This window comes from Papio anubis, chromosome 15 (genome assembly GCF_008728515.1).
Source record: "Papio anubis isolate 15944 chromosome 15, Panubis1.0, whole genome shotgun sequence".
NCBI classification, from domain to species: domain Eukaryota; kingdom Metazoa; phylum Chordata; class Mammalia; order Primates; family Cercopithecidae; genus Papio; species Papio anubis.
Genome location: NC_044990.1, coordinates 30929309 through 30995462, shown reverse-complemented (window position 1 = coordinate 30995462; position 66154 = coordinate 30929309). Strand labels below are relative to the sequence as shown.

The following is a 66154-nucleotide window of genomic DNA, read 5'->3' as shown; positions in this document are numbered from 1 at the left end:
ATAGCCAGCATGCACTGCCGCTGCCGGGCTCCCGCTTCAGTGCCTCAAAACCCAGACTGAATGGTCGGTCCGAACCTGAACCTGAATGAACGGCAAAACCCGCCAACCGCTCCACCCCATACAAGCTGCCAAAAAGTCAGTCTCAAAAATTCCGCTCCTCAACAGTGACCACCAAGCACCCAAGCTGCTGCTGCTGTCACCCATAACAAATGCCCACCCTGCCCATGACTGCCACCACCAAAATCATGACCATGCACCACCACCGCCACCGCCACGAAACCCTGCCCTATAGTTTTCATCAAAAATAAGCTAAAAGATGTTAGGAAGATGATACAAGCTATGAAGGTTCAATATAAATCAGAAATAGGTGACAGGAAAGAATTAAAAATAAAAGGAAAAACTACTTCAGAAACAAAATGCTACACAGACAAGACAACATGAGTGAATAAACACAACAGATAAAACCTTCAAAGAAAGGTGAAAAAGAGGAAAACTTCCTAAATAAAAAAGAAATGAGGAAAGAAATGAAAAGCATTAGAGTCACAAACAGTGAAGACAGGCAGTGAAACTGCAACATACAGCTAATAGGAGTCCCAGAAGAAAAAAAATCAAAGCAATTATTGAAAATTATAGGCCAGGCACTGTGGCTCATGCCTGTAATCCCAGCACTTTGGGAGGCTGAGACGGGCAGATCACGAGGTCAGGAGATCGAGACCATCCTGGCTAACATGGTGAAACCCCATCTCTACTAAAAATACAAAAACTAGCCAGGGCGAGGTGAAGGGCTGCCTGTAGTCCCAGCTACTTGGGAGGCTGAGCAGGAGAATGGCGAACTGGAGGCGGAGAGTTTGCAGTGAGCCAAGATCTGGCTACTGCACTCAAGCTTTCCACATGAGACAGCAGACTCTGTCTCTTCAAAAATAGTAGTGGCTCATTGTGTAGGTATGCAGGCGCTACTGTAGTCCCAGCTACTTGGGGGAGGCTGAGGCAGGAAAATTGCTTGAACCCGAGGCAGAGGTTGTAGTGAGCTAAGATTGGCGCCACTGACTCTACATGTGCTGGGCAACAGAGTGAGACTCCATCTCAAAAAAAAAGAAAGTTATAATACAGGAAAATTTCCCTGAAATTAAAGAATTCCTGAAACTATTTACTGAAAAAGCACAGCATGTAACTAAGAATAAATAACCCACAATGACCATTAGACATCTTCTCCCACTTGTAAAATTAATAATAAAGTAAAATTTAAAAATCCTTTGCCCATCTAGGAAAAATAGCAACTGTCTTTTAAAGGGAAAAAATTAAATTATCATCACTTTTTGATAGCAACACTTCATGCCAGACCAAAAAGAAAGTAATATAGAAGAAATCTTCACAAAGAAAGAAAATGTGAGCTGAGGATTTTAAATCCAACAAAACTGACCTTCATGTATAAGGAAGACAAACATGGCAGATACAGGGAATATTGTTCCTATGATCATTTCCTTAAAAATCTATTACAGAATGAGCTTCAGACAACCAAAGCGACCACAGAGAGCTCAGCATTGAGGACTGGTGGTACTAAACATGGAGGTACTTATAAAACTAAGAGTCAATGAGAGCTGGAGCTGAGGGGAGAGTGTATGCAGTGGCTGCATGCTCAGACGGTGTAAATACAGTGCACCTATTTTTCAAATGTATGAAGAATGGGGAAAACACATATACATTTTTTTTTCAACTGTTTTAGTAATTATCTGGTAGTGTCATCTTAAATTTGAATAGAAAAGATAGGTATGCTCTTGTTAGGCACTTTATATTAACAACAACAAAATTCTAGCTCTGTCCATTGAAAAAGCCTAGAAACAAAGATCAACCCAATAGTGATGAATATTACTAGCAAGCAGATTGTGGTTCTGAAATATCATTTCCCACTAAAAGAAAACAGAGGGAAGGGTTGGGAAGGTGGCTCACTTATAATCCCAGCACTTTGGGAGGCCGGGCAGGCGTGTTCAATGCAGGTCAGGAGTTCAAGACCAGCCTGACCAACATGGTGAAACCCCGCCTCTACTAAAATACAAAAATTAGCTGGATGCAGTGGAAAAGACCACCTGTAATCCCAGCTACTCGTGAGGCTGAGGCAGGAGAATTGCTTGAACCCAGAAGTGGAGGCTGCAGTGAGCCAAGATAGTGCCACTGCATTCCAGCCTAAGCGAAAGAGTAAGACTCTGTCTCAAAAAAAAAAAAAGAAAGAAACCAGAGTTTCTCAGATAAATGGTTGATTCTGGATCTGAGGCAGGAAATGTACAAGATGGTCCTGGAGCTTTGTCACACCAGATAGTGAAGAAGCTAGCAAAGTTCACCTAGTCACAACAAAAGCACTCAGAGGGCCAACTTGAAGCAGCTCCCACTGGCCAAAGATGGGACAATTTGAGCTTCAAATAGGATAATAATTATAACTGATTGAAATCCATCAAATATGCTAAACTTCATGAATTCCTAATGACATGTTTAAAAAAAACCTAATTAGTCAGCTGGGCACAGTGGCTCAGCCTGTAATCCCAGTACTCTGGGAGGCCGAGGCAGGCGGATCACGAGGTCAGAAGATCAAGACTATCCTGGTTAACATGGTGAAACCCCACCCTACTAAAATACAAAAATTAGCCAGGTGTGGTGGCAGCACCTGTGTAGTCCCAGCTACTCGAGCAAGGCCGAGGCAAGAGTAGTGAATCCGAGGCAGAGCCTGCAGTGAGCTGAGAATGAGCCACTTAATTCCAAATTCACCATGCACACAGCAAATACTTTGTCTCAAAAACACCTAATTAGTCATCGTCAAAAGATAATGAGGAAACAATGTATTATCCTGATGATAAAGGAAAATGCAATTATCCAGCCTTTCCCATATGAACTGGACAACCAAATAGTAGATAAGGGAAACATTTCTTTAAAAAGTATTCCAACTAATAAATGAAAAATAAAGACAGAATTATCACTATTTACCACAACCAATGAACTAATAGATCTAGGCACTGAATATTAACAGCTGCTAACATGACAGAGATAAGATGTGCCTCCCACGAAAGAACAACACTGCATCATCATGTTCCTTCTAGTTTTTACAAAGGGACAACAGAAAGAACATGAGGAGAGATTCTGGATCCAGCTGCCAATTTGGGGAAAATACAGGGTTGAGGAAAATACACAACTTCAGCACAGATACACACACATCCAGAAAAACCTACTATGGGCACTTAACAGGTCAAACGCCCTTGGTTCCCAGTGAGCCCAAAATAAGTATTTAAATAACTATTTGCAGTTTTAGACTTTACTTGATTGACATAAATCTTTGAAATTCTCTGAACAGCAACCATCATGGAATCTTACTTATGAATTACTATAAAAACCAGAGATTTACTATAAAGCATCATTTAATAAAAAACCAAGACCATTTTTATATAAGCATGGAAAAATCAATGATACATTTAGCTGTATTAACTAATTACAGAATCTAATGCATACTGGTCTTTTTGAGTCAAGCACTGCAGGAAGCTTCCAGGCTGGAGGCAGTTAATGGATCTCAGCTCACTGCAACCTCCGCCTCCCGAAGTTCAGGGCTATTCTCCTGCCTCTTCAGCTTCCCGGTAGCTAACACAGGCTTCACCACCACTTCATGAAGGCTTTTTGTATTTTTAGTAGAGACAGGGTTTCACCCCAGACATTAGCCAGGATGGTCTCATCTCCTGACCTCGCAGGATCCTACCTCCCCTCTCCTTCCGCCTCGCCTCCCAAAGTGCTGGGATTACAGGCTTGAGCCAGTCACTCGCCGCAGAATACCACTGGTCTTTAGCTAGAGTTCTTTCCCCTTCTCTTGAATTTCCTCATATATGATGAAGCTTCAAAACATTGGAAAGTACATGCTCAGGGTTGTCTCCTAGTAGAAGTGATGGGCTGCTTTGAGCCATTCTTAGTGATGTCTGGTCTGATCCTCCCTTGCGGTCATCAACATGGTATTCACAGACAGTACAGAATAAAGATGCTTTTCTTTCCTGTAACTAAGTTACTTCAACTTCCAAAATCATTATATAGAGAACCCTGAACTCATTAGGAGTATCCTTCAATCAATTCCACCACCAAATCCACACACACACTTCCATATATTTTCTAACAGCAAGCAAATTTGCATTTCTTTTTTATTCCTTTCAGAAAGAGGTTTTGTTAGAATTTTGCCAGTCCGAGGTAGACCTGTTAAAGAGAATAGGAGACTATGTAGCTTCAGGCAAATCAAATATATTCTAAATTACAGAAGGGAATTAGTCACAGCTGGCCCAGAAAAGAAGAATAGACATATACAATGGTTGAATAGATGCAGAGCCAGAATTTAACAGTTACCTCAGAAATGTTTTTGTCCGTTTCTTTTCTTTTTTCTTCCAGTTTTCAATACCTACAATTCCTACAGCCCTTATTCTTCCTAGTATTGGTCGAAAAAGAAGTAGGAACATACAAAATAGGAAGCAAACAAAATCTTTTGTAACCAACCACATTGTGTTTTCAATGGCGGGAAAGGACCCACAAAGAAGCAAAGAAAAATAGCATACACTGACGTTTAGCTTCCCTTCAAAACATGTGTTTGTCTCTTGCTGTACATAATGATCTTAAAATCATTCAAGAAAAACCACAAAATATACAATAAATGGCATATTTTACTCTGCATTTTAGATATAAGTTAAATTTCCTATCATTTTTGGCAAGCTATTATGTATCAGATACTTAATAGGGTCTCAAATGTACAAAAAAATCACAGTTTAAATTTTGGTTCTTAATTAACACTTATTATCCAAGCTACTTTCATACATTTGAGTACCTGTCTAGTGTTGGTGATTAATTTAAACAGGCCTGGAAAACATCACCCAGCTGTACTGTCTGTTCTCTCAAATGCCACACTGACTATGAAGCACAGAATTCAGTGGGTGAACTCTACCTTCTATCACCCTAAGAATTATGCTGGTAAGCAGTTATTTATGCTTACTAAGTGTCTGCTGTATAGACAGCACTAAATTAGGTGCTGTAAAAATAATTTTTGTTCTTTTTTTTGAGATGAAGTCTCGCCCTGTCAGCCCAGGCTGAGAGCAATGGCACACCTTGGCTCGGCAAACCCTGCCTCCCAGGTTCACACATAAGACTCTCCTGCCTCAGCCTGGATAGTTGATTACAGGTATATGTGGTACCACCACTCACTTCGCTGGCTACTTTTGTATTTTTAGTAGATTTCACAATGTTAATAGCAGATCTCAACTCCTGACCTCATGATCTGCCCCGCTTTGGCCTCCCAAAGTGGTGGGATTACAGGCATGAGCCACCGTGTCTGCCTAAAAATAAATTTTTATCAGAAATGCCATTGCATTTTTGTTTTGGGGGTGTTCTTACAACTTCAGAGTCTTTTTCTTTAATGAAGATGGGCACAGAGTTGAAAAATACTGGATTAGCAAATAGTTTTAAAAATACCTGGGTCCTCTTATTTATTTGTTTGTGGTAGCCGACTGGAACTGGCATAATTTTCCTATCTTCTTCTGGAAGGCCATTTCCTGATAAACGCCTGTAAAACTGTTATGCAAATAAATACACTTAAATGAGTCAGTCAGATTGTAGCATCCTTGTGGTTAAATCTCATTACTTAACATTTTCTTTTTGAGGCAGAGTTTCTGCCTGCTGCCCAGGCTGGAGTGCATCCAGGCTCACCACAACTTCCGGCCTCCCCTAACCTGCTGCATTCTCCTGCCTCAGCCTCTCCCAAGTAGCTGGCATGTAAAGCCACCACACTCTAGCTGCCATCATGTATTTTAGTGATATGGGTTTCTCCATATTACTGTGGGGGTTGGTCTTGAACTCTCTAGGGAATTTAGGTGATCTGCCCGCCGCCTCCCAAAGTGCTGGGATTAGGCGTGAGCCACTGCTCGCCACCACCAATACTTTCAGATAAAAGTCTGTTGTTCAGTCATTTGCAGCGTCTAGAATTTATATTGATCAAAGAAAATCAAAGGAAATTCCTTTTTTCTTGAATCAGCTTCAGAAAGCACAAAGGAAAAAGAAGGAACCAATTTCTGGTTATAAAGCAGAAATATTTCAACAAAGCGATGAGGACAATGAAATCATCAGATTCTATACTTTAAACAATCCTGCATATGTGGATTGTTTTCAATCTATAATGAAACAAACACAGTGCCAGGAAAAATATACAACCATTCTCCATGAAGGAAGCAGAGCATAATTTGTCTAGTTAAAATATAAAACCAAAAAGTAGGACCAAAACATACCTATGCTCACAAATAATCAAATATGTTTTTCATATGCTTAGTGATCACTTGTCAGGAGCACTGGGTGAGGTGCTATAGAAAAAATTAATCATAATTTATTATATTGATGGGGAGAATACATACTTCTAATTATCTTAAGAATTATTGTATAGCAACTTATTTGGAACATATAAACTATTATACTGCAGAATAAGTACTTAAGTGATTAAGATTAACTGGAGTTAATCAAGACAGACAGCCTGATTTAAAGCTGGGGAACCTTCAGATACTGAGATAGTTCAACATATCGTTCCATTTATATTCTGTTCATTTAACTAAACTATACCACTGAAAACTCTGCTAGTAGGCAAATGGCATGACTTAGTGTATTTTCCAGCCTCTGTTCCTTCCTTGGGACCACACCCTCTGCTTCCCATTCCCACTGAAACTCAACCCCATATACTTCTGCCTGCTACAAGGCTTAGGATATAAATGACTTTTATTAAAACTATGGCAGAAATCTGGTATGTTGTATAATACTACCTTCCATCATATTAACAAGCCACAGCACACACACACATACATACCACACATACACACACCTTTCTAGTACAATTTTATTCATGTAGAAACTTACATCAATCTGACCATGTTCTTTGAAGGAGAGTTTGATGTAGGAGTTCTTACTACTCTGGAATGGGCCAGGTTCTTTGTTAGGAGGAGCTGGGTGAAGATGAACCACTATTTTGGCACTGAAGAAAGAATAAATGTAATATATTGAATTGCTTTTCAAAAAATATATATAACTAATTCTACTTTTATAACTTTTTATGTGTTTCAAATCACTTTTAAAATTCATATGGAAACAAACATCCCAAAAAGCATCCTTTTATAGTGTGTATTAATTCAATATTAATAAAGCTTTCAAAAATCTCTCTACTTAAAACTTATAAGCTATGAACCAAAAGCTTTTTCTAAGCATTAGTTCTCTAGATTAAATTAGAGTGTGACTTTAGAAAATAAGGTCAAAATAAATTTGCGAAAGTTTGAGTTTATGATTATAATTTTCTCTTCAAACTGCAAATGTACAAAATCCATCCCCAGAGGTTGGTATAATGCAGATTTGCCAGCATTACACCCTTATTCATTTGAAAACAAAAGGTGAAAACTTATCTGTAAAAATGGCCAGCTGATATTTTATTAAAATTCCATCCAAAACTAAGATTCTACAGTGTCATTTGTTGGAAAATGCCACTCAATCAACAGCATGATCTGGAAAGATAGCCAATAGCTCAAAAACAATTCCGAAAATGCTATGGCTCTAAGAACACAAACTACCATTATCCTTATGACTATCATTATCTTCTATGCTATTAAAAATACCACTATATTTGGTCAGCTTAATAAGTCTGTTTTCCTCCTTTTTTTTTCAACCTAGTCAATAATCAATCCTATAAAGATCTGGGAAACTAAAAAACTCAAAGTATCCCAGGTACCTAGTTTAGTGCTTTTTCTGTGTTGATCATGCTATAGATACACACTTCTAATTTCCTTTCTTTCTGTCCACATGGTCACCAAACACACAATGTTCCGGTGTTCAATCGCGCTACCGGGGCCCCTCCCCCAAATGCGTGGTAGCGTTAAAAATGTACTCTGCAAAAGGAATCTCCCACCTCTAAAACTCTCATGCAGCTTAAGGAAAACAAAACCATGGCTAAGAAATCACAGAAACCCAAACGTAATAAACAATAACAATAAATAAATAACAACAACAACAACAACAACAACAACAACAACAATGTGCAATAACAAATGTAACGTAACAATAACAACAACAACAACAATAACAACAAATAAACAACAACAACAACAATGCAACAAATGCAATAATAACAATAACAACAACAACAACAACAACAACGTAACAATAACAATAAAATAACAATAACAACAACAACAAATAACAAAATAAATAACAACGATGAGAACAGGGGGAACAACAACAACAACAACAAATGTACAACAGAATATCATCAGAACAAGCAGAGCAACAAAACTATGACAATTATGATAAGATAACCAAGCAAAAGCATTTCATAGTCTTTGAAACTAAAAACCCTCAGCCCTACTATCAGATTCTGTGAAAGGACACCCATTGAAAAAGTAGTAAGTATAATCAAATAAAGTTTAAAAGCTCCAAAGTAAGCATAAAAAATCTATGCCAAATTTTGTATATAGTCTTTTATCAAGTCATCCAATTACTATACTTCATTAAATTTAAATCTATGAAATAAAAAAAGCATCTTCAGAGATGTTAAAAGGTGAAATGTACACATCTTGAAATCAATGCGTCATAAACTGTTTGAGGGGAGGGGCTGGGAACCCAAAGGAGAATATCTGACAAAGTTAACTTGGCATATTACTGAAGTCCTCCTCACTGACATGTTTAAAAAATAAGACATTAACGTGAAGGTAAATATTTAAAATTTTTTTTAGTTTAGATTTCCTTGGAACACAGGAAAGGAAAATTCAAATAACCTGGAAACAACCTTAAAGTTTACTTTTTAGAACTTAATACAGTGGAGAAAATTGATAAGGGGAAAATATAAATCATAATAACAATCTACCCTAAAAATCTATGGCTTAAAAAAATCTATGGCTTATTAATTTTTTAAAACATTGGTTTCTTTTATGTCAAATAAATATTTATAGAATGGCACACATTAGCATCGTGTTACTTAATTTACGTCCAGCAGCTCAAATGTTTGAACTTCACTGGAAATGCCCATTATAGTTGGGAACCTAAAAGATACCATAGGAAAAATCCCATGCCAATAATATTTGTTCATGTCTCCTCAATGACATGCACTTAAAATATAAAAGCTGTTTTGATGAATAACAGGAACATTTGAACTTGCTGTACTCTTGGTACTATGTGTAATTACCCTGGTTTGTTTGGATGGTCCTGCATTGTATCCTTTGAGCACTTGGTCTAATTAAGAAGTTCCAGTTGTAATTTGCTATTATTCTGATAAATGTCCTGCTTTGTACAGTAACTATTATTATATAGTTGTTTAACTCTCTTCAAGGTCGAATAAGTAAAAACGAGTAAAACAACTTAATGATCAGGTTAGAAACAGAAGCAAAGTCAGTTATTTTTCTCAAATAGGTTATTTCCGATTTTAAGTAAGAAATGACAGGTACACAGGCATGTGAAAGCAAAGTGTCTATGGAAAGATAATGATAACTGGGCCAAAGAGTGGAGTTTTTGCTTATTTATTTATTTATTATTATTTTGAAACGAGGGTTCCGCCTCTGTCCCCAGACTGGAGTGCAGTGGCCCCATCTCAGCTCATCAAGCAGCTCCGCCTCCCAGGTTCATGCCATCTCCTGCCTCAGCCTCCCAAGAAGCTACAGTTCACAGGCTTCCAGCCATGTTCACACCCCAAGCTAATTTTTGCATGTGGAGGAGATGTAGGGTTAACCATGTTAGCCAGATGGCTCCCGATTCTCTGATTCCTCAGGATTTGCCTACCCCTCTGCTCTCCTCCAAAGGCTGGGATTACAGGCGGAGCCAGCATCTCAGGCCCACATTTCTTTATTATGACCCATGTATAATAAACAAGGATATTACAGCAAATTATTCATGCTTGGGAACTGGGAATGATGCCATCATTGAGCTTCCAAAGATAGGACCTTCTGACCAATAGCATAACAGGAAATGTTTTCTGTGAATAGCACTGTAATTATATATAGATTCACCCCCTCTCCAATTCCAGCTGCCTGTTCTTCAATGAACACAATTTGGGAAAGGAGAACGGCCATGCAACACTCCTAGAAGGAAATCAATTGCTTAAATCAAAGACTCTAAACAACATCCATAACACTTGTCAGAAATCCTTGTTTTATAGCATTACAGTACCATATACCCTAATAATAAAAATAATGAAAAACAATGATTTTGTTACTTAAATGAACTTAAGGAAAACAAATTGAACGACACGGTGGCATGGCTGCATGAAGAAGATATAAGAAGTTTAAGAAGTCACTAGCTTTTTGTTTTTACAATGGCGCATTTTTCTTTTTGAGACGAGTCTCGCCTGCCCAGGTTATATAGGGCGTGGATTCGGCTCACGTAACCTCTGCCTCCCAGGCTTTCACACCATTCTCCTGCCTCAGCCTCCCAAGTAGCTGGGACGCTACAGGCTGCTCTCGCCACTAATGCCTGGCCATTTTGTATTTTAGTAGAGACGGAGGTTTCCACCCATGTTAGCTTGGAATGGTCTGCATCTCCTGACCAGATCTGCCTGCCTTGCCTCCCAAAGTGCAGAGATTACAGGCAGGGAGCCAATCGGACCCGCCAATAGGGTGACATTTTCTAAGAGAATGTTTCTACCAAAATTGTTACTGTAATATTTTCTTTACATTGAAAAACAAAACAGATGATACTACAAAACAATTTTAAGGAGGGCATTAATGTAGATGATTTTCTTTTGGCAAATTCTTCTTCCATACTTCTACCATATGCCTATATATGCAATTATTAATAGTTTTAAACAAAAATATTGATGTAGGGGCATCCTCATCCTATGTTTAACTTTTTGAGATTTTATTCATTTGTCAGCCAAGTTAGAGCAGTACAATCTTGGCTCACTGCAACCTCTGGGCCTTCCCTAGGTTCAAGTGATTCTCCCCTATTTCCCAAGTAGCTGGGACAGTGGGGTTACCAGCTCAGCTTCCAGGCTTTTGTATTTTTAGGAGAGATGGCCACCACATTTGGACATGCTAAGGCCCTGAACTCCTGATCTCAAGTGATCCTCTGCCCTCGGCCTCCCAAAGTGCCGGATTACAGGCATGAATACTGTGTTCTCGCAGCCAGTATGTTTAATTTTTGAGACGAGTTTCATTCTTGTTGCCCAGGCTGAGTGCACAGCATAACCTTTGCCTATTGCAACCTCTGCCTCCTCTCAGGTTCAGTTTATTCTGTCTCAGCCTCCCCAGTAGCTGATGACAGACATGTGCCACCACTTCAGCCACTTGTATTTTAGTAGAGATGGCCCATGTTGGCTGTCTGGCTTGACCCCTAACATCAGGTGATCCACTGCCTCAGCCTCCCAAAGTGCTGGGTGAGGCATGAGCCACCACACCGGTATCTTTAGTTTTAACATATATATAACAGTTATGTTTAATTTTTATGTGACTAGCAATGGTGGCTCAAATTTGTCCAGATGGACCTCTTTATATGATAATCAAAAAATTATACTAAGATTAACTTATCAACATATGGTTTAAGGACATGCATTCTATCCTCCCCAAAAAGATTTATTCTGAAATATATACATTTTAAAAGGATTAGATAACAGCCCAAAGCGCAAGTCCCAACCTTTTTGCATCATGGTGGACTGGCTCTGCAGGAAGATAAGCAGCATTTCCTGAGAGCAGGGCTGTGGTTTCGGTGAAACTAGCCCCACTTCAGATCAGGCATTAGACTCTCATAAGGAGTGCACGACCTAGATTCCTTGCATGCACAGTTCACAATATGGTTCGTGCTCCTACGAGAATCTAATGCGTCTGCTGATCTGATGGGAAGTGGAGCTCCAGTGGTAATGCTTGCTCACCTGTCACTCACCCCCTGCTATGTGACCCAAAGTTCACCAGGCCAAGACCAGTACTGCCCGCGGGTCCGAAAGTTGGGGACTCCGCCCCAAGGCATGCCTTATCAATAGGCACATTGTGACCTAGGAGACAAAAATTAGTTCCCAGGGTGCAAAAAAGTCAGATATTGTAATGGTTAGCAGCCCTTCAAGGGCTACAGTACAGTATATAGTTTATTCGTGGTACTAAAATTTCACGGGGGTTTGGGGGAACAATCAGGAAAATAAAAACACAGATGAGATAGCCATCTTACTGGCAATGCTGAAATTAATGTATATATACATTCAGGTTGAAGCTCTAGGAAATAAAGATATATATCAGCTCTACATACATATAACTCTCCATCTTCCTTAAAAAAAAAAAAAAAAAAAAAAACAGGTTGGGCAAGGTGGCTTACAACTGTAATCCCAGAACTTTGGGAGGCTGAGGTGGGTGGATCGCGAGGTCAGGTCAGCCTGAACAATATGGCTAAACCCTGTCTCTGTTAAAAAATACAAAAATTAGCTGGGCATGGTGGCACATGCCTGTAATCCCAGCTACTCGGGAGGCTGAGGCAGGAGAATCACTTGAACCTGGGAGGCGGAGGTTGCAGTGAGCCGAGATCACACCACTGCACTCCAGCCTGGGTGAGGCAGCATTCTGTCCAAAAAAAAATGGGGTGTGGGGACTCCTCTTGGCTGGAGGACTAGAGACAGATCTCAATATCTAGATAAAGGCATGCACTTGATGGCAGGCCTAGTCTCCTGATTCTCAACAACAACCCAGAACACAATTTGGTTTTAAGGACATACGAGCTCTTTTTAAAGACTCCCTCACAACTGATGGGGGAATTATTCCCCTGTTATACATGGACCATTTAGATATAGAGTAGAATTTGGTATTTAAAACACATGATTCTCCATCCAGTAACTACATGGACTTTTCTGGAGCTGAATAAGGGACAACACGCTAACTCCTGTTTCTGCACTCCATTCAGAGAAATTATACGGGACACACTCTTTTGTCATTCAGAAAAGGAAAATTTATTATTGCATTCATTATATAAGTTTTACCAGAAATGAAAAAAGAAGAAAAAGTTTCAGTGATTTAAAACCTACAATGGTGGCTCACTCCTGTAGTCCCGGCTACTCGGGAGGTTGAGGCCAGGAGAATCACTTGAGCCCAGAAGTTAGAGATCAGCCTGGGCAATACAGCAAGACCCTGTCTCTAAAAAATAAATAAACAAAATAAAACCTTCAACAGATGTAAAAAACTGTATCTTACATGATTTTTCTGATCTCTCCAAATCAGTCGGTGTGTACTAAGAAGGAGAGTCCCAGCATCAAATTTTATCTAGAAAGAAAGAGCATCACAAAATATTAATAATATACCACTCATTGTGGTTCAGATTTTCTTCTTCATAAATTATACAACACTAAGTTAATCATATAAATAAACATTTCACTTTTAGAATAGGCTTACCACAAAGTAAAGAGAACCAATGCTACATACTTCATAAGCTGTCTGTACAGTCTTGACAGAATTAGAAGAAAATGCAAACAACAACCAGGTATGATACACATTCATACTCTGCAATCCATGCAAAGGTTAAAAAGAAATGATGAGGTAGAACTGCATGGATTACCATAGAACTCTAAGACACTAGATGAGTGGGAAAGAAAGTGATTTACAGCAATTTACAATATTACATATGCTGTATATATGTGTGTTTAGAACACAAGTAGAAAAGGAATCTTAAAAGGAAATTACACAATTATCTGTTAACAATCATTATCCTAGAAAAAAGCTGGAGGAGGCAGTAGAAGGGAAATAAGGTTCTTTTTACCTCTATAATCACTACTATTGAATTTCTTGTAAACTGAATCTTCATGAAATACCATAACATTTTTAATAAAAACAAAATCCAGGAATAGATACAAATACATACAAAAATAAATATGGATGGAGATTAAATCAATGGCAGTGGGACAACTGGGTTGACAGGTAGGAAAAAGAAAAACCCGTATGTCTGGATTTATACCTAATACAATGCACCAGAATGAATTCTAGATGGATCAATCAAGTAAAAAATGAAAAAAATTATAAAAGCACTAGAAAAAAATCATGAGATAATTTTTAAATAATCTGAGGGGAGAAGACCTTTCTAAGAAGGCGTAAAACCCATTAGCATTAAATGAAAACCCCCAAATTCATATGTTCAAGGCCTAACCCTCAACGCGATGGTATTTGGTGATGGAACCATTGGGAGGTGATTAGGTTTAGAAGGTCGTGAGGTGGGGCCCTCAGCATGATGGGACTAGTATCCTTATGAGAAGAGGAAGAGACAGGAGGGCTTCATCTCCATGAACACGTGCTGAGAAAAGACCATGCAAGTACACAAGCAAATTGTGGCCATCTGCAAGCCAGGAAGAGTCTCCTTACCAAGAACCAAATCTGTCAGCACCTTGATCTTAGACTTCCCAGTCTCCAGAACTATGAGAAATAAATGCCTGTTGTTTAAGCCACCCAGGCTATGGTATTTTGTTTTAGCAGCCGAGCTGACTAGGACATACTCTTTAGGTATGTATCAGCTATTCAAAATATAAATTTTAAAATGTTCTTCAAAACTTCAATACAATCACAAAGAAATGCCAGCTAGGTCTTTAGGACCAAAACTTTAACCCTCACTACTTGTTACTGTGCCCTGAAAGTTATATAAATAAGCATGTTTTAGAACTGGAACCCAAGAGATTAATGAATTAAACTCCCAAGGCTTCTGTTAAGAAAAGCAAGATATATATTGGAAGTTTCTATTTCGAGTTACTAGAAAGTGGAATTTGCCATAAGGTAGGGCTTGCTTGTGTCCTTTCCAGGAATATTCGGTTATTTTAAAAGAGCATTTTGATGCTTAAGGGAGCTTGAAAACAAAAAGTTTGGGAAGGATAGTCCCATTTATAAGGCAACCTTACAACATAAACACTAAGGAAAGCATTTTAGTGAGTGTCCAGTTTATTAAAATAAGACTGGAATTGTTTTGAATTTAAAATAATATAAGCGGGCTATGGCCAAGGCCAGGCTCATGCCTATAATCCCAGGACTTTGGGAGGCCCAGGGCGGGAAAACACAGGCCGAGATTAAGACATCATGGCTAACACGGTGAAAACCTGTCTCTACTGGTAACATAGCTGGCTGGTGGGAGGGCGCTTAGAACAGCTACTTGGGAGGCTGAGGCAGAGAATGGTGATGAACCCTGTGAGGTGGAGCTTACAGTGCAGCCGGGCAAGATCGTGCCACTGCACTCCAGCCTGGGCAACACAGCGAGACTCCATCTCCCCCCACCAAAAAAAAAAAAAAAAAGTGATCTGACTTCAGCACTCACTGAAAAGTTATTACCCTGGATTTTTAAATTTACATATTTTCTATTATAAAAGTAATGCATGTTCAGTGTTGAAAATCTGGAAAATATTTAGAGTCTGAAAAAGGAAATGAAATAATTCATACCAGCCAGAGTGTGTGTGTATATATACATAGATGTTTATGTATACATATGTATAATCTTTAAATAGAATAGGACAGAGTTTTATAACTATTATTAATAGTATAGTTATAAAATATAGTTAGCAACCTATCATTGGCAATTCCTCATGCTAATTAGGGCATGCCATAAATCTTTTTTTTTTTTTTGAGATGGAGTTTCGCTCTTGTTGCCCAGGCTGGAGTGCAACAGCAATAATCTTGGCTCCATCGCAACTCCCTCCTCACGCACTCCAGGTTCGCTTTACCTCCTGTCTCTAGTCTCCCAAGTAGCTGGGATTACAGGCCCCGCCCTACCACGCCCAGCTAATTTTTTGTAAGCTTTTAGTAGAGATGGGGTTTCACCATGCTGGCCAGGCTGGTTCCTGAACTCCTGACTCTTTGCGGGGTGATCCACCCACCAGCCTCCTCAAAGTGCTGGGATTACAGTGAGCCACCACACCTGGCCTCATGCTGCAATTTAATTAACTCAATCCCAAGTGGTGGATATCTGTGGATTAGCCTTGTAATTTTTCCATATATAATAATATTATATGTAATATTATAATAACATCTGAGATGAGCATTCTCCACATGTAATATTTTTATGTATCTCTGATTCTTTCCCAAGGGTAAATTCCTAAAAGTGAAATAGTTAGCTGAAAAAGAATAAACATTTCTAAATCTTCTGATATATGCTGCCAATTTGCCACTTTACACATTACTAACATTATTTTTTAAATTAGCTGAGGCTACAGAAGTGTCTGTGAATTCAAACAAATGACCTGCCTACACTCCTTACTAAAGTAAACACATTATCCAGTCATAATGAGCCTGAAAGGAAATTGTGCTCATATAAACAAGCAAGGCACGTATTATCTAAAAAGAGGTACCTCTACGTAAGAGCATTGGATCTGGTTTGCAATTCTATCTCCACCAGTTACTAGTTGTGTGACCTTGGACAGCTCAGTTTTCTCAACTATCAGCTGGGGTGCTTCGCTTCATCTTTTGGGAAAGATTACTGTATTAAACATTACATCAAGGGTGGCACCGGTGGCTGCCATATTATGAAGTCCTTTTTTTTTTTCCGAGACAGAATCTCGCTCAGTTGCCTAGGCTGGAGTGCAGTGGCATGATCTCGGCTCACTGTAGCTCCATGAACAAAGCACAGGCTTTGATTCTGATCAACAGAGATTTAAATCTCTGTGATCTTGCAGGGCAAGTCACTGTATCTCTTCTGAAGCATTTCATCTGTGCAAAATACCTCATATTCCTGTTGAGAGGATTAAATGAGATGACATATACAGCTCTTGGCTCACAGTAGGTACTTTAATTATTCAGGTTTTTAAAAATGTGTTTCACACCTACAACCAGCCAGGAGATACAAGGATGAGCAAGGCACACCTTCTGTGCTCCAGGAACAATCAAACTAGTCTAGAAGACAGCCATGCGCACGCTTGCCCAGAGAATGGGTTGGGATGCAAAACTATGAAGACTAAGCCATCTGGACTGCAGTCCCTAGGCCAAAGGAGCCAGTGAGGCATCCTAAAAGGGAGACTAACTTCATCAGATTTGGGGGCTAATGTGTGTAGCCTTGTAGAGTCTTTAGCACCACAGAAGTCTGGAAACCTTCCAACAGGTGAAGGAAGCCAGGATACTGCACTTTCCCCCAGGAGTCAGCCTGTACCTCTTTATTCAGCTCTAGGGGACTACAGCCAGGGCCATGAATGTCCAGCCTCAAAGCAGCAAGTATGTCCTCCTTTAGAGCTCCAGTGCACTCCACTCTCAAGCTTTTAGAAGAGTTAATTCTGGACTAGATCACAGGGTCTCAAGCAATGTTTTCCCCATGATTTGTTTCTTAAACCTCTGACATCTATATACTTGTCTGCTAATACAAGCAGCAAAAATTTTAAAGTAAAAATTAAAACTCGCTGGTTCAACAATGTATCTTTCATATAAAACTACTAATGGCTGTTATTTTACACTGTTTTAAATCTATCACAGCTATACTGCCTGCCAGCAAAGGTGTCCCTAGTCTTCAAATTGGAGTTCCATAGAACTGTATCATGCCACGCTCTGCAAAAGCATGACTTCCTAGTGCTCCCTCAGGAAGTGGCACTGGAGGAGTCTCTGAGGACTGATCTACCACTGTCAACATTCAGTTCCTCTCAAAGTGGGGGCAAAATCAAAACGCCGAGGAAGGGGAGGTGGATTAACCTTCCCATTTAAAATAGTTACAAAGATGTAAATTGGTAAGAAAAGAGAAAAAAACAGCTTGTCACTCCAATCCAGGGATAGAAGACTCAACTTGAGATCAAGCTAGTTAAAGTGCTAAAGCAGGCTGGGCACAGTGGCTCACGAGTCTGTAATCCCAGCTCTTTAGGAGGCCCAGGCGGGTGGATCATTTGAGGTCAGGAGTTTGAGACCAGCCTGGCTACATGGTGAAACCCGTCTCTACTTTAAATATACAAAAATTAGCTGGGCGGGTTGCAGGCATGCCTACAGTAGTCCCAGCTTACTCAGGAGGCTGAGGCAGGGAGAATGACGTGAACCCGGGAGGCGGAGGTTGCAGTGAGCCGAGATTGTGCCACTGCACTCCAGGCTGGCCACAGAGCAAGACTCCATCTCAAAATTAATTAATTAATTAAATTAAGAAGTGCTAAGGCAGTAAGTGAAGTTAGGTCCAAGCAAATTATTTAAGGAAAAGACCTTTACTCAATAATACAGGCAACCAGTCCATAGAAAATGCCCTAAGGGAGTCAGAGGACCGGGTCCAAAGTCACCTCTGCCTGTAAATAGCTGTAAGTACTGACCAGGAAAAGCTATGAGTTCAGTAACTTATATCAAAATACAGCGGAAAGTGTCGTTAATAAAACGGCACGGGAAGAGAGGCAGCAAATTAAAACTTCTGGAAACCAAAAATGCTTGTGGGTAAGTGAGTTTTAAATTTTTTCTAATTCCAGTTTATACATTTAAATCCAGGACAAAAGATTTCATAGTTTCAACAAAGTATCTACAAAATATTTACTTACACTTCCTATTTCTCCTCTAGATTTGAAAACGCACCTTCTAAGATTTATGCTTGCATTACAAGGCACGGTCTACTATTAATATAACACTTTACAAAACATACGCTCAGAACGCCTTTCTAAAGCAATTAGAAAACAAAACCAAAACCCAAAAGCCTTTGGCAAGGGCATTCCAATAAGGCACTGATACCTCTTTAGGAAATCCTTTCGAAGCAATCCCTCACCCCTCTGCCCAGATATGCTAATCCCTCCGACTGCATGAGGTCCAAGCTAAAGCTTCCGCTGGGGACCGTACGGCCACCGCGCCCTCCTCACAGAAAGGCGGAACCTGACTGTCGGGTGCCGACACCGAGGCTGGTGTAGTCAGGGGGTCTGGAAACACGCCAAGGAAGTCGACTGCCGGATCGCCGCCCGGCGCCCGCAGACTGCGAGCGCTCCTCTTCCCGCCGCTGCGGCTGTGCTCTCCCGGAAGCATTCCGGGCAGAGAGAAGCAGACGCGATCCGCGCCTGCTGGGAACCGTGCCAAAGTTGGGACCCGAGCAGGGGAGGCGGCCGAGCGCCCCACGCTGCGTGCGACCGACCGGCGGGGAGCGCAAGAGCGCTGCGCCCCACACAGAGGCCGGCCGAGCCGCCGAGGGCCGTGGAGCTAGGCCGGGGACCGGGCCACACCGAGCCGGGCCGCGCGCCCACCGGGGAACCCTTCCGCCAGCCCCTTTAAAGGCTGGGCTTCGACGCCCCTACTCCCTTCTCGAAGCATCGTAGATTCGCACCCCGCGCTGCTGGATCACCAGGGTCTCGTTGATCTCCAGGAGGCCGCTGGTCCAAACGAATCGGTCCATGGCCGCCGCCACCTAGCCCCGGCGCTCCCGGGCCGCGAGCCGCAAGCCGGGCAGCCTGCGGCGCCCCCTAGCGTCGGACGGGGCGAAGGGTCGGGGCTGGTGAGGGAGGGAGGGAGCGGCCTGGCCGCGAGCAGGCGCGGCTGCGAGGTGCGCCCGGGGACGTGGAGACGTGCGTGGAGCGCCCCCTGGCGGTCCATTAGCCGCCGGCCTTTTAGAACCCTTGATCAGCTAGCTGTCCACTCCATTCTAAATTCAGAGCTTACGGGCGCGCGAGGGAGCCCCGACCACAGCTTAGCCTTGCTTTTTGTGCATTATGCCAGCATGTTTGTGGCAGTTTTCTTGTCAGTGCCCAGAATATTGCCATATTCATTAATGATTGTAAATAATCATAACCCCTCTCCTTCAAATGAATGTCTATGGCACGCATTGTTTCTATACAGCTGCAGTTAGTACTACCTGTGCTGCTCTTTTTTTCCCTTTAAGATTATCTTTATATTGTAACACAAAGGATAAATGCTTGAGGTAACGGATACCTCATTTACCCTGATGTGATTATCACACACTGTATGCCTGCATCAAAATATCCCATATACCCCAGAAATATATACACCTATATACCCACACAAATTAATTTTTTTTTTACCTGGGGGAAACAGATTTTATTCAACTGGCTTGCATACCAGTATTCCTGTAGCCAAGCCCGGCTGAGGCGGGAGGATTGCTTGAGCCCAGGAGTTTGACACCCGTGGGCGACGTAGAAAGACCCTCTCCCCCTCCACCCCAACTCCCCCACGCCACTCCATGCCCCAACCCCCAGGCTCAGAAAAAAAAGATTATTTTTATTTAGGCATTTCCAATATTAATACAGACCTCATGCGTGAATTTACATTTCAATATGTAGTTCCTCTATAATTTAGCTGTTTGTTGGCAAAGCCATCCATGGCTGCTGCTGTCACCCACCAGGCGACCTCGTGCCTCTAGCCATTTCATTTTTGTATTTTGCTATATAAATGGAACACCTGGCTGGGCGCGGTGGCTCACGCTTGTAATCCTAGCACTTTGGGAGGCCGGATCACGAGGTCAGGGTCTTGGTGACCAAGCCTGGCCAACACAGCTGTAAAACCCCAGTCTACTAAAAATACAAAAAAAAATTAGCCCAGCGTGGTATGGTGCCTGTAACCCAGCTACTTCCGGGAGGCTAAAGCAGGAGAATCGCTTGAACCCGGGAGGTGGAGATTGCAGTGAGCCGAGATCCCGCCATTGCACTCCAGCGACAGAACGAGACTCTGCCTCAGAATAAATAAATAAATAATAAATAAATAGATGGAGCACCTTATAGATGTCCTTCTACAACTGATATTTCTTTTTAGGATTATTTTCTTACAGTGTCTTCCTAAAATAGAACGACTGCTTTAAAGGTTGTGACATATTTTAGAGAGCCTACTACTTATTGGGGTCTTAACCAAGGCTGCCTGCCCACGTGGGCAGAGGGGCAAAGGGGCAGAGGGACAGAGGGTAGGCTTGCTCTCTGCTCCCAGGGCTCCACATTTCCCCCAGTCGTGGAGTCAGTAGTCTGTGGCCAGGCTTTAAAGGAAAGGAAAGGCTCTTTCCAATGGATATAAGCACCCTCCCTGGTGGAAATGAATTGCCACTTACCACATGTTCTAAAATCCCTGCAGCCGGGTCTATTTCTAAACAGTGTCTTCTGTATTTCATATTTTTCAATTTCCATCATGACTATATGCCCAATAACTAAAAGTTCTTTGAAAACATTTGATTTGCTGTATCACGCTATCAATATATATCACAATTTTTGATTTTTGAGTATTTGATTGTTTACCAACTTTTTAGTCTTTTTTAATTGAAGGTAACATGTGACCTAAGAGTCCTAATCAGATGTGGAACTGTGCAGTTTTGCCTGGGCTTTGCAACATCAAAATGTTAGGCAGTGAGGACATTTACAAGGTATGCTGCCCTTGAGTGATGTACAGTCTGTACTACACAAATATAAGCCTGGCATATGATAGCTGCTGGGATAGACAACTGTACAAGGGTTTCCTGTATCCAGGCTGGAGCAAGGAGAAATGTCATGTGGCTTATATATGGCAATAAATGAATAGACAAAAGGTTTTAATTTTTATGAAGTCCAGTGTATTTTTTTCCTTCATAGTTCATGGAATTTGCCTATTTAAGAAATCTTTTTTCCACAAACTCGTTATGAAATCTTTGCCTAACACAAAATCACTAAGATTTTCTCCTATAATTTCTTCTAGAAGCTTCATAGTTTTAAGTCTTTTGATTCTAGGTCTATGCTTTTTGATCTGAGTCTCACCGTCACTTCAGGCCAGGAGCACAGTGGCCGGGATCTCTCGCTCGCCTGCAGCCACTGCCTCAAGGGCTCGAGTTTGCATTCCTCTGCCTCAGCCCTCCCGAGTAGCTGGGATTACAGGCCTGCCACCATGGCTAATTTTGTGTGTTATTTAGTAGAGACGGGGTTTCACCATGTTGGCAAAGCTGGTCTTGAACCCCTGACCTCAGGTGATCCACCTACCTTGGCCTCCCAAAGTGCTGGGATTACAGGCATGAGCCACCACGCCCGGCCATCCCCCAGGGATACAGCTTTACAGGACCTCCCACCTTTCTGGAATCAGAGTGGCTCCTTTCGTTAAACCCAACTGCTAGATCTCTAGGTGCCCAACACTGTGGTCCTGTTTGCCCTTTTCAGCTTTCTTTCTCCAGACTTTGTATCCTATTTGTGTTCCCATTGTCTCCTTTTCAGATTGTCCTTCCCTGTTCTCTCATGGTGGCATCTTTTTTCTTCTGAATGACCAGGAGGAACAACTACCCACCAATGGTCTCCCACTTCAGGGAAGTCGCAGTTTCATGGTCAGTCAAGCAGAACCTGTTCTGAAAGGAAAGTCTTTTTGTTGAAATGAGTTTTTCCTTTTTCAAAGCTTGACCTTTAGAAAGGGTCTGCTTTTCTCTCCACACTGTGTGGCAGTAATATTAAAAAGTGTCTCAAAATAGACCACTGGAGGCATATCTGAGATTGAGGAGACTACATGTTGGGAAACCTAGCAGTTTTGCAGGTTTTCCTACTCACCATCTCAGCCTACTGAGATCTCCATGGTATCCTTTGAATCACTTTTCTTGCATGCCCACTTATAAAAAATTATTGAGGTTCACATAACATAAAATTAACCATTTTAAAGTGATCAACTTAGTGGTGATTAATACATTTACAATGTCGCCCAGCCACTACCTCTAATTCCAAAAGATTTCATTTACTTCAAGGTAATGAATCCCTTATTCATTAAGTGGTCTCTCCCAAGTCGGCCCCTACCCTCAGCCTCTGGCAACCACTATTCTGAGTTATTTCACTATGGATTTATCTACTCTAGATCTTTCATATAAATGGAATCATACCATATGTAACCTTTCATATATTAATTACTTTAGCATAATGTTTTGGAGGTTTTTGAGTCACTTATTAACGCTCTATTTTGTTCTCAGTTAATAGAAATCCCTGGTTACCTCATCTGATGAAACTAGTAAATAATCAACAATATTGACAGAAGTATTTAAACAGCAGTGATATCTTAAGGATGGTGATGGATACTGTTACACTAAAACTGGGACATTTCATCATGTAAAAAACTACACAAAATCTCAAACCAAATTCTTCATTAGCAAGATGCTACCATAAGATGTCTTAAGAAAAAGCAGGCAGAAGTGGGAAAAACTGACCACAGCCAAGGGCCAGCTGTGGAGGCCCTCAGACCTGGGAAGGGTAAACGGATTGGAAATCGCATCCTCCCGTCTGTGTCCCCGGAGCACATAAAACCTGGGTGACAGAGTCCAATCCAGCCTTACTGCAGGGATCAGGCAAGAAATGTAAACCCAGTGCTTGAAACCAGGCAGATGCTGTCCAGACTCGCCCTCACTTCCCCACTGCCACCCTTAAAACCTTCTAGAGCCCCATTTGTTTCTAAGGTTTTGTCAGGATTGTGTTTGTTTGGGCTTTATGAAGATGGTATTTTTAGATGAGAAAAACGAAAAGATGGCAGCACACTTAACCGCACAAACACAAAACGTCTATAACAAACGCTATTTTATCTTCAAAGGATAATTATATATAACCTTGAGGAGGGGATAAGGTTTATCCTCATTTTTTCCGTTTCTCCTCTTTTTTGCATTGATAATTGCTTAGAATAAAGATATAGAAAGCAGATCCCAATTTCAGTTCCCCTTCACACGCTGTGCAAACGTGGACAACCAACCTCTGAACCTGTCACCTCTCAGTGGAAAAAGTGGTGACAACGTCCCACCTCAGAGTTATGATGCTCAAAATGAAGCAATATTTGTGAAATATATACACATGCTCGTGGTACGCCAGATCGGTGTTTACGTCCTCGTCAGTGAACGCACCTTTGTTTAGTAAGAAGGGCAGCCAATCAACACTTTTTTTGTCTTTTTCTCGTCTGCCTTCCTCCAGACTGTGAGGGACTCACATGGGACTGTGTCCCATCTCGGTTGTTTGTCAATCTAGTCCTGCTATGTCGTGGGGACTGAGCAGGTCGACTCCTCCCCCATCGCACGTCCAGGAGGAAGAGCGCTGTTTAGGTTTGAAACCTGCAGACTCAGTCCCAACCGAACTGGGCAGACACCAGATCAGCCTGGGCAACTGCAGTCCAGGCTCCGCCCCTCTAAGTCCATTGGCTTATTCAATTCACGCAGGAACCAATGGGCGGAGACGGCAGCCGCGCCGTCTGAGGGCTTAGCAGCTGCCGGCTTATGCAGTGTGCGGCGGCGGTGATCTGAGCAAGTCCTATCTAGCGCTAAAGCGGAGACGCATCCCCCGACCCGAGGCTACGATGAGCACCCCGGCTGTGCCCCAGGACCTGCAGCAGCTGCCCCCTCGAGCCGGTGGCCCAGTCCGCATCTCGGGTGAAAGCTGCGTGGCGGTGGCTGTGGCGGCGCGGCCCAGCGGTTCGGGGCAGCTGGCGCGCTTCTTTATCCTCCTCCCCGGTTTGTGGAGAGTTCTCAACGCGGCGCGTCGACCTCGTCCCGCCGCATTCTTGGCCTTGTAGAACGGGTCATAAAAACAGGACCCGCTGCGTGGTGTTAGTGTGCTGTCGCTGCTGGCTGGGATGGGCCCTCCTAGGAAGGAATCCGTTAGGCTAGGGGAAACGTGCGGAGGTCCGGCCGGGACCGGTGTCGGGACCCGTCCGCAAGTGGCTGGTGCGGTTCCCGGGCCGACTGCGCCTGCGCCGAGTCCTCCGCCTCTTTAACCGCGACTTCTGCAGGGCTGGGGGGTCGGATGCCACCCCCCATTGTATTATTTCCAATTTCACAGTTTCTCCTTCAACTTTATGGAAAGCGAGGGTTGATTGGGTCTTCAAAAGTAATATTGTTATTCCCAAATTCTACACACTAGAGAGCAGAAGAAAGCCTAACCCAGTTCTGGTAAATTAGAACTTTGGAGTCTAGCGCCTCACTTCTACCATTTAGTTTCTTAAAACTTGACTTTCAGGAGCTGTATGTAGAAAATGATGTTCTCCAGATTTTTCACATACGGTAAAGAATGTGATTCTTATGCAGAGGGGTTTTGGGGACCTGTTATGGTAACAGCCTCTTACAAGATGATTTCTCAAAGGCAATACTGAATTCGGGAATTTTCTGTTATATAGATGTGACCTCAAGTGGAATCAGTTTTGGAAGTAAACTCTTCATCTAATCAACAAGATTTATTAGCCGTTATTCATGTTTTAACTAATATTGAATTGTAGCTCTTACCTTTTGTTATCTAGAGCAAAGAAGACAAAAACTCAAGGAACATCTGTTGAGAAGAAAAACGCTTTTTGCACACAAGCAGGAAAATGAGGTGTTATCCAGGTAAGGTCAAGTTTATTTCTTTTCACTTTCACTTCTGTCCAATAAAAATGCAAAGTAAACCATATCTGTCCAATAAAAATGCAAAGTAAACCATATCTGTAATTTTAAATTTTCTAGTAGCCACATTTAGAAAGGTTTTTTAAAAAGTGCTTACATATTATTTTACATCTTTTTGTGGTACAGCATCTTTAAAATCTGGTATCTATTTTTACACTTACAGTACATTTCAGTTTGGTCTGTCCACATTTCAAGACTCAATAGCCACATTTAGCTAGTGGTTACTTATCGGAAACAGCGCAGCATTAGGATCATCGCTTTATTAATTTTTATATAGTCTTCGGCTTGTTAAGTTGTGACTAGCGACCTGCTCCATCTCCGTCCAAGTAACTCCCCGCTCACCTGCCTGACTGAGTAATACAGCACCACCATATGCTCCTGCTAATTTTTGTATTTGCAGCCGCAAACACGAAGCTGGCCTGATCCCTATTCCTGCATCCTTCATTTCTGTTCCAGCATGATATAGGAGGGAGTTGTTTACGCTTCAGCCTAGATTATCGTGCTTTCGGCAAACAAGCCCTCGGCGCCTATCCAGACGTTCTGCCTGTTTACACCAAACAAAGGTCGTATTTCTATTATTTAGCAAAGCTTTTACTCAGTGTGGGGGAGTTCATCAGGGAAGAGTTGGGTGGCCCTCCCAAATGCTTAGAGATTATTAGTTGTAGGTTCAACCCTCCACAGAAATATCTTTATTATTTTGTTAAAATATTTTAGATAGTACATAGCTGTAGCAAAAACAAAAACCCATGAAAGTAGATGAAGCAGAAAGGCAAAAGATCCCCTCACTCTCTAGAGATAACCACTAATAACATCCTTACAGGCTTAGGCCGGGCGCAGTGGCTTATACCTGTAATCCCAGTACTTTGGGAGGCTGAGGCGGGCGGATCACGAGGTCAGGAGATCAAGACCAGCCTGGCTAACACAGTGAAACCCTGTCTCTACTAAGTAACACAAAAATTAGCCAGGCGTGGTGGTGGGTGCCTGTAATCCCCAGCTACTGTGAGGCTGAGGCAGGAGAATCATGAACCCGGGAGGGAGGTTGCAGAGCCAAGATCACCATTGCACTGCAGCCTGGTGACAGGAGCCAGACCCGGCCTCCAAAAAAAAAAATGTCTCAGGTAAAAAATTGTATATACCACCCACACACATATTCAGAGAAGTGTGTCGATAAACAAATAGGATAAAAATTTTAACAATAGGTGGATCCTGGGTAAAGAGTGTATAAATATTCTTTGACCTGTTTTATATTTTTGCAATTTTGTGTAAGTTTGGCGTTCTAAAATTTTAAAAATAATTTCTATCCTTTAAGTTGTTTAGTTTTGTAATAAAACATTTTTATCCTCACAAACTTTACTTTATTTAAAACAAAAAGGTGATCCTAGGTTTTTGGTTTGAATAAGTAAATGAATGGTGATAACCATATACTGAAATAGGAAGACTGAAGGAGGAGCTGGGGACCAGGGAGTCTGTTTGACTATAGTACCAACCAGACACCCAAGCAGATATGCCAAATAGTTGTGTGTCTGGTTCAGGGAGGGTCAGACTGAAGCATAAACTCAGAATGACTGCAAGGCTATGATGATAGCCATTTAAAAACCTTTTGGATGGAATGAAATTACTAGGGAATAAGTAGAGATAATATGGATTCAGACAGTGACTCTCAACCGCTTATTTAAATAGGGAATCCAACAGGGTCAGGGGTTTATAATACTCTTAATAGGCCAAGAAAATTCTTAAAACGCCCTGTAAAGGCTGCTACTACATTTATTCCTTTCAGAAAACATGTCAGCCGGGTGCAGTGGCTCAAAATCTCGTAATCCCAGCACTTTGGGAGGCCAAGGCTGGGTGTATCACTTGGAATGAGCTCTAGACCAGCTCCGGCCCATATAGAAACCCCTGTCTCTACTAAAAATACAAAAAATTAGCTGGGCGTGATGTCAGGCCTGCATCCTGCGGGAGGGCCAAGGCAGGAGAATCGCTTGAACCCGGGAGGCGGAGGTTGCAGTGAGCGAAATCATGCCATCACACTCCAGCATGGGGACAAGAGCGAGACTTCGTCTCAAAAAAAAAAAAAAGGAAAGAAAACAGATGTCAATTTAGGTGTTAATCACTTCATCAGTGAATATTAAATAAGACAGCCGACCTGTATTGCAGCTTTTCAGAATTAAACAATATTTGCTAGAATCTCTAAAGTATAGATATCCTAAGACTCATTTCAGATAACTCTTCTGAGGGTGGTTTTATAATAAGACAGAATAGGATTAAGTCTCCACACTAGACAGGTGAGTAAGATGGGCTCTTCTTGTCATGCTGAGTTTTGTTTTGTTAGCTAGAAGTTAGCTACTAAGATACCCTGTTAAGTGGCACATTTTTATCTTCTTTCACCATTGTTCAAAATGTATAGTACAGGGTATGTCAAAGTTCTGTACCTTCTCCAAGCTGACAGAACAAATAGGTATGAAAGCAATGTAAACAAAATTTATTAACTACTAAATTATGTCAAATGTAAAATATACTTTTTTTTGTTTTTTTTGAGATCTGAGCTCTGCCAGGTCGCTTTCAGGCTATAGTGCGTGGTGCAACTTTCAGCCACCGCAAACCTCTGCCTTCGGGTTCAAGCGATTCTCCTGCCTCAGCCTCCAGGGTAGCTGGGATTACAAGCATTTGCCACCATGCCTGACCAAATTTTGTGATTTTGGTAGAGACAATCACCTGCTAAGAGATGCTCACAGTCTGCCTCACAGTTTATAGAAGCACCAGGGTCAGTTTCTTGAGGAGGATTTTCTTTGCACACCGGCCCAAGGTGAAAAAACCATGCCTTGAGAAATGATCTCACTCTGTCACCCAGCCTTGAGTGCAGGGATGGGATCTTGGCTCATTGCCTCAACTCCCAGGCTCAAGCAGTCCTCCCTCCCCAGCCTCCCAAGTAGCTGGGACTACAGGCACCCACCACCACACCCAACTAATTTTTTAATTTTTGTAGAGACGGGGTTTTGCTGTGTTGCCCAGGCTCTCTCGAACTCCTGAGGTCAAGTAATCCCTCATCAAGCCTCCCAACGCTGGGCATTACAGGCATGAGCCACCACAACCAGCAGTCCATATTCTTAATGTATCCTAATATACATTAAGCTGTGAATGGCATATGGTAATTTTTGAATCACTTTTGGGAGGGCTCTTTTTTATAAAAGTTTTTTCAATGTAGTACATCTGTTACTAAGTACTTAAAACTAACCCAAGGAGGTATCACTAAAGGTTATTTGAAGACTTGTTTGAATGACTTGAGAATGATTTGAAATAAGATTATTAAGTATTTACAAATTCTGTGGACAGAAAGTGTTAGGACTTTTAGAAAATATCTTTAAATTCCTCAGCCATTTGTTTACACTTTTTTTTTTTGAGAGATGGAGTCTCGCTTTCTGTCACCCAACCTCTGCCACCTCCAGGTTCAGGCCATTTCCTGCTCAGCTCTCCCTAGTAGCTGGGACTACAGGCCCCTCGGCCATGCCCTGCTAATTTTGTATTTTAGTAGAGACAGGGTTTCACTGCACGAGCCAGGATGGTCTTTGATCTCCTGACCTCAGGATCTGCCCACCTCTGCCTCCCAAGTGCATTTACAGGCTTCAAACCACTGCTACCACCTTTTACACTCTATTAAAAGCCAATTAAGTTTTGCTTAGGGCTGGGCGTGATGGCTCACACTTGTAATCACAGCACTTTGGGAGGCCATAGTAGGCAGTTCACCTCAGGTCAGAAGTTCAAGACCAGCCTGGCCAACATGGTGAAATCCTGTATCTACAGTAAAATACAAAACAGTTGCGAGGTGGCATAGCCTGTAATCCCAGCTACTCAGGAGGCTGAGGCAGGAGACCCGCTTGAAACCCGGGAGGCAGAGAGGTTGCAGTGAGCCGAGATCATGCCACTGCTCTCCAGCCTGGGTGACAGAGCAAAGACTCCATCCCAAAAAAAAAAAAAAACTTGCTTAGGACAAATTTTAATTCAGGTCTTTATTAAATTTAAAATTAGTAAGTCAGTTAATTGTTAACATTGCCCTCTTCTTCCTCCCCAACAGGAAGCCTCCTTGGTACAGGATTGATTGATTAATCATTTTGTTTGTTTTTAAGTAGTAGAGGTCGGAGAGTTGTGACATCTGAGGACCAAGTTCAAGAAGGGACTAAAGTGCTGAAACTTAAAACAAAAATGGTAAGATGTGGACATAGCACTTAAAGGACCTCTTTCCGTTGGCCTTTCCTAAACACTTTCAAATACCCTTTTTAGGGCTGATAAAGAAAATATGAAGAGACCTGCAGAGAGCAAAAATAATACAATAGTGGAGAAAAATTGCATTCCTTTAAAACCTTCAAATGAACTAACCAATTCAACTGTAGTAATTGACACGCATAAATCTAAGGATAATAATCAGACTCCGCATTTGTTACTAACTGAAGGTCATCCCCAAAGTCAACATATGACATCAAGCCAGGCATTTCACCTTAAAAACAATGGTAAAAAGAAACAAATGACTACAGAAAAACCAAAGCAAGATGCTAACGTACCCAAGAAACCTGTGCTTGGATCTTATCGTGGCCAGATTGTTCAGTCTAAGATTAATTCATTTAGAAAACCTTTACAAGTCAAAGATGAGAGTTTTGCAGCAACAAAGAAACTTTCAGCCACTATCCCTAAGGCCACAAAGCCTCAGCCTGTAAACACCAGCAGTGTAACAGTGAAAAGTAGTAGATCCTCCAATATGGCTGCCACTACTAAATTTGAGAGCACTACATCTCAGAACACACAACTTGTGCGACCTCCTATTAGAAGTCATCACAGTAATACCCAGGACACTGTGAAACAAGGCATCAGTAGAACCTCTGCCAATGTTACAATCCGGAAAGGGCCTCGTGAAAAAGAACTATTACAATCAAAAACAGCTTTATCTAGTGTCAAAACCAGTTCTTCTCAAAATATAATAAGAAATAAGACACTATCAAGATGCATAGCATCTGAAGTTGTAACCAGGCCTGTTTCATTGTCTAATGATAAACTGATGGAAAAGTCAAAGCCTGTTGACCAGCGAAGACATACTACAGGAAAAGCAACTGTTGATAGTAGATCAGCTCAGCCCAAAGAAACCTCAGAAGAGAGAAAGTAAGTAGATGTAATTTTCTTTATTACCTTAGTTTTCAATCAAGTACTGTTTGTAGATTTGGCTTATAATTTCCTTGACTGCATTAGAATTTTCCTTCATGGTTTCTCTTCTGTCGTATGCAGGCAAATTTGTATTGTGGATCAATATGACCTAAAAGTTTTTGTGTTTGAATATGTTTTCTAAGGTTGCTTTTTTAAAATCTAAGGTAAATGCTTTAATAATAGTTGGGAAATACTTTATAATCTCAAATCAAAAAATGCATTAATGGAATCATTGAACATAATTGACCTTGATATGTTTAATATTTCATCAAGCTTGAGAACTATATATATGCCACTAGAGTAAGATTAAAAATAATACTTTTTTTTTTTTTTTAACTTTTCCTCTATTTGACAGAGTTCTGACAGCGATTTCAAAGTAATATTTATATCTGCTTCTAACTATAGAGCTTCTTGGTCTGAGTGAGGGATGCTGGCAAAGTGAAGAGTTCTGCGCCCCTAACTCAGTAGTTATTTCCAGCATTGTTCGAAGGGCAAAATGAAAACCAGTTGGTCTTCACTCATGGCATGAACAAAGATTATTTACTGAAAAAGTAAACAACACATTTTCTGAATGCCTGAACTTGATTAATGAGGTAGAGTCTTTATATTTGCTTAGCATTTTATAGTTTGCAAATTACCTTCATAAACATTGTTTCATTAAATCATATTGTCAGTCTTTTTGACCAGGAGATGTTGGTAATACTATGTTGACTTAACATTAACTGTGAGATTATTTTAACAATTACTTAATTGTGAGATACACTGCTTCGTTCATTAATTGTGAGCTTATTAGCCTTTAATTGACTACATTTTGCATTGAGTTCATATAAATATACAGGTTGAGTATCCCTTATCCAAAATGCTTGGGACCAGAAGTAACTGAAAATGTTTTTTGTTGGATTTTGGAATATTTGCATGTACATAATGAGTTATCTTGGGGATGAGATCCACAGAATCTTGTACGTTTGTTTTTTGCTTTGAGACAGAGTCTCACTCTCACCCAAGCTGGAGTGCAGTGGTATGATCTCAGCTCACTGTAACTTCTGCCTCCTGGGTTGAGGCCATTCTGCCTCAACCTCCAGAGTAGCTGGGATTACAAGCGTGCACCACATGCCTGGCTAATTTTACTTTAGTAGGGACAGAGCCATGCTGGCTGGTGGCTGGTCTTAAACTCCTGGCCTCATATGATCCACCCGCCCAGCCTCCCAAAGTGCTGGGATTACAGGTGTGAGCCACTGCGCTCGGCCTCATTTATGTTTTATATATAGCTTATACATGTAGCCTAAAGATATAATATTTTTTATAATTTTGTGCATTAAACAAAGTTTGTGTACTTTGAACCATCAGAAAACTAAGGTGTCACTTTGTCAGCCACCCATGTGATAGTCTGATTGTTTGGCACCATCATTCTCACTCTACATTATGCTACCAATAAGTACACTATTCTCTTTGCACTTATTCCTCAATATCAATTACTTAACAGTTTAAAAAAGAAGCACATTAATACAGCAGCATATGTTCAGAGTAACTAAGCAGCACAGTAGCATCATCAGAACACCTGTATCAGCTGTTAGACAATAGCAACAACAAACAGCAGCATGTTTTCAATCTCCATCTATGATGTTGTGTTTAATTAAGAGGCATTTTACACTGTATTTTATTTTTTTAGGTGAGAAGAAACATCAGAAGCAGTTGAAGGACCAGGAAGTGGGTCCTCTAGGATAAGGAGTCATTCTGCTGGATGGCTTTTTAAGATGTTTACTTCAGAGTCACTTGTCTCATTAGCAGTGGTTTTTGTCTTAGAAGTTTCTGTTTGATTTTATAAAGGAACATGATATCTTTTTCTGTTCTGAATAAATGCTGCTCTAGTTCTTCAATAAGCCTGTCATGTTTTCACCTTGTCACCTATAGGTACATTGTCTGCAGTGTCAATGAAGGTCATCTTCATTGTGATGTTGATACTCAAAAGTTTTCGATTTCAGATTTTGGATTTTCAGATTAGGGATACTCAACCTGTATCAAAGGGATAATTGGATTTTTTTACTGAATTACAAATATTTGATTCCTCTGAGATAATTAATGTGTAATACCCTGAGGTGATATTATTGCTTCTAATATTTTGTTTCTTACATCTATTCATCATATTTACACATTATTTCTTACGTTCATTACACATTTTACCAAAGACTAGCAACACAAATGTGGTGTGAGTCATTATTATCACAGATTAACTTACCTAAAATACTCAAAAAAAATCACATTCATCTGGCCAGGTGCCTACTTCGTAATCCCAGCATTTGGGAGGCCGCGGGCTGATCACCCAAGTCGGCTTGACCAGCTCACAACATGGTGAAACCCCATCTCTACTGTACAAAAAATTAGCTGGGCATGGTGGTGGGCACCTGTAATCTCAGCTACTCGGAAGGCTGAAACAGGAGAATCGCTTGAACCTGGGAGGCCAGAGGTTGCAGTGAGCCGAGATCGTGCCATTGCACTCCAGCCTGGGCAACAAGAGCAAAACTCTGTCTCAAAAAAAGAAAAACAGAAACAAAAACCCATTCATCTAAGCCAACATCATGTTTTTGAATTTATTGCAGAATTTTGCTATTTAGACCAAAATCCTATGGAGTATAATAATCAGCTCCAGAACAATACTATGTTTAATAGTAGACAATATCTTTGTTTCCTGACTGCTCTTTAATCTTGTTTTGGTCACCCACTAGTATGTAAGATCCATAACAAAACTGAATTCAAGGTATTATTTCAAACCTTACTCTACTCTTCATGAGTATCTTGTAACTTCTTGTGGTTCTGAACACTTGTGGTTCTGAACACCAGTAAAAGTTACAATCAGGAAAACTGATTCTCTAATAGAACAGAATCAGAGTTTATTTCTGCTCAGTTGAAGTTTTTCCTTTTGATACTAGGAATTTTTTCTGCCCTACTATTTAACTGTATGTAACTCTGACATAAACCATTACAGATTCATTTTAATCTTAATATCAAAACCTGACGAAGACAATTAAGAGGAAAAAACACACTCGGTCTGCAGGCTATTCTGACTCATAAACATTTGGTTTAAGGTATTAACAAATGGAATCCCTCAATATATATGAGAGAATAAAATCAAGACCAAATAAATGTTCATTTTTTACTAATAAATGTCTCAACTAATATTTCATTTTTTTGTTTTATGCTTATGACTATCTTTATCATTGATCTTGACTATAGTAGGCTCAATTATTGTTCATAGTTTGTAAGCTAAAAAATATTACACACATTATTTCTTGCTCTTTTAGGGATGTCCAAAAGAAGACATACTGGTCACACTGAATGACCTGATTAAAAATATTCCAGATGCCAAAAAGCTTGTTAAGTATTGGATATGTCTTGCACTTATTGAACCGCTCACAAGTCCTATTGGAAAACAGCCATGTAATTCATGAGCTTCATTCTGGCAGGGGCTCAGGTAAGATAAACATTTGCTGATCTTTACGATTACAGTGTAGCAGACAATTTGGAATTAATTTGAAACACATCACAACATAGCTTGAGAAAATTGTGGTTGTATATGCAGTAGTTGAAAATGTTTAAAGGCCACAAAGATTGCTGTTTGTTAGCCTTCTAAGTCTTTTATTCCTGTACTGGGAATAGTCAGACTTTAGAAAGTGGGTATAAGCTGAAATGTATATTTAATGAAACTTCCTGCATGAAATGTCTTAGCATATTATTGTATGCATTTCCTGGTTGGAAATCTGGAAGACTGAATGTAATATTAAAATTTGTTTATTGAATATAAAGCAAAAGGAATGAAATTAGCTTTTTAAATGTTATCAAGCTCTCTTGGTTTTGTGAGAGAACTCTTTCACTTTAAGAGTAAACCCAGGCCGGGCACGGTGGCTCAAGCCTGTAATCCCAGCATCCTTTGGGAGGCCGAGATGGGCGGATCACGAGGTCACCGAGATCGAGACTTCAACTCCTGCCACACAGTGCAAACCCCGCCTCACAAAAATAGAAAAAAACTAGTCGGACGAGGTATGGCTTCAGTCCCAGCTACAGCTGAGGCAGGAGAATGGCGTAAAACCTGGGAGGCGGAGCCAGTGAGCCGGAGATCAAGGGCCACTGCGCCCAGCCTGGGCTGGCAGAGCAAGACTGTCTCAAAAAAAAAAAAAAGAAAAAGAAAAAAAAAAAGTAAACCCAAATGTACTGCTATATCTACACTACAGATTTCGATCCTGTTCAGATACAGAAAATGCTACCAAACCAAGGTTTCTAACATTACGTCTCTATAATGGTTTGATACCATACTCCTTACCTCTTCCAGCCTATTGATACACAAAGCTTTGGGTGTAGAATAAATCATTTCTTGAGTTTAGTGGTTGGTTGGTGGATACATGTTCTTAAAATATGTTTCGTTTTAATCCAGGTTTCTCAGAAACAATATTCTGAGATTGTTTTACATAGATAATTTTTAAACTCCTTTTTTTTTTTGAAAACGGAGTTCGGCTTGTCACCTTAGCTGGCCGCCAGATTCTTCACTGGGTGTTCACCCCGGCTTACGCCATTCTCCTGCCTTCAGCCTCCCGAGTAGCTGGGGACTACAGGCTCGGCCAACCGCCTCGCTGCTTTTTGTATTTTTAGTAGAGACAGGGTTTCACCCTGCGTTAGCCAGGATGGTCTCGACTCTGATTCATGATCCGGCCTGCCTCGGCCTCCCAAAGTGCTGGGATTACAGGCTTGAGCCACCGCGCCCGGCTTAAACTCCTTTTTTTAAGAAAGATGTATTCACCGTTGTCTCAACAAAATCAACAAATGCTATTTGACTTTTCACTTAAGTAAAAAATCAGATATTCAGCAGATAGTCTCTCAGTGGCTATCATGTGTAAAACTCTTTTCAGAATGGTAATTATATTTGATAGATGCTACCTGGAAAGGAGTGTTAGGCCCCTACTATGTTGTATCAGAAGGGACATTACTTAAGGGCAACTAAGGACAGCAAGGATGCAAAGTTGGAGCCAAGGCTCACATACAAAGCAATAATGTAAACGGAAAGATACAACACCAGAGGAGAAGCTGCTGGAAAACAAGAATCAAAATTAGCCAAGATGGCTGGGCACAGTAGTAGATACCTATAGTCCCAACTACTTGGGAGGCCAAGGTGGGAGGATTGCATAAGCCCAGGAGTTTAGGCAACACAGACCCTATCTCTTAAAATTAGTGGCCAGGCATGATGGTTCACGGCTGTAATCCCAGCACGCTGGGAGGCAGAGGTGGGAGGATCGTATGAGTCCAAGAGTTCAAGACCAGCCTGGGCAAGATGGTCAGACCCCATCTCTGCAAAAAAAAAAATTTAAAGTTTTTTTGGTGGTAGACAGTTGTGGTCACAGCTATGCGGGAAGCTGAAGTGGAAGAATTGCTTGAGCTCTAGAGTTCAAGACCAGTGAGCCATGATTGTGCCACTGCACTCCATCCTGAGTCGACAGAGCAACACCCTGTCTCAAACAAAAAAAAAGCCGAGAAAACTGAAAGCAGGATAGCTGAGTAATTCAGGACTAAGTTCTGGAACTAAGAATGTGAATTAGACCTTCCCTAGTCTTCATTGTGTTGGATGGAACATAGTAAACGCTATACAGCCCGGATAACAATACTCTAATAAATTGCGAATGAATATGTTAAGATCATCAACCTTAAGCTCTTCAGAGATACATTTCATAGCATATGAAACAAAAATATAACCGTAGACTTAAATGTAGGAGAAAAGGGGCAAGGCTTAAGTAAAATTATGGAGGAAGAAATAAATGTATCTATCGCTAAGCATGAAAATATACTGTAATCCCAGCTTTGGGAGGTTAAGGTTATAATCATGAGGTCAGAGACAGTCAGCCAGTAGAAACCCTGTCTCATTAAAAATACAAAAATTAGCTGGCATGTATAGCCTGTAGTCCTTAGTTAATGAGGCTGAGGCAGGAGAATCACTTGAACCTGGGAGGGCGGAAGTTGCAAGTGGTTTTGCATTGCCCCCGGCCGCATCTCTGTAGCTCCACATAGACGAGACTGTCTCAAAAAAAAAAAGAATTCTATCCTTCATTTTTAGTCTATAAATTGGAAAAGACAGCCATTTTTCTTTTATTTTTCTTTTTTCTTTTTTGAAAATGGAGCTGTGTCGCCTAGGCTGGGAGTGCAGTGGGCGCAATCTTGGCTCACACTGCACATCCGCCTCCTGTTCACGGCATTGTCCTGCCTCTTCAACCTCGAAAATTGGAACTACAGGTGCCTGCCCCCACACCTGGCTTATTTTTTTATATTTTTAGTAGAGACAGGGTTTCACCATGTTACTGGTGATGGTCTCACCCTCGACCATGATCCCACTTCGGGCGGCCTTCCAAAGTGCTGGTCGGCACGCGGAGCCACTGCGTACCAGCCAAGACAGCCATTTTTCAATCTTAATTATTAAGTGGTCTGAGAAGCGTGGTTTAAGAGCCACTCCCTTACTTTAAAATACGGTATGAAGTTTTAATCACAACTTGGATACCTAGTTAATGTCAGAGAAAATAAAACTTACACGGATCTGCTTTATTCATTTAAAAAATTAAGCCTATTGAAGAGATGCGACACACGATTGTAGATATTCTAACAATGAAGAGTCAAGAAAAAGCTAATTTAGGTATGTTTTAGTTCTTTTATTTCCTTCAAGTGAATTGTAGTTTTTGTTGTTGTTGTTTTTTAACTTTTAAGATCAGGAATACATGTGCAGGATGTGCAGGTTTGTTATAAAGGTAAATGTGTGTCATGGGGGGTTGTTTTACAGCTTATTTCCTCACGGAGGTATTAAGCCTTGTGTCCATTATTTTTCCTGATCCTCTCCCTTCTCCACCCTCCCATGTGCACCAGTGTGTGTGTTCTTGAGGTGTCCATGTGTTCTCATCACTTAACTCCCACATGCAGTATTTAGTTTTCTGTTCCTGTGTTTGTTTGCTCAGGATAATGGCCTCCAGCTCCATCCATGTTCCTGCAAAGCACATGATCTCGTTCCTTTTTATGGCTGCATAGTATTCCATGGTGTGCGTGTACCACATTTTCTTTGTATCCAGTTCATCATTGATGGCATCTGGATTGATTCTATGCCTCTTTACATGTGATTTAGTGCTTGTAAACATATGCTGCATGGTCTTATAGTAGAATGATTTTATAATCCTTTGGGTATATACTAGTAATGGGGATTGGCTTCAGATTTGAAAAGTATTTCTGTCTCTAGGTTCAGAGTGAACGCCACACTGCTTCTCCACAATGGTTGAACTAATTTACTCTCCCACTAACAATGTAAACGCATTCCGTTTTCTCCACAACTGTGCCAGCATCTGTTATTTTTTGTCCTTTTAAGGATAGCCATTCTGACTGGTGTGAGATGGTATTTCGTTGTGAATTGTAGGTTTATTGTTTCTTTGCTGAATTAGTTTTTCTTTTATCTTTTTTGATTATTAAAATATATAGGTTGTTTTCTTTCCTCCTACTTCCGTTGACCTACCTCTGAGATAAAGTGGCTTTATGTAGTATTTTTAATCAGGAGATCTGGCTCAATATTTAGATTTGTCACTGAATGTCTGTGAAAGTTGCATCGTCTCTCTAGGCTTTAATTGTCTGCCTTAAAAATGAGGCAGTTTGACTACATATCTAGACTTTTCACCTGTTACATTCTGTGATCTGTTGTGTTGGCTAGAAGAGCTCATTCAGGAATTCTCTTTGCTGGGGATAGTAGATGGAGATAAGAGATTCATTAGTTGCCAGTCATAAAAACATTTTAAGATTCAGATAAAGTTTATGCCAGTTGATATGACTTTAGGCAAAAAATACCCTCTTTTCTGGTAAAATACTGATTTTTGCGGACCATTGAATGAAATAATATAAAGTTTCATAGTTGATGACACATAGAAAATTCATTAAACTGTAGTCATTACTTAACTTTAGAAAAATGGTTTCCAATTATTTGCTAAAACCATATATTTTACAGTGAACAAATATTTTGAGTGCATATTATATACCATCGCCTATGTATCTAGTTGTTTTCTTTTTATTAATTTTAACAAGAGTCAAAACAGTTTGAACTTTTTCTTTCTTTTTTTTTTTGAAAGAGTCTTGCTCTGTTGCCCAGGCTGGAATTCAGGGGCTGCCACCCCGCTCACTGCAAACCTCCCGGGTTCAAGCCGGCCCCTCCTGCCTCAGCCTCCTGAGTAGCTGGGATTACAGGCATGCGCCACCAAGCCCGTCTAATTTTGTATTTTTAGTAGAGATGGGGTTTTGCCATGTTAGGCAGGCTGGTCTTTACCTCCTGACCTCAGGTGATCTGTCCACCTCGGCCTTCCAAAGTGCTGGGATGACAGGTGTGAGCCACAGTGCCCGGCCAACAGTTTGAACTTTTTGAGCCCAGAACAGCATAGCACTTCTTTATGCAAATTAATTTAAGATGTAGAGATCTAGGTTGAAGGGCTAAACCTTAAAAAAAAAATTGAAGAGCATACTAAAGTCTCTCTAAATTGCCTTTCCGGCTCGTGGCTCACGCCTGTAATCCCAGTGCCCTGGGAGGCCGGCGGGCAGATCACCAGGTCAGGAGATCGAGATCATCCTGGCCAGCACAGTGAAACCCTGTCTACCAAAAAATACAAAAATTAGGCTGGGCGTGGTGGCGGGTTTCGTGGACACAGCTACTCGGGAGGCTTGAGGCAGGAGAATGGCTGGAACCTGGGAGGCAGAGCTTGCAGTGAGCTGAGATTGCCTATGCCCCAGCCTGGGCGACAGAGCAAAAAAAAAAAAAAAGGTCTAAATTACATCGCTATGTATTTTATCACATGTATTAACTGAAAAAAACAAAAGTCTGGTCATTGGTGTTAATATGTTAATGGCTGTGCTAATTACTATGCTAATGGCTATGTTGGAGGTCATGCTTCTAATGGCAGTGTGCTTAGTTCATCAGGGATTATTTCAATTTATGGTGACTGCTAATATGTACCAAGGTAACATACGGAACATCTATATGATCTGATCTTACTAGTAGTATTTAGTGAAGGAGCTTGAGAAGCAAGGAGAGAAGGGGAAACCGAGGAAAGACTAGTATACCACAAACAAAAGGAGGAGAAAGCTTGGCAACAACCCAGCCCCGGCAAGCACGTGGCTCATGCCTCTCAACCCAGCACTTTTGGGAGGCCGAGGCGGATGGATCATGAGGTCAAGATTGAGACCATGCTGGCCAACATGAGATGAAACCCCCGCCTGTTCACAAAAATTAGCTGGGCTGGTGGCACATGCCTGTGTCCCCAGCTACCGGGGCTGGAGGCAGGAGAGATCTTGAACCCGAAGTGGAGGTTATGTGAGCCTACACGCACTACCTGCACTCCAACCTGGTGACAGAGTGCGAGACCTCGCGGTCAAAAAAGAAAAAAAAAAAAAAAGAAAGAAAAGAATAACCGCCCTGTCTCTTTATTCATACAAAAGCTGTTTAAGTGGAAATTCAAATTTCATAAAAAGGTCTCTTATAATTCTGTCTCTGGAGATACGTGGAAAGATGAAAGCAGTATTCTGATTAAGTTGCTCTTCCTATCTTATAGGATAATACTAGTTGGTGTTTTCTAGCAAGTATAATATTTGATTAGTCTTTAGATGGGGGAAGGAGCTATCCATAAACTTGGTTTTCTTAAATGTATAATTGTAAGTTCTGGATATAAAACCAATTTCACAAATCAGTGATTTGTGAACAGCAAAAGACCGTAAGTGGTCAAAGTAGTTCAGAAGAGGGTTAAAAAAAAAAAAGGACAAATAATAAGAAACAAGCACCACTTCACGTGGGTGTTTCACAGCTACCTCAAACACAAATAGCCAAACTTGAACACATAATTTTCCCCTAAACTTGATTCTTCTTTTAGTTCTCTGTCTTAATGAATGGCCCTGTCTGGTTGTCCAGGTCAGAATCTTGGTGTGATTGTTTACTCCTTCTTTCTTTCCCAGTTCCCAACCCTTTTTCCCCAGCTGATCAAATTCAGCATCAACTGGACAATACCACTAATTCCTATCCCACTCTTTCTATAGTCAAGATGACCTGCACTCTTACCTAGACTATAACAGTGGCCTTCAAACTCAAGTTTCCTGCCTCTCTGCTCTTGCTTCATTCCAATCCATTCTCAACACTGCAGCCTAAATGCTCTGTCACTCATCTGCATAAATCCCTGAGTCCAGCCTCTTCTCTTTCCCTCTCCCCTACATCCCTGAATTTCTCTTTCTTTTTTTCCATTTCCTGAAAGGGGTTATACTCTCTTTTCCCTCCAGGTCTCTCCTCGCAAGACACCTCTGCTTTTTCTGGCCCCTACTTATCCTTTAGACTTCAATTCAAATGTCACTTCCTTGGAGTAGCCTTCCCTGATGATTTCCCTGATATACCATCCCCTCTCCTCTCAGCCTAGGTTTAGTGCACCTTGTGCTCCTTTTTCTCCCTCTACGTACACATTTGATGCATTTGATTGTTTCACGGTTGTTTGTCCTGTCTTTGCATTTCGCGGGAACTCAATAGATAGCAATGTCTGATACCCTGACCATTGAGCTCCCAGGCACGCAATGCCTGGCACATATTTGGCACTTAAATATTTGTTGAATTAATCTATATTCTTTTCTCTCTTCTTCAACTTCCACTTAAAACTGTCGTGCAACTAAAACTTCTTAGTAAAAATTTTTAATAATTTTCCTAATAATTAAATCCAGAGGTTTTTTTCAGCTCAGTGGATTTATCTCACAAGTATTTCCAGCCTAACATGTTTTGTTTTGATCCCTTTGTCTGCCCTCACTGCATTCCCATACCCAACATCCTTTTCCCATACCCAACATCCCTTTCTCCCACAAAAGAAAAGAAAAACCCTTCTCTGGCATTTATGACTCTTAAGAAATTTTAGACAAGATGCTCCTAACACATTTGCACACTCATTTCTACACAGTCATGCATTCATTTGTTAATAAGTTCTGGACTTGGTGGATGTGTGGCTCAATGCCTGCAACCACCAGAGGGCCAAGGTGGAAGAATCGCTTGAGGTCAAGAATTGGAGACCAGCCTTGACAACATAGTGAGACCCCATCTCTACCAAAAAATGTAAAAATTAGCTGTATGGTGGCACACACCTGTAGTCCCAGCTACTTGGGAGGCTTTGGCAGGAGGATCAATGGAACCTGGAATTTGGGGCCAGCAGCTAAGATTTATGCCACTCCATCCTGGGTGTGATGGGAACAGCAGACACCCTGTCTCTAAAAAAAAAAAAAGAATGTTCTCAGAAATATTTCTCAGATTGGACCCTTCCTTCCTGTTCGACCTCTTCCTTACTTAGGCTATTACAACAACCTTGTCATCTTGCCATCACGGATTGTTACTTTTCATTCTCTGCCATTCTAGACAGTCCTTTACATTGACCAAATTTAATTATATCTGTCTCTGGTGAATTGTTTTTACCAACCTTCTTTCATATAAAGCTCATTAAAATCCAGCTCTTGCTTACCTATCTAAGCTCAATACCTTCTGCTCCCACTCCTAACCTTGCTCATCTTGCATTCTAAACATTTACTCTTGCCTTTAATGTTATATATTAGATCGCTTTCTTTTATGTGCCATATGAAGGTTGTCTTCCTTGGTCTTGGTCAAGTACTCATTTTTAAGACCCAGCCTAAATGTCGCTTGTCAAGCATTCCCTAACCATCTCCCTATAGCAGAAGCAAAGTTAGTTGTTTCTTTTTGTGGGTTTTAATAATCCTTTTGTTCTATTTCATATGTTACTTCTTTTCTATTTATAAATATTATTTGTTATGTTAGTTGGCAGCAGAAGTATTTTATGAGCGGAAAAGGAATGTCTTAGATGGCAATTGTGTTCTTTTATTTTGAAAATTTGGCCAACTAGGAATACCTTTAATGTCTTCTGATTTTGTTCTTAAAATTCAGCCAAAAGCTTAATCTATAAATATATCTTCTATAGGAGAAAATATGAGAAGGCCGAAAACGCAAGGAAGTCAAGGAAGTCAGTATTGGCATATTAGGTATGATGTAGATCCAGAAAAACTGGAAATGGAGAGTAAACACCATAGAAATTTGCTATTTCAAGATTGTGAAAAAGAGCAAGAGAACAAAACCAAAGATCCAACCCATGATGTTAAAACCCCCAATACAGAAACGAGGACAAGTTGCTTGATTAAATATAATGTGTCTAGTACGCCATACTTGCAAAGGTAAACTTTAAAATGTACCAAGGATTTCGGTTTCTCACGTTTGTATACAATATGGCATTTAAAAATCTTTGAGATAGCTTCAGATTACAGCTACCGCGTGTTAATATAGAAAAGTTTTCAGGCCAGGCATGGTATCTCATGCCTGTAATTTCAGCACTTTGAAAGGAGGCCAAGGCAGACAGATCACTTGAGCCCAGGAGTTCAAGACTATCCTGGCAAATCCCCATCTCTACAAAAAAATTACAAGGGCAGGTGGTGCCTGTAGGCCCAGCTATCTGGGAGGCTGAGGTGGGAGGATCACTTCATCTCAGGAGGCAGAGGTTGCAGTTAGCCAGGATCATGCCACTGCACTCCAGCCTGGATGACAGAGCAAGACCTGCCCCAGAAATCAGTGAAAAACAGATGCTTTAAACAACTAGAATGTCATGAGAACATTTCACCTCTGTGAATACGTAAGCTACTTCTACTATCCATTTGCCGTATGTTGAAAAAGAAAACTTTTTTTTTATTTTACTTGAATCTGTGTGTTATTAATAAGAGTAGGTTTTGGCATTCAGGAATTAGCCAGTTCTACAGATACTCAGGTATCTATCACAGTAGGCTTTCGTAATGACGGATTGAGAAAGTAAAGTTTCTCACTAATGAGCCAGGTACCCCCAGTGCTATCAAATTGCATGCTTTCACGGTTACAACACAAAGCCATAGTATGGTACATATCATGAAAGTACAGAGTAAAAATGTTAACATGTTTTTGAACTCTGGGAATATTGTTTTAATTTTCAGTGTGAAAAAGAAGGTGCAGTTTGATTGAAACAAATTCCGCATTTAAAGAGCTGAAGTTTTTAACACCAGTGAGACGTTCTCGACGTCTTCAAGAGAAAACTTCTAAATTGCCAGATATGTTAAAAGATCATTATCCTTGTGTGTCTTCATTGGAACAGCTAACGGAGTTGGAAAGAGAAACCGATGCTTTTGTATGTCACTCTAATGCAGTATGACATTGTGCCTATGCAATATGAGTAATGAAATACCATAAGAGAAATAAAGCTCTTATAGGGAACGGGGTTTTTATTATGTGTGGGGTAATTTGTTTTGAGTAGCTTTATATTGCCCTTAGGTCTGGAGTTGGCCATGTACCTATGTATCCTAAGTATTCACGGCAGTTAGCTCCTTTATTAACATTCATGTTATGGCAAGAGTTGTCCTGCTGTGCATTGGAAAGCTAATCCCACCTTGTCAATCTCAACCGACTGTTTTTTTTTCTTTAAGATAGGTAAATTTTGTCAGCTAGTTTACTATGTTCCTTGAATATAAACAGGTTATAATACTACCCTGTTCACTTTACTAAATATAAGTACAGTAATGATGCATCATTAGCAAGCGAGGCATTTGAAAGTCGTGTATTTGCTCTGACATGTTTTTTAAAAGTGATGATGTACCTCTGCCTTTAAACAGAATGCTTTTTTTTTTTTTTGGCCTTTCTTGGATCAATCAAAAATTGTATAGAATGACTCACTTGGAGTACTAAGACACAGGAGGTTTAGCTTGCTTTCTTACCAAATTCATGTTACCCAGACTTGTGTTCTCTTGTGTCCCTTGGACTGTCTGTTGATTGATGAAAAGTGTACTGTCACTTTTTGTCAGTAGTAGTCTGTGGTCTCGAGGCCTCTTTAGATTATAATTGGGGTCACCAAGAAGGATACTACTCAAATGTTCCCATTTCTAAGAGAGAAGATGTTTCAGCAGGTGCGAAAGATGCCAGATTTAGTGGTTTAACTTCTGTAACTTCACTTGATAGATTTTAAACAATTAGAATGGAGTTCGGGAAAGAATATATCATACTGAATACCAGTCATTCTAGCTTTCATTGTTACTTCAAAACATGGATGTATTTATCATTTCGTCGGTTCCCTGTAAAGATAAAAACCTTCACCGTTAGTCATGTCCTGAAACATAGAAGGGCCCGCCATCAGTTTTTCTCTCCACAAAATAAATAATTACTGGAAGTTTTGTTTTGTGGCGGTTCCAACCCGATAATTGAGTATGCCATATCTGTCAACTCTGCAGTTTCAAATAAATGACTTTTTATCTGCAAGTGACATTTTAAAAACTGCAATGTGGTTGAAGATCTACGCTTTATCATGCTTTATAAGTCTATTCCATTTTGTATATCTCTTTCTTGGCTGTATTTTGACTTCTCGCGTTCTAGAGAGTAGTATTCTTGTTCTTGTGCACCTTATATACACCTAAAATATCTGTATAATGATGTTTCAATGAAGTTTATTTCAACAATTATTTTATGAAATGCAGTTTAACCACAGTCAATGAATTTTAGCTTCCCTTTGAAATATGAATGGTGATTCACTTTATGTTTTACACTCGAAGCATGCTTAATGGTATATTTTCAAAAATCATCAGTTCATCATATAAACTTACCCATCTTTTCACTAAATAAAAAACATGTCTCATGCTTTTTTTCATATTTGACCCAAAATAATGCCATTTTGAAATAAAGTTCAAGCTTTGATACACTCTCAGCTTTTTAATATCCATAAGGCACAGAATTACTGTCTTGGCAGTAGCTTTGTTTCAGGAAGAGGAACCACAGAGAGGGGGAAAATCTGTCTCTAAATAGTCCTAGTTCTAACATTCAACCAGAGGTCTTACTCCTTTTCTGATGCTTAAGGACAGCTATGTTATCTCTCCCCTAGGTTTGTTCCAAGCTGCCCATGCATACTGCAGTATTAAGCATCCAGTAGAGGAGAACAGGGGCCTGCTTGATCTCTCCTCCTGCATGCATAGTACTTGAAACCCTGAGTTCTTCAAGGGAAATTCCAGGTACCTAGCTAACCTCAAAACAAAAAATGGATGCTTCCTAATGCAGCGTGTCGTTTGATTCCCTATTGAAATGAAAGATAAATATTCTAATGCTTGTGTTCACATCCATGCCTCTATGAAGCCAACCACTGTAACGTAATCTCCCACAAGGGGAAACAGGGACTCAGACTCTGAACTACTCCATTCTTTGTTCTCCCAAATTTCTTCCTGAGGCCTTGTGGGAGAATCACATGCCCACAGGCTTGACCCACATGCCTTTGTGCTGACCCCAGGTTTTGACAGTTCTACTCTTTATCCATTGCAAAGCTCTGAATTCCCTATGACCAAAGCCTTACTCAGGTAACCACCTTTTGGGCCAAACCAATTATGTCCTATGTATTGATTACTTTATGATTTTGTCTGTAACTTCCATCTCTTCAAAGGTGCCCCGCTATTAAAACTCCTGTCTTTTCAGCTGGGCTTAGTGGGTTTCACGCCTGCATCCCAACACTTTTGGGAGGTCGAGGCTAGGTGGGGCCGAAAAGGGTGGAGACTCTGAGTAGCTTTTGAGAGTCATGGGTGCCCACCACCATGCCCAGCCACTTTTGTATTTTAGTAGAGGTGGGGTTTCGGCCATGTTGGCCAGGCTGCTTGAACTCCTGACCTCCTCAGGTGATCCGGCCCACCTGCACCAAGTGTTGGGACCAGACCTGAGCCATCAGCCTGCCTAAAAAAATTTTTTGGGGATACTAAATTTCTTGTTTCGAAGAAATGGTACAAATCAGTACTGGATATGGACGCTTTTGTACAACTTATAGAAGGTAAAGGATTAACCCAACATACAAAATCTGCCTAGTGACTAGGGAAGTCACCGTGATGGCTATAAAATGGTTCTGAGGCTTAGCTTTCATTGTCACTGTTCTCAGGTGTGCTTGTCAAAGAGATACTCTGCCAAGCCTGACTGGGTGTTCTATCTTGCCAAGTTATCACGTATCTTTCTTTAATTTTATTACTTTCAATCGTCATCTCAGGTAGGTTCAATGAAACAAATGAGGGTCCTTTTTACTGAAAAATAGTTTGTGCGGCAGTTCCAGTAGTGACTGATTCATTTTTTCCAAATGCAATGCACACTCACCCAGATTCAGGCCGCTTCCTCCCACCCCAGTCCTCATAGTCTGGCTCTTTGGATACCCCAGCGAAGATTCGGCCACCTTAGTTGTTATACAGCTTCACCAGTTCTGCATGTCTTCTCTCATGAGATTGGCAGGAAGAAAGTATTTGGCAAAATCTTCTTCAGGGGCCACATCATCAGCGTCACAGTAAGACATGGATAAACGCTGAGGGGCGATCAGGCTGATCTGGGCGTGTTGATGGCAGCCTCTGAGTCCTGGTGTTAGTTCCCGATGACCCGCGAGGTGACGTGCTCGTCACGGCGGAGGCTAAGGCTGAAGTGGCATGGCATGGCTGCACCAAGAGGAGCGCCAGCGCGTAGCCTGAACCGGGCGCGGTAGAGGCACGAGGTCATGGCAGCCGGGATGGGGACAGGCCAGCCGCCCGAGCACTGTTGAAGTGGTGGAAACCTCAAGACTCTCTGCGAAGAACGTCTGGCCTAAAATATTTTTAAACAAGCAAGAAAGGATTCAGTTTACCACTCATAAATTTATCTGAAACTAATCCTGAAGGTTTTATTCCAGTGGGAAAAACAAAAAATCTAGCCAGGCATGGTGGCAAAAACATACCTATAGCTCCAACTACTCAGTAGGGTGAGGCAGGAGAGTCACTTGAGCCCAGGAGTTCAAGGCTAGTGTACACTGTGATCATGCCTGTGAATAGTTCCTATACTCCAGCCTGGCAACATAGCAAACACTGTCTCTGGAAAGAAAAAAAAGTAAGTCTGAGATGTTAAGAAAAGGGTTAGCCACGGGAAGAGGATTTGCTCCTAGTGTTACTGACTCCAACCCTCCCTATTTTTCCTTCCTTGGAAACGAGCGAGACTCCATGCCCACAGCCAACGGCTCCTGCTGATGTTCTGTCACCAACTGGGCGGCAGTCTCTCCCTGCCTGCCTCTTCTCAGGATGCCACCTCTGCTGCCAGTGGTGGTGACTGGTGCCTCCCATCCTGCTGCTACTGTTGCCAAGCAAAGCTCCCCTCAACTGCCAAACAAGGTCAGGCTTCTTGGTTACTATAAATTAATTGAGGCAGTACAAATGTATGAACTTAAAAGTTCACTATTTAGCTCACAATGATATAATTACAAGTAATTAAAATTTTACTTTTTGTGAGTTTTATACCATAGAACCACTTTAAAAATAATTTTTCCTTAATAATAAAGTAATATATGCTCATTATAGACATTTGAAAACAAAATTGCTCCATTCCTGTTCATCAGCTTGGCGGTACAAAAGAAATACTATTTGGGTCAATAGTACCTGGCTGGGCACGGTGGTTTATTCAATCCAGCAGGCTGGGGAGGCCAAGGTGGGTGATCACCTGAGGCTGTGGAGTTCAAGAGCAGGGCCACCATGAAATCCCATCTCTACCAAAAAAAATACAAAAAAATTAGCCAGGCATGTTGGGATGGCTTCAGCGTCCCAGCTACTGAAGAGGTGGTGAAACATGGAACCCCGGGAGCGGAAATGCAGTGAACGCACGCATCTACTGCACTGCTCATGATAGAGGGAGGGATCGCCTCAAAAACAAAAACAAATAACAAAAAAGAAATTATAATAAAAATTGAATAGAAACAATTTAATGTAGTTCAATTTACTGTACATGTGTTGTTGAACAATTTGAAGATTTCTTTCAGATACCCATGACACTTCAGAGTGTAACTTCTAAAAATAAGCTGTGCTTCCCTACAAAACCCAAAATATAATTATTTATACCTAAGAAAGCAATTCCTAAAAAAACTAATATCCAGTCTATTTTCAGATTTCCCCAAGTGCCCACAAAATGTTTTTTATAGCCCTTCTTTTTCTGATTCAGAATCCAATCAAGATTCATGCATTGTACTTGATTATTCTTTCATTCTACATTAACCCCCACATACCCTTTTGTTAAAAATGACATTTTATCTTCAAATTTGGATAGGGCTATTGTCCTGAACGTAGATTGCCCCTCATTTTTTCTGAACTATCTTCAGGATGTTTAGATAAAACAGCCTTAGAAGGTGAAGATATCTCCCTCTGCAGCAAAGTAATTTAAAATCTTTTTATTGTAAAGCAAAGAGCATATGTACCTACCATTAATCAGGTAGAATGCTCAGTAGTGTTAAGTATATTCACATTGTTGTGGAACCAGTCTCCAAAACGTTTTCATCTTGCAAAACTGAAACTCTGTACCCATTAACCAACACCTCCCCATCTCCTCCTACCTCCTGGCAACCACTATTCTGGCTTTCTGTTTCTAGGAATTTGAACACTTTAGGGAGCCTCACATGAGAGAAATCACACAGTATTTGTCTTTTTGTGACTGGTTTATTTCACTTAGCATGATGTCCTCAAGGTTCATTCATGTTGTTTCATGTGCTCTGAACAAGTCCTTTTCTTTTCATGATGAATAATATTCCATTGTATATTTACAACATACATATTGTATGTTGCAAATATGCCACATTTTTCTTATCCATTCATTTATCATCAAACATTGGTAATGCTTCCATCTCTTGGCTATTGTGAATAATGCTGCTATGAACATGGCTGTACGAATATTTCTTTGAGATCCTGCTTTCAATTCTTTTGGCTATATGCCCAGAAGTAGAATTACTGGATCATACGGTTATTTCTATTCTTAGTTTTTTTGAGGCACCACCATGCTGTTTTTCACAGCATGACACCATGGTACATTCCCACCAACAGTACGTTCAGCTTGTCGCCAGCTGAGGCGCAGTGGCGCACCCTGGCTCACTGCAACCTCCACCTCCTGGGTTCGCTTATTCTCCTCATTCAACCTCCGAAAGTAGCTGGGACTTTATAGGCACGCCACCACGCTTCGGCTACTTTTGTATTTTTAATAGAGACAAGGTTTCACCATGTTAGCCAGGATGGTCTCGATCTCCTGACGTCATGATCCACCCTCCTCAGCCTCCCAAAATGCGAGGATTACAGGTGTGAGCCACCGCACCCAACCTCATTGTGTTTTTGGTTTGTATTTCCCTAATCATCAGTGAAGTGCTTGTGGGCATGTGTATATCTTCTTTGGGGCAATGTCTTTTAGATCTTTTGCTCATTAAAAAAAAATTGAGTTGTTTTTAATTGAGCTGTAGGAGTTCATTGTATGTTTGTATATTAATCCCTTGTCAGATGTTTGATTTACAGATATTTTTTCTCATTCTGTGCATTGCGTTTTAACTCTGTTGATTGTGTTTTTTCATGCACAGATCGTCGATTTAATATATATAGTTTTAATTTGAGATATTTGAAAACACTTTTTCTCACACTGACCACCTTGGTTTCTAATAATATCAAAATATTTGATTTCTCCTAAAAATACACAAAATAGCCACAAAATCAAAGTGCCACGAAGTCCCATACAAACTCCCAACCCCAAATAATGAAGATACACCAAAATTCATTCAAAATTCTTGTCTCTGTGTGGCTATATTACCAATTCAATACAGAGTTTCGTAATTCATTTCAGTCTGTTTTTAATTTTAGTTGCGCCTGAAGTCTTTTGACATGGAGTCTCAAGACTGTCCCCTGGGCTGGAGTGTAATGGAGTATCGCTCACTTCAACCCTGCCTCCCGGTTCATGATTCTCCTGCCTCAACCCTGGAAGTAGCTGGGATTACAGACAGCTACCACGCCGGGCTAATTTTTTGTATTTTTAGTAGAGATGGGGTTTTACCATGCTGCTTGTGCTGATCTCGAACTCCTAACTCGTGGATCCACCTTGCCTTGGCCTCCCAAAGTGCTGGAATTACAGGCGTGAGCCATCATGGCCGGCATTGGTTTTTCTTTAAATATGTGAAATAGTTACATGTATTAAAAAGAAAATGTCTATAAAAAGATATATTCAGAAAAGTCTTGCTTCCATTCCTATCTCTTTTACCCCATTCCCCAAACTCTTACCCCAGAGGTTTTTTATTTGACCTTCCAGTATACATTTATGCAAAATTAAGCTATATATTTATATGTTTATATTTATATTCTTATTTCCCCCCATTCCTTACACAAAATATAACAATACTGGAATCTTGAAGCAATTTACTTTAAGTGCATGAATCTTAAACTCTCTATTTTAAAAAATCTGCAAATAAGGGTCATAATAACCTCATGAACTTAAGAAATTGTTTGTTCTAAATGGTAGATTATGAATACCTATTTAAAAATAAGATGGACATGAAGGATATTCATTATATCATCATGGAAATGTATTACTATCTTACATTGGTTGTTCTTATTCTCCTTCCCTGTCTACGGTAAATATACAGCTGCCTGAGAGAATGGATTTACAAGGCTATATTCCCACAGTACTTGGCTCATAAACCAGTTTCCCATTCATCTCATTGTTTTACAGTTATTTATATATCTTTTCCCCTAATAGTGTGTGAGCTCTGAGAGCAGGGATCATATATCCTATTCTTTTTAGGCTGCCTGTCGCGATGCCAGGGGAAAGTTCATTGTCTTTGGAATCTTGGCTCTATCACTTCCCAGCTGCATGAGTTTTGTGTGTGTTACTTCACCACTGTATCCCAGCTCTCTATTTACAAAAAGTAATATCCTCTTGCAGGACTCTTGATAACACTAAATGAGACCGTGTAAGTAAAGGGCTCCATGAGTGGTCCAGCATCCTCTGAGCTTCCAATGCTATGGCGTCAATATTTTGTTTGTTCCTAGATTCAACTTCCCTTTCCACTGTGACATTAGCTCTTTTGATAAATTCCTACATTAATGCTTTTGTTTATTAGCCTGTATCCTAAACTAGAATAAAACCACCATGATATGCCTTTCTTCCGTACTTGCCTCTCTATTGAGTGATGTCTTTCTTTTCCATTTATAGCAAAGATGGAGTTAGTGTAGAGGGTGAGTTGGTAACATCTGTTTCACAACTCTAGGGAGCAACATTCTCACAGACCAGGGTCAAAGATGGCTCCTGAGACACTGTGCAACTTGACAGCCTGGCTTTCTATCCTCCAACCCACACATCTATCTGCTTCGCTGTTTTCACTTTTTCTTTACCTCCTGGCTCCGTGTTTAGAACTCATGCCTTTAGCATCAAGCTTCTTGGAGAAGTTATTTACTCCATTGCTCCCCTTTTATTAGCAATTTTCTTCTTCTTTTCCATTCACTCTTCAATTAATTGCAGTAGTCTAGCTTTTGGTTTCCCTAGATTGAAACATATCTCCAGTAACTGCTTAATTCTCAAAGCCTTTGCACTTGCTCACTGAAACTTTTCATCGCTCTAAAACATTGCATTCATACCTCTCCCAACCCCAATTCCATATCCCTTTACCTGAGGATTTTATTTTTCACATACTGTCTAATACATTAAATCTTCACATATTTATATGCTTATTGTCTGTGTTCCCTGCTAGAATGTAATCCTAGAAGGCAGGGACTTTCCTTTTTTTTTTTTTTGACACAGAGTTCTACCTGTCACCCAGGTTGAGGAGTGCAGTGGCATGATCTCGCTCACTGCAAGTTCACTCCCAGGTTCATGCCATTCTCTGCCTCAGCCTCCTGTGCTGGGACTATAGGCCACCACCACGCCTCGCTGACTCTTGGCTTTGAGTAGAGACGTGTTTTCACCGTGTTAGCCAGCATGGTCTCAATCTCTTGAACTCGTGATCTGCCCACCTCAGCCTCCCAAAGTGCTGGGATTACAGGCATGAGCCACCATGCCTGGCCAGGATTTTTATTTCTTATTTTGTTCACTGCTTTATTCCAGTGCCTTGAATAGGAGCACCTAATCGGTGCTTCATGCATATTCACTGACTTGAACAAATAAATGCATTTTCTTATCTCCACATTCATTGTGTCCTTTTCCATGTCCTCCTGACTTCGGAGGGACACTTGACACTTGCTTCCGTGTACTTCCATGACCAGACTCTCTCGTGGGTTTCCTCCGGCTGCGTCACTTATTTCCCTTTGCCAGCTTCTTTTCTTGTTACTCTTAAATATTGGCCTGTGTTGTCCTTGTTATCTTTCTCTTCCTATTCTATGCTTTTCCAGACAAGCTTCTCTACACTCGGGGATTCGAATACCATCCACAAGGTGAAAATTCTCAAGCATGTATTTCCAGCTCTTGACTGTGCTCCTTCCATCATTGAAATGGCCCCCCACATCTTAAATCACAACACATTGTTTTCTCCCCAAACTGCTCCGTATTTAGGTTAAGAACCAACACACAACTGATTCCCCAAGTCAGAAACTCAAGAGTCACCTTGAACTCCTTGCTCTCACCAGCATTCTGAAGCAGTAGGACACCAAGCTGCCGTGTTATCCCGGCTCGCTCTCTGCCCACTGCACCATCTTATCATTTCTAGCTCGTCCTGTTTCACTCACTCTCTAAAATTCCCTTGCCTCTGTCTTGCCTCCCTCTAATTCATCCCACACGTGGCAGCCAGAGCATTCATTTAAAAATGCCAAACTGCTCATGCTTCTCCCCTTAAAGAGTCCCCCTTTTCGTGATTCTCAGCTGTCTGCAGAAATCATCCAAACTTCTTGGCACAGTATGGAAGGCCCTTCAAGATCTGTCACATCTTCTACCCTGACGCAAATATTCTGCATATGGTATGGACTACTTATAATTCTTTAAAGAAGCCACACTCCTTCTTATGTCCTTTATACATGCTGTTCCCAGTGTACTTTGTACATGCTGTTCCCAATGCACAGATGCTCTTCCACGCTTTGTCTATCTGGTGACTCCTACTCAGGTCTTCCCTGATATCCCCAGGCAGAAACAGAAGATTCCTCCGCGTCCTCTCCTACAAGTACTTCATTTACAGCACTGATTGCATTGGCAGGAATTGCTTTTCACATGTCTATCTTCCTGAAGCATCTGTGAGCCCCAGGAGGGAATAAACTTCATTCTAACCATCTTTTTGAACTTTTTTCTTGGCATAGAATATTTATTCCAGTTTATTAAGTTGAACAATAACAATACTACTCTTCATCATCACCTCACATTTAACATGAAATTCTCATTTAAAATGTTTCTAAGATACTTTCTCGGTGGTCCAGGATTGGGCGGTTGCTATTCAGTGCAGAAAGGAAGATGCCATCTGAGTGTGGTGGCAGAGTGTGGCTTGTCACCCACCAAGAAGCCCGAGTTATTGTCTCTTGGCCTCTATGGACTTTGTGAGGCATTTAATCCTTCAGGCTTCAGTTTCCTTAACTAAAATGAGGAGACGAATAACCTGAGTTCTGAGATTAAACAGAAAAGTGGAACTAAAGCCTCAGCCATACTCTGTTTTGGCAACCAATTTATAAGTTTTACCATCCTAAAATAAGCTCTGTGTATTTTGTGCAATTATAATTTTGTATATTCATTTAATGTGTACCGGAGTTGTAGGCAGTCATTTTATTATTTTTATTTTTGTATTTTTTAGGGTCTCACTCTGTCATCCATCCTGGAATGTAGTGGTTTGACCATAGCTCACTGCAACCTTGAACTACTGGGCTCACGCAGTCCTCCTGCCTCAGCCCCCTGACTACAGGCATGCGCCACCATGTCTGGGTAATTTTAAAAGTTTTAGTAGCAATGAAATCTCACTATGTTGTCCGGGCTGGTGACAAGCTCCTGGGCTCAAGCAATCCTCTTACCTCAGCCTTCCAAAGTTCTGGGATTGTAGGCATGAGCCACCACGCCTGGCCGTAAGTGGTCATTTTAGATCCTAAACTCCGTAAGGGCCAAAGGCCGTTTGACTCTCCACATATGGTTGAGTAGAGTACCTGCACTCCATATGTATTGGCTGAACTGTCTTGTATAGTGTTCAGAATACCTTCATAGCAATTTCAGAAACACAAGATGAGAAGTAGATTTGCTGTGATTTTAGTTATAAATAACAAGGAAAAAATGTTTTGCTCCTGGTAAATGAAAGGCACCAGTTTATCCAAAGGACTGAGAAAGGAAACTGATGCCTTGATCTGCTAAGTCCAAATCCTTTTGGTAAAATAGGGGTGGACAAATGGAAAAACCTGCCCTAGATGCCTCTGTGATATTTTCGTAATGCTCAGAGCAGGTGCTCTGTAAATACCTGTTGGATGAATGTTGCGTGACTGCAGTTCCTCTGTAGCTTTAAAGAGTTCCTAAGAGCAGCTAGCCATATCCCTTAATAGTACCTTTCTGCTGACAGCAGCCAGCTATGTATGCTGTTAGTACGGTTGTGAGATGATGAAGCAGGAGAGAGGTCAATTCTGAATAAACATCTAGGAATTTAGTAAGAGAAGTTGAGCAAAGAGCTGCATAAAACAGCTGTGGACACCAGTTAATGTAAACTTCATTCAGCTATACTAACTTTTTGAAAAACAAAGGCTGATGCCTGGTTACCTGAGCACTGACTCAGGCCCACAGGTGAATTTTGGACAAAACATTTTAATTTGCATTCTTTTTTGGCGGGCCAATACAATCCAGTTTTCCAGAGTTTCTAACACTCCCTATTATCTTGCTTTACTCATTTACATAACCTGTAAATCTCCTGAAACTTCTTCCTGGCTTAGAGGAAACTGAAACTAGAAAGAGAAACCTTTGGATGGCAAACTGGTCTAAAGTTACAATTTAGTCTTCAAAATTGGTTTAAGGAAGCTTTCAGAGTTGATGGGCATGTTTGTTTAAAATTTGTTTTAAAGATTTGTTTACTGCTACGATCTGTGAAAGACTTAAAAAAGAAGGGCTCATGACGAGTAAGTGTCCAGGGCCCCTTACAGATAGGCGTATTTTCATTAAAAATTGTTGGCCCGGCGTGGTCTGCCTGTAATTACACGCAGCTCACGCCTGTAATCCCAGCACTTTAAGAGGCTGAGGCGGGCGCAGCACGAGGTCAGGAGATGGCGACCATCCTGGCTAACACGGTGAAACCCCGTCTGTACTGAAAAAAAAGAAAAAGAAAAAAAAAATTAGCTGGGCGTGGTGGCGGGCACCCATAGTCCCAGCTACTAGGGAGGCTGAGGCAGGAGAATGGCATGAACCCGGGAGGCGAAGCTTGCAGTGAGCCGAGATCGCGCCACTGCACTCCAGCCTGGGAGACAGAGCGAGACTCAGCTTCAGAAAAAACAAACAAACAAACAAACAAAAACAAACAAACAAACAAAAAGTAGCCAGGCATGGTGCTGGGCGCCTGTAATCTCAGCTACTCAGGAGGCTGAGGCAGGAGAATTGCTGGAACCCGGGAGGCGGAGGTTGCAGTGAGCCGAGAGCTCACCACTGCACTCCAGCCTAGGCTGACAACAGCAAGACTCCGTCTGAAAAAATTAAAAATAAAAAAAGAATTGTTGATTTTGTGCATTCTATGTACCAGCCTAGGTGTGTAGATGTATGGCACTTCACAGAATTTGCACAACTGTGGGAGGCTCAAAGAGTAAGAACTTACTCAAGGGTACCCAAGATTCACTGAGGCAGAGCAGGGACTCATCCATCTCCTGATCTCGGCTCCCTGTTCTATTCATTGCTCCACGAGGTAACACATGATTTTCTACTGTATTGGGCACTGAAAGAAGGTACGCCTGTAATCCCAGCACTTGGGGAGGCCGAGGCAGGCATATCGCTTGAGGCCAGCCTAGGCAACATGGTGAGATCTTGTTTCTACAGAAAACACAAAAATTAGCTGGGCATGGTGGAGTATGCCTGTAGTCCCAGCTACTTAGGAGGCTGAGGTGGGAGGATCGCCTGAGCCCGGGAGGGCGAGGCTGTTGTGAGCTGTGATCGTGCCACTGCACTAACTCCAGCCCGGGTGACAGAATGAGACCCTGTCTCCAAAAAAAAGAGAGAGTGATAGGAAAGGAGGGGAGAGGAAGACAGCAAGTTCATAATTTCTTTTTTTTTTTTTTTTTTGAGACGGAGTCTTGCTCTGTCTCCCAGGCTGGAGTGCAGTGGCACCATCTCTGCTCACTGCAACCTCCACCTCCCGGTTTCATGCCATTCTCCTGCCTCAGCCTCCTTAGTAGCTGGGACTACAGGTGCCCACCACCACGCCCTGCTAATTTTTTTTTGTATTTTTAGTAGAGACAGGATTTCACCGTGCTTGCCAGGATGGTCTTGATCTCCTCACCTCGTGATCCGCCCACCTTGGCCTCCCAGAGTGCTGGGATTACAGGCGTGTGCCACTGCACCCGGCCCATAATTTCTTATCTTTTCTTTCCTTCTTTTTTTTTTTTTTTTTTTTGAGACAGAGTTTCACTCTGTTGCCCAGGCTGGAGTGCAGTGGCATGATCTTGGCTCACTGTAACCTCCACCTCCTGCATTCCAGCAATTATCATGCCTCAGCCTCCCAAGTAGCTGGGATTACAGGCGGCTGCCACAAGGCCCGGCCAATTTTTGTATTTTTAGTAGAGACATGGTTTCACCATGTTGGCCAGGCTGGTCTTGAACTCCTGGCCTCAAGTGGTCCACTTGTCTCGCCGTCCCAAAATGCTGAGATTACAGGCATGAGCCACTGCGTCCAGCCACAAGTTCATAATTTCTAATTGAGCAGCCTAAAAAAGGTCTGCTGCAAGATTTATAATAAAATAAAAATAAGTGACATTTATTGAGTGCCTACTATATGCTGACATTGTCTTAAGTGCTTACATGTATTAAATTAACTCCCTTAATTCTCACATCCACTCTATAAGGTATTATTCTCATTTACAGATAAAGAAAGTGAGGTCCAAAGAAGTTAAATAACTTTTTTGCCCAAGTTAAGGAATGTTTGAACCAAGATTTGAACCCAGGCAGTCCAACTCCAAAGTTTACATATACATAAGCTATGTTGTAGCCATTTGCCTTTTATTTCATGGAGGGTGGAGAGGAGGAGAGGTTATAGACAGTAAATTAAATTCTATCCTGCATTTAAAATTCAATGAAATATTTCTGCTTAAAAGTCAATGATGTAATCTTTATTGGTATTTTCATTAACATTCATCATTTTTTGGATATAAGCATCCCATTATACAAATGTTCAATTCTTTTGGAGAGTTCTGGAACTGTAAATTATTTTTTGAAGCTAATTAGATGGAGACAGGCTTTGTTTATTAGAAAAACAAGAGAAAAACCATGGGCTGTGCAGTTTTCAGCAGAAAAGTCACAGCCCCCCTTCCACAAAGCCACCATCTGTTTCTACTCTACCATCGCAGAATCCAGATGTTCTCATCCTCCTAGCAAATGCTTTTCAATTGGAACTTCTTGTTCGAGCAAATCAAAGCAGAGCAAAGTTTTACATAGATTGGACTTTGACTTTTCTTGAGTCATCCATTATGAAAAAAGTGCAAGGCAATTCTGTTGCTTTCATGCTGTGGTCTCAGTCAGCAACACAGACCCGTCATTTACTATATTGAACTTCGATTTTTGTATCTCAAGGGAAAAAAAATTTAAATTTTAAGTCCGAGGTAGTATAGAAAAGAATCCTTCTAAAATAATACAGGAATCGAGAAATTGCTATGGGGTCCCTGCCCACAGTTTTAAAAATAACATTACAACAAGAGTGGGTTTTTTTTTTTTTGATCTAGCTTTTTAAAAACCAATTGATTATGAGGATTCATAAGGTGATATTCACAAGTAATGATTGTTGAAAGTTGTATGAATAAAAAGAGGATAGACATTAGCGAGTAATTTTAACTTAGTCTCCATATATTTAACATGTGATTGAAGAATAAAGGAAACTTTTGAAAAAGAAAAAAGTTGCTCCAGATTCCTAACACCTTTTTAGTTTTGGTATTCCTTTCCACCCTGTGACATTGGTGCATAATTAATGGATATAAGGCAGGACAAATGTATAGTGCTAAAGTTCTATTAGTTAGCTTAAGTTTCAGGACCCACCTTGTAAGACAACTCATGTGAAGCAGGAGACATCCCCCTGACCCTATTTAAAAACAAATTTTAGTACAATTTGCTTATAGAAAATTCGTTTATGTTCTAGAGTTCAAGAGGGTATAGTGACTATTAAACTCAATAGCTGTTTGCTTCTTTTTTGTCGAAGTTATACAGACTTGGTAAAGCTTATGTCTGGCAGTATTGAAAAAGCAAGGCTGGTAAAACCAACGGCAAGGCTAGGGGATGATTGTAAATTTTGGATGGGCTAGCAGCCATCCTGAGATGGTTTTGCTACAGTTGGTGGTGGTGTGTCGATGATAGGACATGCTAACAGAGGACAAGAAGGGTGACAAGATCCAGCTGGAATCAGCTGGGCCTTGAAATCAACCTGTAGAATGACAGATCTATGCAGAAGTATCTGCAAGTCCATATACTACTTACATTTAAGGTATTCTAGGATGTTAAAGAAACAAGTAGCCAGTGTTTGTACAAGAACTCAGGACCACTATTTTTATTTCTAAATATTAAAGATAAATGGTTATCCTGTGGGCATTGAAAGGTTAACTCCAAAGACACTGGTCTGCCTGGCATCTACATTAGGCCACTGGTATAAATAATGCCAGCTAACAAGCATTGAGGCATTACCATGTGTGAGGCACTGGTGAAGATACTTCATGTGAATTTCATAATTTAATCTTTTTTTATTGTGGTAAAAAATACATAATATGAAAGTTACCATCTTAACCATTTCTTTTTTTTGTTTTGAGATGGAGTCTCGCTGTTGTTGACTTGGGCTTGAGAGCAATTACACGATCTCTACTCACTGCAACCTCCACCTCCCGGGTTCCAGCAATTCTGCCTCAGCCTCCCAAGTAGCAATTCTGCCTCAGCCTCCCACCACCACACCCTGCTAATTTTTGTATTTTTGATAGACACGGGGTTTCACCATATCGGCCAGGCTGGTCTCGAACTCCTGACCTCAGGTGATCCACCCGCCTTGGCCTCCCAAGGTGCTGGGATTACAGGCGTGAGCCACCACGCCCGGCTCATCTTAACCATTTCTAAGGGTACAAGTTCAGTGGCCTTAAGTACAGTCATGTTGTACAGCCAGTTGCCAGAATATTTCATCCTTCCAAACTGAAACTCCATATCAATTAATTCCTCCATTCCTGTCCTTAGCCCCTGGCAACCACCATTCTACTTTCTGTCTCTATGCATTTGACTACTCATTATACCTCACATAAGTGGAATCATACAGTATTTGTCCTTTTGTGACTGGCCTATTTCATATATATACGAATACACACACACATACACACACACACACACACACGCACTGCACGCATGCACCATTTTGTTTATCCATTGATAGACAATAGGTTGCTTTTACCACTTGGCTATTGTGAATAATGCTGCTATGAACATGGGTGTGCAAATCCCTCTTCAAGATCCTGCTTTCAGTTCTTTTGAATATCTACTCAGAAGTAGAGTTGCTGGATCGCATGGTAATTCTATGTTTAATTTTTTGAGGACCTGCTATACTGTTTTCCATAATGTCTGCACCATTGTACATTTCTACCAGCAATGTATAGGCCTTCCAATTTCTCTGCATCCTGGCTAACACTTTTTTATTTTCTGTTTTTGTTTTCATTTCTTAATAGTAGCTGAGAGGTTTTTCCTGACTCCAAATACACGGAGTGTTTTCCACACCAACAACCAATTCAACCAATTCTCTGGCATCAACTGGGTGTCCAGTAATTCAGTTCAGTTCTGATATGAACTTCTGAGGTTAGCACAGACCTCATAGGTTAAGGACTCCTTCCTATTAGACTGTCCCCATTTTGGTTGAAAGTCGCAGGGGTCACCAATATTTCTGACTGACCAGCTATAAATTTGGAGTTTCCGCAACTCCTCAGGCTTGATAATTCACTGGAATGGCTCACAGAACTTAGGAAAACACTTTACTAAACATTTAGCTGTTTCTTATAAAGGATTCATTCAACCCAGGAACAGCCAAATGGAAGAGATGCAAAAGGCAAGGTACTGGGTGGCGGTTGGGGGTGATGGGACGGAGCTTCCATGTCCCTTCTGGGCACACCACTCTCCCAGCACCTCGATGTGTTCACCAACCCAGAAGCTCTCTGAACCTCATCCTTTAGGGGTTTGCTTGGTTTCATTATGTAGGAAAGATTTATTAAATCATTGGCCATTGGTAATTAAGTTTAATCTCAGGTCCCTCCCCCTACTCCAGAGACTAGGGAGGGAAAAGGAGTGGAGGTAATGGGAGTGGCTGAAGTTTTAATGATGTAATGCCCTGGTTGGATTTTCTAGTGACTGACCCCCAACCTGAAGGTGTCTAGGGGCCCCTGCTTTGAGTCATCTCATTAGCATACAAGACAGTAAATTCCAAGAGTTTTAGGAACTTTGTGCCAGGAACCAGTGGCAAAGACCAAATATTTATTTTTTATTATACCATAGTAGCCATCCTAATGGGTGTGAGGTAATATCTTACTGTGGTTTTGGTTTGGATTTCCCTAATGATTAGTTATGTTGAGGAGTTTTTCATGTGCTTGTGGGGCATTTATGTGCATCTTCTTTGGGGAAATGTCTATTCAAGCCCTTTGCCCGTTTTTAATTTGAATTATCTGGTTTTATATTGTTGAGTTGTAATTCTTTATGTATTCTAGATATAACCTTTTATTAAATATATGTTTTGCAAATATTTTCTACCATTCTGTAAGCTCCTTACAAGTCTGTTAATCAGGTCCTTGAATGCACAGTAGTTTTCATTTTACATAGTTTGATTTATTCATTTTTACTTTTCTTGCCTGCACTTTTGGTATCACATCCAGGAAATCATTGCCAAATCCAGGGTCATACAGCTTTTCCCCTATGTTTTCTTCTTATCGTTTTTATAGGTTTAGGTCTTATGTTTAGGTCTCTGATTCATTTTCAGTTAATTTTTGTATATGATAAAAGGTAAGGGTCCAACTTCATTCTTTTGCATGTGGATATTCAGTTTTCCCAACACCACTTGTTGAAGATATTGTCTTTTCCCCATTGAATGGTCTTGGCACCCTTATCAATCATTTTTTAATCTTTACATCCACTTTGTGAGATAGATGTCTTCAGATGAGGACACTGACACCCAGAGAGGTTAAAACGCTGGTCCAAGGTCACATTGAGTAAATTGTGGAGTCAAGATTATAACCTAAAGTAAAAACTTTTGTGCATCACTGGACACTATCAGCAGAGTAAAAGACAACCCACGAAGTGGGAGAAAATATTTGCAGATCACACATCTGATAAGGGATTATTATCCAGAATATAAAAAGAAGTCTGAGAATTCAACAACAAAAAGCCAAACAATCCAATTCAAAAATGGGCAAGAAACTTGAATACATGTTCCTCCAAAGAAGATATATAAATGGCCAATAAAAACACCTGAAAAGGTTCTCAACATCCTTAATCATTAGAGAAATACAAATCAAAACTACAATGAGCCACCTCTTCACACCAATTAGGATGGCTGGTATCAAAAAACAGAAAACAACAAGTGTTGGTGAGGATATGTAGAAGTTGGAACGTTTGTGTATTGCTGATGGAAATGTAAATGGTGCAGCCGTGTGGGAAAACAGTATGGCAGTCCCTCAAAAAACTAAACATAAAATTACTCTATGATCCACTTCTGGATGTATATATATAAAAGCATTGAAAGCAGGAACTCAAATAGATATTTGTTTACCAACATTTTTAGAAGCATTATTCACTGTAGGCTAAAGGTGGAAATAACCTTAATGTCTACCGACAAATGAATGGACAAACAAAATATTATATATATATATAATGGAATATTATTAAGCCTTAGAAAGGAAGGAAGTTCTGACACATGCTACAACATGGATCAACTGTAAGAACATATGCTCAGTGAAATAAGCCAGACACAAAAGGACAAATACTGTATGCTTCCACTCATATGAGGTACCTGGAAAAGCCAAATTTATAGAAACAGGAAGTAGACAGGTGGTTGTCAGGGGTTTGGGAAGGGAAGAATTGGGAGTTCATGTTTAATGAGTAAAGAGTTTCATTCAGGAAGATGAAAACGTTTTGCAGATGGATGGTGGGGATGGTTGCAGGACAATATGAATGTACTTAATGCCACTGAATTGCACATTTAAAAATGGTTAAATTGTAACCCAGGCAATTTCCTCCACAGCCTACAGTCTTAACCCCAGTATTATAGCTGCCTCTCTGGTGTGTGGCTTCTTACAGATTTTCAACTACCATTAATGTGGTGGGTGCCCCGCCTCATCCACTGAGATGTCCTCTTCAGCCTGACTATATGGAAGTCCAGTCTGACTTGCATCTGCTCAGTCTTTTGGCTTTGTCTTCTGGATCCCTGAGATGTCCCAGCCAGCGGAGATCAGAATAAACATTGGTAATCCCTTAGATTGGTATTCTGGTTTTCCCTTATTACTTGCTTTACTTTATCCCAGTCAATCTGGCTTTTAGAACTGTGCTTTTTGAAGTTTATCCACCATTTTTAGACATTATGTACTGGGAAGAGTCACTCATGTTTAGTTCTCAATATTGCCTCTCAATTATCTGAGATGCTCTTTTCTAATATTACTTCTAACACTTGGGACTCTTTTCTAATATTACTTCTGGGCTAACATGGTGAAACCCCATCTCTACTAAAAATACAAAAAGTTAGCCAGGCATGGTGGCAGGTGCCTGTAGTCCCAGCTACTCGGGAGTCGGAGACAGGAGGATCACATGAACCTGGGAGGCGGATGTTGCAGTGAGCCGGGATCACACCACTGCACTCCAGCTTGGGTGACGGAGCGAGAGGCTGTCTCAAAAAAAAAAAAAAAAAAACAAACTAAATGTGATAGTAGATATTGAACATCTTGCATCTTATAGACTTTTTGCTAAACATAGCTTTTAAATACACACATTTATTTTTACTCCTGCTGAAACCCTGCCAAAATGACAATAAAAGAATACAAAAAGGCATGCATGCCCAAGCCCAAGTAAAATGGGAAAAGTAGAAAACAGTTAAAGAAAAAAAAAAAAAGAGAGATGTCATCAAAGTGTTAGAGAATAGAAATTGAATGCAGAATGCAGAATGAATTGGAAGCAGAGCAGATACTCAATTAGTACTCACTGTTCCACTCTCACATGACCCCATTGATTATTTACAGGCAGTGTCTGTTCTGTGCTCCTGCCCTCCTTATAATTAAATATTTTCATGGTCATCCCTGAACAGAGGAATGGTAATTGACTTAGCAAGTTGAAACCTAAACCTAAGAAAGCTAAACCTAACTGCCTGAGGAGAGGGATGCCAAGGAGAGGGAACCCAATTTGTTCCAGACTGCACTGGGAGAGTTCAGGATTTGGTAGCAAACATCATACAGAGTCGGGCTGAGGAGGAAAGGCTCAAAACAGGGAGATTTAGATTCAGAATCAGAATTCTTATCTGCAACTCTGAAGTCAAATAAGACAATGAAACAACTCTTTCAAAATGTAGGAGAAAATGTTTTCCAATGAAGTATTCAATACCAATTAAACTATTAATCACAATATTCTTAGATACGAAAGGTCTCACAATTTTACTTTCTATGTTCTGTTTCTTGTTAAATTACCAGATAATGTGTCCTATGAAAATGGGAGACAGAGAGGGAGAAAGAGAGAGAAACAAATTTCTGTTGTTTTAAACAATCCAGTCTGTGGTATTTTGTGTTATGGCAACCCCGCAAACCAATACAACAGGGTTAGCAAACAAGACTCAAAGCTACATTTACAGAGCATATCTTATTCTTTAGACTGTGTATTTGGTTGGGAGCTTTGATAAGAGGCTGATGGAGATTTTAGGGATAATTTATGTCTCCCGAAACTATCACTTGGTATTGCCACTGGCTAGATCCCAAACTGGATGAGTCCAGTGAAATGAATGTGTTTTAAAGTTACTTCACATGCATAAGCTTGTTATGCAATATATTTTAGAGAAGTAACATCTCTACGCCACTGTGTAGTAAAGGCCTTGAGTGTTTCTCTTCTTCATCAAAGAGGCAGATATGAAGCCTGGAGAAGTAGGTCTCTGAGCCCATCCTTCTAATAAAGCTTAATAAGACTGGCTACAATAAGACATCACTCATTGACATCTCATGTCTCTGTTTTAGGTCTGACTCTTTAATACTTAAAATAAAATGATTTAATCTCTTCTTCTACCTCATTATTTGCTTTTAAATTTACCAATTCTCCTTAGCCTAATTTCTTTTAGCTGTCCTGGAAAGACCTTTCAATAACTCACAGAAAACCATCAGCCCCATCCCCCCCCCAAAAAAAATAACAAATTAAGACCTAAGAATTATCACTTGGTAATTAACTTGAATTTTTGTTCTTTTTTTTTTAAGATGAAAATTCATTTGTTTTTGTAGATGCCATAAGCTCAAATTCTACTGCCAAAATATGTTTCAATCTGCCCAGGTCTTCTCATCTCTAGCCTAATGGCATGTCCGTCTCTCTGAAGATTTACTACAGGAGCTTCTTCTGTTCCCCTTTTTTCCGTTCCCTTCCCTTCCTTTCCCCGCCCTTCCCCTCTCTTCTTTTTTTTTCTTTCTTTCTTTTTTTTTTTTTTGAGACAGAGTCTCGCTCTGTCGCCCAGGCTGGAGTGCAGTGGCCGGATCTCAGCTCACTGCAAGCTCCGCCTCCTGGGTTCACCCCATTCTCCTGCCTCAGCCTCCCATGTAGCTGAGACTACAGGCACCCGGCACCACCCCCGGCTAATTTTTTTGTATTTTTAGTAGAGACGGGTTTTCACCATGTTTGCCAGGATGGTCTCGATCTCCTGACCTCGTGATCCGCCCCCCTCGGCCTCCCAGAGTGCTGGGACCAAAGGCATGAGTCACCGCGCCCGGCCTTCTCTTCTCTTTTCTTGACGCTGTCTCACTCTGTCACTCAGGTTAGAAAGCAATGGCGCAATCTCGGCTCACTGCAACCTCCACCTCCCATGTTCAAGTGATTCTCCTGCCCCAGCCTCCTGAGTAGCTGAGATTACAGGCACTCGCCACGATGCCCAGCTAATTTTTGTATTGCGTTTTTAGATGGAGTCTCACTCTGTCCCCTGTTTGGAGTGCAGTGGCGCGATCTCGGCTCACTGCAACCTCCAACTCCCTGGTTCAAGTGATTCTCCTGGTTCAGTCTCCTGAGTAGGTGGGATTACAGGAACGCACCACCACGCCCAGCTAATTTTTGTATTTTTAGTAGAGACGGGGTTTCACCATGTTGACCAGGATTGTCTTGATCTCCTGACCTCATGATCCGCCTGCCTTGGCCTCCCAAAGTGCTGGGATTACAGGCCGGGGGCCACCGCACACCACTGTGCCTGGCCTAATTTTTGTATTTTTAGTAGAGACGAGGTTTCACCAGTTTGGCCAGGCTGGTCTCGAACTCCTGACCTCAGGTGATTCACCCACCTCAGCCTCCCAAAGTGTTGGGATTACAGGCGTTAGCTACCACGCCCAGCCCTTTCCCCTTTTATATTTGCATTCTCTCCACAGAAAACAATGAACCGTATGACTCTACTTCCTAAAACTATTCATCAGGTGCACATGCTTAATGTGGCTTACTAGGCTGTTCTTAGCTGGACTCCAGCCATTCTCATCACCTACCACTATTCTTTTCAAACACTGTACTCTAGTCACATGGTCTCAGGTTCGTCAA

General features: G+C 41.0%; 1 protein-coding gene and 1 non-coding gene across 3 annotated transcripts; one reads left to right on the top strand and one right to left on the bottom strand.

Annotated features, from left to right (window-relative positions):
- Positions 1-10024: 10024 nt before the first annotated feature.
- LOC101010819 lies at positions 10025-24190 on the bottom strand. 2 transcript variants are annotated; one of them, XR_004178716.1, is made up of 3 exons: positions 23707-24190; positions 13182-13250; positions 10025-10097 (listed from the first exon to the last, which is right to left on the bottom strand). It is a non-coding gene; the product is annotated as an uncharacterized LOC101010819 (transcript). The 2 variants fall into 2 exon arrangements; XR_004178715.1 differs by lacking the exon at positions 23707-24190 and adding an exon at positions 18630-19895.
- A 545-nt stretch (positions 24191-24735) lies between these two features.
- On the top strand, positions 24736-43727 carry CKAP2 (cytoskeleton associated protein 2). The gene is given in 12 exon segments (XM_031655868.1): positions 24736-24998; positions 25089-25173; positions 29355-29430; positions 29507-30375; positions 30823-30870; positions 30872-31010; positions 33717-33837; positions 33840-33886; positions 37012-37081; positions 42414-42663; positions 43447-43471; positions 43473-43727. Coding segments are annotated over 10 exon segments (1761 nt in total). The 5' UTR covers positions 24736-24998; positions 25089-25173; positions 29355-29427; the 3' UTR covers positions 43662-43727.
- Positions 43728-66154: the final 22427 nt, after the last annotated feature.